This window comes from Thalassophryne amazonica, chromosome 11, assembly GCF_902500255.1.
Source record: "Thalassophryne amazonica chromosome 11, fThaAma1.1, whole genome shotgun sequence".
In the NCBI taxonomy this organism is placed as follows: domain Eukaryota; kingdom Metazoa; phylum Chordata; class Actinopteri; order Batrachoidiformes; family Batrachoididae; genus Thalassophryne; species Thalassophryne amazonica.
Window position 1 is genome coordinate 82,825,412 of NC_047113.1, and position 72,089 is coordinate 82,897,500.

General features: G+C 42.9%; 1 long non-coding RNA gene across 1 annotated transcript; it reads right to left on the bottom strand.

Moving 5' to 3' along the window:
- Positions 1-47,490: 47,490 nt before the first annotated feature.
- On the bottom strand, positions 47,491-55,210 carry LOC117520092. Its single transcript, XR_004563530.1, has 3 exons — positions 55,135-55,210; positions 51,453-51,454; positions 47,491-47,502 (listed from the first exon to the last, which is right to left on the bottom strand). It is a non-coding gene; the product is annotated as an uncharacterized LOC117520092 (long non-coding RNA).
- Between the last annotated feature and the right edge of the window lie 16,879 nt (positions 55,211-72,089).

The window sequence follows — 72,089 nt, forward strand, 5'->3', positions numbered from 1 at the left end:
ATCTGTAAAGTGCTCCAGGTGTCCAATGGAGCGCCTTACATAGTTGGAACTTGTGCTCCATGTGAATGAGTGAGTGTGAGTCATCATTGTAAAGTGCCTTTAGTGTCTGCATCAGATGGAAAAGCACAACAGCAAAGCATACTGTTCATTGTGTTGTGCTGATTACTGATCTTCCCAGATGCTGAACTCTATTCCTGATCTGTCACATTTTATCCAAATCACCAAAATTTGATCTTTACCTCTCACATAAGATCCCAGTAGCTTAACTTTGAGCGTTAACTCTGACATTCGATCCTAATAGGTGAAGTTTGATCCTGACCATTCACATTTCACTTCAATTAATGAAATGTGCTCCTGATCTCTCCAGTTTGATCCAAATCACTGAACTGTGATCCTGACATCTCACATGCGAGCCAAACTTCTGAACTTTGATCCTAACCTTTCACGGTTTATTCATGTCACTGAACATTGATCCTGATCTCTCACATTTTGTCCAAAATGCTGAAATTTAATTCTGATTCTGACCTGATTGATGACCTTTGATATCCTGATTACTGATTTTTGATGTTTTGTCTTAACCTTTGATGCTGATACAGGACCAAATCAATCGGTATCAAAATTCAGAATTAAAGATCAAAGTCCTTGATCTGAATGTGTACTACTTTCAATACAAAAACATGACCTCTTTGATAATCAGATGGTATGTCACATATTCATTGTTATTGTCTTGCAGTCAATCACATCACGTCTCACAGCTTTAACAGTCTTGACTGTCAATCAAAAGATGTCTTTAACACTTTAAAGTTGAACAGACTTAGCAGGTTTGTGTGTTTATTTGTTTTGATGCTGCTTTAATCACACATTATTTACGTGTGAATACATAAAAATCCATGTTTTGATTGGTTCAGAGACGTGATGTAACCTCATGAAAGCCTTAAACTGGAGCTTCGTTACAATCTCTGAGTTTCCCTTTTGGTCGTTGCATTGAGATCAAACGACACGTCTCGTGTCATTTCAGTGTCAGATGATTGGAGTCGATTTCGAGGCTTCTCACCATTTCATCTTCACAACTTCATCAAAGGGGAAATGACGTACAGCCTCGTTACGAACGCTTCAACAAACATTAAAGATATTACACTGTTTCCAGTTTGACCAAAGGAACACTGATCAGATTCATGCGTGTTGTCTTTATTCTTGCTGTCTGTGGCTCCTCACACACATGCATGTCTACTTTAATCTCCAGCTTCAACACTCAAAAATAATATTAAAAACATAAAAATTAGTAAATAAAATTACTAAAAGATGTCTTTTTCATTTTCTGTTCTTTCAGGAACTTTCTGCAAGTCAAATGAAGGAAGGAAAGATGGCAGATTGGTGCATTAAAATGAGTGATATTCTTCTATTGAAGGAAGGAGACATGGAAATGTGAAGGAAGGAAAGCAGGAAGGAAGGAAAGAAGGATGGCAGATTGATGCATTAAAATTAGTGATATTCTTCTACTGAAGGAAGGAGACATGGAAATGTGAAGGAACCAAGGAAGGAAGGCAGGAAGGAAGGAAGGAAGGCAGACTGGTGCATTAAAATTAGGGACGTTCTTCTATTGAAGGAAGGAAGGAAGGAAGGATGGCAGATTGGTGCGTGAAAATTAGTGATATTCTTCTGCTGAAGGAAGGAGGGATGGAAAAGTAGAAGGAAGGAAGGAAGGAAGGAAGGAAGGAAGGAAGGAAGGAAGGAAGGAAGGAAGGAAGGAAGGAAGGAAGGAAGGAAGGAAGGAAGGAAGGAAGGAAGGAAGGAAGGAAGGAAGGAAAATTAATGCATTAAAATTAGGATTATATTAATCATACTTTATAACTGAAAAGCAATATAAAAGAGACAAGTTTGAATTTGGTTCCAAATTTTGAGTTTTTAATTTTATTTAAATACTGTTCTGCTATGCATGAATGGATGGGTGGACGGACGGATGGACGGACGGATGGATGGAGGGATACTATAATTTACCTAAAGTTCTGCTGTAGATCGGGAGTGTGGATCATTATCTTCTTAAACGTAGCGTGTTGTGTCACTTTGGATCATTCCTTTAAAAGTATTGATTTTGAAGAAGCCCATGAAAAACAGTAAATCAGTGAAAGTCCACTCAATTCAGGATCGGGATCAGCCAAAACATTTGTCAGAGAATATTTTTACAGGTCTACCTTCATATTCAATAAAAGATGAATGTTTGTTTTTGTTGTAACTGAGTTTTGTGGTGATGCTGTCAATAAGGAATAAGGAAGTATTTCTTGCTTCTTCCCAGACTGAAGGATCATGGGAGCTGTAATTAATGAATGGGAGCAGCAGAATCTTTATGTAACCTCTGTTAAAATGACGAGACGTTTGAATTTAGCAGCTGGTACAGTTGTCCGTGTTCTGCACACACGGACACAAAACCCCAGTGTCGTGTCTCACTTTGCCCACAAAGACATCACTGAAAACAAATGGTGGCGTTTAATTCTCTGCTCCGTCTCCCAGCTGCTGCTCAGGGCGTGCTGAGAGAAAACAGCGAGACCCGAATTTAATTAGTTCCCTTCTTCCTGCGCAAGCCTGCCACCGCTGCCGCCATTGTGAGGTTTCCCCGAGCAGGAAGGTTGTTGTTGTCAGTCTGCAGAGCCGCCGAGGCTCCTGAATCACTGCTCCGTGCTCCAACACTTCCTTCATTAATTAAAGTTTCATATGAAGTGTCTGGAGGGAAGTTTGGCCGCTTCTCCGTCAAGCTCACATCCAGATGGTTGCTGATAGGAAGCCTCAGAGGACGGCTCTTTGTTGTTGCAAAAAAAAAAGATTTAAATTCCTCTAAAGTTAAATGAATTTTCTTCTTAATTGTTGGATGTTAAACAACAACTTCTCATCCTGTTAGGAACGTTGAAGAGCTGGTCAACGTGCACTTGGAGGGATGAACAAGATTATTAAGACTGTTTGACACCATCAACGCCATCAATCAAAAATAAAATTACCATATTTTTCCGGAGTATAAATCACGTTTTTGTTTTGTTTTTTCTTAACTAGTTTGGGAGGTGCTGCAAGGGCAGGATTGATTCACAGACTGAAAGGAAAACTTCATCTTCACCAACAAACCTATCACCTCCCACCTATTGCAGATTCCAGAGAACTGTTAGTGTGCAACTAAAGCTGCCTCAAGATGAGACAGCTGTTAACTTCTACTGCTACTACTAAAGTGCTCAATAGCCTGGTATATGGTATATGTATATGGTATATGGGAAGTCACTTCCCATATACCAAAGTATATGTGTGGCAAGTGTGGTTCCATTTAGATTTTAAAACGTAAGTAAACAATTGAACAAATCAGGCAGTTCAAGAGCTTAAACAAGACAGAACTTCAACCCAAGATTTTTCCCGGATAAGAGTCTGCATTTCCACTGGACAGAACACCGACCCAAGGATGGTATCATTTACATTTGGAAATCATATGCTATATTTTCTGGCGTATAAGTCACACCTATCAAAAAAAAATGCCTTTCAACACACATGGGAGACTAAAGCTGTGATTTCATCTGTTGTCTTCAATAAAAAAAAATCATTCTTTGGCCTATAAATTTGTATTGTTATGTTATTATACAAAATTGGTTTGTTTGCCTGTATGAGGTCTATTAGAAAAGTATCCGACCTTATTATTTTTTTCAAAAACCATATGGATTTGAATCACGTGTGATGGCTTTGAGATGGCGTTCAGATAGCTGTCGGTGGTTTTTCTTTCGAGTGATTATCTGAGAAATTGTGGATGTGCCTGGACATGCCAGAACATGTCTCGTGAGGCTTCATCACGGCGTTGCTGTGCGCTATGCGGCACCGCCACGACGCACGAAGCCTCCGCTCCTCTTTCCATGACAAAAACTCCTGTAACAGTGGAATGTGCCGTTCATTTCCAAACTGGACGCTGTGTTTTATCTGGGACGTCGTCTGACTAGCACAGGAATTGTGAAAAGACGTGGACATCAGCACTTTTTCGGCACATTGAGACAGACGTGCGGAGGAATCCCGCGCGTCGCGGCGGTGCCGCATGGCGCAAATTAACGCCGTCATGAAACCTCACGGGACATGTTCTGGCATGTCCAGGCACATCCACAATTTCTCGGATAATCACTCGATGGAAAAACCACCGACAGCTGTCTGAATGCCATCTCAAAGCCATCCTGTGAGACCAAAACAGAGGTGTTCTTTTGTCTCGCTCCATCAGCAAATCGGTCGTGATGGCTTTCCATTACAAAATCTCTTGTTAAAAGTGAAATCTGCTGGAAAATGGCTGATGTCCAGCTCTTGTGATAACCAGAGAAAGTGCACATGACGGTCTCGGATCCACAGAGCCATCCGTTTAGAAATGATCCAGTGGTTTGTGGCTCTCGATGGCGACACGGAGTGCGGCACGCCGAGTGTCCTTAAAGCCGTCCTTAAAGCTGTAGTAACAGTCCTTATTCTCTGTGAAGCCTGTAAAATTTTCACCGAAAGCCAGATAAATTTTTCAAATGGTTTACAGCTGCCAGTCTCTAACAGTTTCTGAAAGTCCAAATTATTCAGCCATTTCCTGACAATGAAAATCCGCTGAGGGGGCTGGACCACTCCTCACTCAAAGCCTGCTCACAGGCGAATGACGCAACCGACAGGCGTGGAAAAACTCACGCATGCGCACGAGGGTTCAAGCTTGTCTGACGCAATCACACGTGATTTAAATCCATATGGTTTTTGAAAAAAATAATAAGGTCAGATACTTTTCTAATAGACCTCGTATTTCCAAAGACATTTTAAAATGTGTCCATAAAATATCATAAGTTCTTATGATCATTTTTTTTTTGGGGGGGGGGGGGGTTCTTTAATATCCCGTCCACCTAAATATGTTTATCCACATTTCAGTGTAAAAGATATTGTAAAGTGCTGTTATGAGCATGCTGAAGCCCTAACCCTTATTCTAACACTAATCCTACACCTACCACTACTGTAACCATAACCCTACACCTAACAATAACCCTACCCCTGACACAACACCTTCTGCTACCCATAACTATACCCCTAGCCCTACAGCAACCGCTACCCCTAGCCATAACCCTACCCAAAATGATATTCCTACACCTACCCCTGACCCAACACTTACCGTTACCCCGAACCATAACCCTACCCCTAAGTATAACCTTACCCCTGACCCTACATCTATTGCTACCCCTAACCATAACCCTACCCCTAACCTTAACCATAAGCCTACCCCTGACCCAACACCTACCGTTACCCATACCATAACCCTATCCCTAACCTCTTCTTTTCTTACCTTCAGACCACCCAAAGGAGGAGTGTGAGGGGTATGTAAGATCACTCTGTTGTAATTTATGGATTGCAGTCATACACCTGTAATGCCTAAAGGGTTTTAAATGTTTGTTTTGTGTCGTATATTGGGGGTTCAGTTCTGGGGACCTGCGGTTTTGCATCTGAAGTCCTCCAGGTGGCTGGAGATGCTTCAGCATCCTGAAGTCATGTTGGACACAACACTTTTCCTACTACAGTACTATTCTATGAGCAGAGTGTGTATGTAGATACTGTGGATCATCACGCGGACTCATTCACAGTTTGGCTACTTTTAGCTGACACTGCGTATCCGAGGAGCTAAGGTTTGGCAATAAATGCTGATGCGAGGCTGTTAGTGGAGGGAATATCACACTGAACCTCATCCAGTTCTTACTGCTTCCATTTATCACAGTCAGCTTGTTAACCTTTTACTGCCGACTTATTGGTTAAAGGATGTTACAGACCAATGGACTTCCTTCAGTCCATGTCGTAAAGTGAACAGTCTCCCTGTGCCGGACATTCTGTGTGTGCATGTTTGCTGCAGTCAGGATTATAGATAATGGAGCATAAAGATCAGGGCGTCTTATTTTCTAAAGTCTATAACTCAGTATATACAGTGTATACGGCTATCACACAGTCAATTAATGGTCTATTTGTTCTGGAGCACTTTGGGGTCTTATATAGCTAACAAATTACTCCACCGTGTTTGCTATTCATGAAACACATTGAGGCGAGTCACCAGGAACCATCAAACACAGTGTGGGAAAGGCACTATGTTCATTGTGTCCCTTTAAAGGCCATGTTTGTGCTGAATTTTAAAATGAGAACTTGCAAAAAACATTCATTGTTTGGTTCATTATGTAATATTGTTGTAAATGTGTGGGAATTAGTAAATCTATAAATTTTGGGAAAGTGCAGGCAATAGCCAGTCATAAAATGGCTGATTGTGTTTCCCAGAAGGCACTATGGTGGTCACCTTAAATGGGAATTTCTCTTTCTCAGTTCCTAGATGACCCAGGATCTTGATGCCTGTGGCTAAATACGCATTTTCAGGACCAAGGAATCCAGTGGTGCCAATTACAGAAATGTGCATGTGGGCAAAGTCACATCTTGGATTTCTGAGCACTGATGACTAAAATGACTGGTTGTAATTTCAGCCCAAGATTTTCAGAGAATGAGAGTCCATGGGACAGAACACCAATCCAAGGATGAAACCCATTTACACTGGGAAATCATATGCGGTATTTTATGAAGTATAAGTCGCACCTGTCAAAATTTCAAGATGAAAAACTGATAAATGTTGCACTGGTGCATAAGATGCTTTGGGTGTGTGTGTGTGGGGGGGTAAAACTCACTTTTTAAGCACAGGAACTCAGTATCACATGTGCACACCCCAGCATGTGCTGCTACTTAGCATAAGGTCTTCTAAATTAAAAACAAAAATGAACTGCAAGATAGACAAATAAATACAGTATGTGTTGCACTACATAATCACAAAATACCTGATTTTTTGGGGGAAGGGGGGTATATAAGTCACACCAGAGTATAACTCGCAGGATCTCCCAAACTACTAAAAAACCTGTGATTTATACTGTGGAAGAATCACTTTCCTGTTGATCAAATGACTTTTGAGCTTGGGTGACCTTGACAGGTCAAACTAAAGGTCGTAACTGTTTAACAATTTGGAGCCAATATGGATTAAAACATGCTGCAAGACATAAAGTAGTTTATTTTTGAGCAGAATGTCAAATGTTAAGACCAGAACCAGATATTATGGTTTCACAGTGAAATGTCAGTATTGTGTATTATTATTTATTGAGCTGATTTATGATCGTGATAGATAATTTCAGCCGTACTTTGCATGTGAGCTGATCACTCTGTTACTTTTTCTCCATTCATTTCCTCGTGATACCAGAACCAAGACTCCAACAGAAACCGATTCCTTTTTCCGTCTCAGTTTCACATTCCGTGTAATTTTTTCCCTGCTTTTATTTTTCATTTCTCTGACAAAGTGACTCTGTCTCTTGAGTCTCAGACACAAACAGTTTTCGTGCAGCATGAAAACTAAGCATGTCTGGCTGTAATAAAAACACAACATGAAATTTGCCGCCGCTATCCATGTCATTGACTGCTCACTGCTGCAGTGATCAATGGAGCACGCCGCCACCTTAAAAGTCTCCCTAAACATCACCCGCACTTGTTCCCCTTAGCAGCTGCCACGCCCACTTTGTCCTAAAAAGTAATGACCCTAAAGATTTGTGTTCCAGGATTTATTTCTTTTCATCATCTACATCTGAGCAGAAACTTTCCATATGATGCTGTGAGAGCTCATCAGTCGCTGGCAACAGTCGCCATCTGACTCCCGGCAGCCGCGTGGAAACAAATATCTATCAACCTCCTCCAGCCGCTCGCTGTAAATCAGCATGTGGCAGAAACAAATTTCCTCTCCGCGCAGCCTATGGCAGCCTGTGAGGGGAAACGCGCCCGGGTGTAATGTACGACTGTTTGTGAGGCGGAAATTTGAAAACGACTCCAAACTGTCAAATGACCCACATCAGTAAAAAAAAAAAAAAAAAAATGAAAACAAACGATGAAGTAAATAACCTGAAAATATGAAATCCTGGAGCCATAGATCTTCAGCAGAGAGAGAGAGAGATGCAGCTCAGGTGTGACATTCCGACTGAAAAATGACCCGATGATGGAGGAGGAGGAATGAGGGAGCAGAAAGGAGAGGAAGAAGAAAACAAAAGATGAAAAAGAAAGGATACAGAGGAAAGGAAGAGGAAGAAAAAGGAAAAATGATGATGAAGAGGAACACTGAGGACATGAAATAGTAAGAAATGGAAAACAAAACCTAGGAGCAAAGAAAAAAGGAAAAGATATGCAGAGAATGAAAGGAGCAGGAGGAATTAAAGCAACAGCAGAAGAAATACGTAATAGGAGAGAAGGAGGAGGGAAAGAAAAATCATTAAAACGGGCAGGAAAACATGAAGGAAGGTGGGAAAATGTGATAAAGGAAAAGAGAAGGAGGAGTGAAAGCACAGGAGAAGTGGGACATGAAAGGAGAAAAAAATGCTGAAAGAGGAGTAGGAAAAGATCAAGGGAGGAAGAGGGGGCAAAGAGAGGATGCTGAGGAGAAAAAGAAAAGAGAAGCTGGAATAAAGGAAAGAGGAAGAAGAGGGAAACAAAAAGGAGAGAGGAAGAAGGCCAGCAAAAAAGAGAACAGGGAGGAAAATCTGAAAAAAGAGCATCTTTGGAAAACATGAGCGTGAAGAAGAAAAACAAACACAAAGTTAAAAATCGGAACATGGAAGGAGAAATGGAAATAGAAGAAATCGGAGGAGAGTAATATGAAGTATGATATGAGTGAAATATGTGGAAGAGTAGGAGACGTAAGGAAAACAAGGAAAGAAAAAAATGTGGAAGAGGAAAATGTGTAATTGAATGAAAAAAGTAAAAAAGTGAAGAGAAAACTGGAATAGAAGAAAAATCGGAATGAACAGAAGAGAAGCAATGAGACAAAATGACCAAAAAAAAAAAAAAAAAACACAAGAAAAGTTGGAAGGAAAAAAAAAACCTCCAGGAAGTACAATATTTTTTTATACAGATTCTTTATTGTCATTGTAAGCAGCACACCAACAGGTAAGGTGCAGCATTTCAGTGCAAATGTTAACCTGAATAAACCACACGCAGACTTTAATGGTCTGGAGAAGGAAAGAAAAATAAACATAACATTAACCGAATGAAAGTGGTGTTTCCAGAGTGCAATAGAAAAAATAAATAAACTTTTAAGAATCTACCAGCAAAAAAGAGATTGCATATAAAAAAAGAGAAAAGTAAGTACAAAACTGTGGATATTGCACATAAACAAATATTTCCCTTATTCTAAGCGTGTCATGTGACCTGGCTGTTTGGTTCCAGTGTCATTCAAAGCTCTGACAGCAGTTAGAGGGTAGAAACTGTTTTTCAGTCTATTTGTTCTTGCTTTAATGGTCCCGTACAGTCTGCCTGATGGCAGCAACTCAAACAGAGAGTGTCCAGGGTGGGATGAGTCCTTTAGGATGGTGTTGTCTCTCCTCAGACAGTCAGAGCCATGAAGGTCCCCCAGTGTGGGTAGAAGGCACCCAGTCATCTTCTGTGGAGCTCTTTCCTGTTTGCCTTCCGCCTGCAGAGGATTGAGCTCTACTATTCATGGTTGTCTGTCTGCGACAAAACATGTACCAGGTAGGCACTAAAATCTTTGATTTCAGACTTCACAAATATTTTTAACTGTTAAGCTTTATTCACTATGCCCAGAAAAATATGTTAGCGGCCTAAAAGTTATCGGAACTAAATTTATTGGAAGCTAATTGGTCCACTGATGGTTTTCAAAGTTATCTGGAAAGCTAATCCGCTAATGAAAACGTTAGCTTTGATAGTTAGCGAATAGCAAAACTGTTCCCACAACTGAGTCCCTGGCCCTTTCCACACAGGTCCCCCCAATGATAACAGGCTGAATGTCTGTTTTCTTTCTCCTGAAGTCTGTGATTAGCTCCTTGGTTTTGGATGTGTTCAGGAGCAGGTTATTTTCTCTACATCACACCGTCACAGCTGGTCCACCTCGTCCTGGTAGGCGGACTCATCTCCTCCAGTGATACAGCCGAACACTGTGGTGTCACCTGCATACTTAATGAAGGTGTTGCTGGTGTGGACAGGGTGCAATCAAAGGTGTAGAGGTTGAAGAGCAGCGGGCTGGAGGGGAACTGGTGGTGATTGTGAGACCTGTGGATATGTGGGGACCAGTCCTGACTGTCCGTGAGTGATCTGACAGAAAGTCCTCAATCCAAAGACGTGGAATGAGGTAGACCAAGGTTCAGCAGGTTCCTCACGAGGCCATGGGGGAGGATGGTGTTTAATGCTTACCTATAATTCAGGAAGAGAAGATGGGTGTAGTTACCCATATTGCTCCACGTGGGTCAGTGTGGTGTGGAGGGCAGCGGTCATGGCGTCCTCTGTTGGCCTGTTGGCATTGTAAGTGAAATGGTTTGGGTCTGAATTGGGGCTTTATGAAAGACATGATGTTACTTCTGACCAGTTTTTCAAAACACTTCATCACCCCCGGTGTGAGTGCAACAGGCCAGTCGTCACTGAGGCTGGTTATTGTGGATTTCTTGGGTAGTGGGACTATGGTGGAGGTCTTCAGGCATGATGGGACAGCAGACTGTGTCAGGGACTGGTTGAAGATTTTGGTGAAAATCCCAGCAAGCTGGTCTTCACAGTCTTTCAGCACCCATCCAGAGACGCCATCGGGTTGACACCCGACTAGTTTTTAGTACAACCCCTGGCAAAAATTATGGAATCACCGGCCTCAGAGGATGTTCATTCAGTTGTTTAATTTTGTAGAAAAAAAAGCAGATCACAGACATGACACAAAACTAAAGTCATTTCAAATGGCAACTTTCTGGCTTTAAGAAACACTATAAGAAATCAAGAAAAAAAGATTGTGGCTGTCAGTAACAGTTACTTTTTTAGACCAAGCAGAGGAAAAAAATATGGAATCACTCAATTCTGAGGAAAAAATTATGGAATCACCCTGTAAATTTTCATCCCCCAAATTAACACCTGCATCAAATCAGATCTGCTCATTGACATTGACCCTATGCCATGACATTGACCCTATGTGTCTTTTTGAAAGGAATGTTTTTGCAGTTTTTGCTCTATGGCAAGATGCATTATCATCTTGAAAAATGATTTCATCATCCCCAAATATCCTTTCAATTGTCCAAAATATCAACATAAACTTGTGCATTTATTGATGATGTAATGACAGCCATCTCCCCAGTGCCTTTACCTGACATGCAGCCCCATATCATCAATGACTGTGGAAATTTACATGTTCTCTTCAGGCAGTCATCTTTATAAATCTCATTGGAAAGGCACCAAACAAAAGTTCCAGCATCATCACCTTGCCCAATGCAGATTCGAGATTCATCACTGAATATGACTTTCATCCAGTCATCCACAGTCCACAATTGCTTTTCCTTAGCCCATTGTAACCTTGTTTTTTTTTGTTTAGGTGTTAATGATGCCTTTCGTTTAGCTTTTCTGTATGTAAATCCCATTTCCTTTAGGCGGTTTCTTACAGTTCGGTCACAGACGTTGATTCCAGTTTCCTCCCATTCGTTCCTCATTTGTTTTGTTGTACATTTTTTGATTTTTGAGACATATTGCTTTAAGTTTTCTGTCTTGACGCTTTGATGTCTTCCTTGGTCTACCAGTATGTTTGCCTTTAACAACCTTCCCATGTTGTTTGTATTTGGTCCAGAGTTTAGACACAGCTGACTGTGAACAACCAACATCTTTTGCAACATTGCGTGATGATTTACTCTCTTTAAGAGTTTGATAATCCTCTCTTTTGTTTCAATTGACATCTCTCGTGTTGGAGCCATGATTCATGTCAGTCCACTTGGTGCAACAGCTCTCCAAGGTGTGTTCACTCCTTTTTAGATGCAGACTAACAAGCAGATCTGATATGATGCAGGTGTTAGTTTTGGGGATGAAAATTCACAGGGTGATTCCATAATTTTTTCCTCAGAATTGAGTGATTCCATATTTTTTTCCTCTGCTTGGTCTAAAAAAGTAACCGTTACTGACTGCCACATTCTTTTTTCTTGATTTCTTATAGTGTTTCTTAAAGCCAGAAAGGTGCCATTTGAAATGACTTTAGTTTTGTGTCATGTCTGTGATCTGCTTTTTTTCTACAAAATTAAACAACTGAATGAACATCCTCCGAGGCCGGTGATTCCATAATTTTTGCCAGGGGTTGTAGTTTGGGAGGCCCTCTGACTTGTATATGAAAACATTACACATAATTAAAAATAATAATTAGAATGACTATTTATAAATGACTTTACAAGAAATCAAAGCACTAAACAAAAAATATTAAAATTAAAAGAATAAATGCAAGTAATAAAAAGTACATTACAACAATGCAAAGAAATCCAAGATGAAAGACTTGATAATACAAAAAATACAGTGTGACTTGTACACCGTGTCAATTATATATGGGTTTCCTCTTCAAGAGGCATTTTGTGACAGATGTTGTAGTCCAATGCGACATGTACTCTGGTGCTTCCAGCTGTTAATGTTGCATTTTGTATCATTTGTTTCATTGTTTCATTACAGTATAAGTCTTACTGAAAGCACTGTAACTAGGTTTAAGGATATGATTCCTTCTTTGTTATGTTCTTCAATGCCGTATACCAACACAGTGCAGAGTAGCTACCTAAACTCTGTGAGTGAGATAGATTATCTCATCAGTAGCTTTACATCCTCATTGAACACAATTTTGGATGCTGTAGCCCCTCTGAAAAAGAGAGCCTTAAATCAGAAGTGCCTGACTCCATGGTATAACCCACAAACTCGCAGCGTAAAGCAGATAACCCGTAAGCTGGAGAGGAAATGGAATCTCACTAATTTAGAAGATCTTCATTTAGTCTGGAAAAAGAGTCTGTTGCTCTATTTTAAAAAAAGCCCTCCGTAAAGCTAGGACATCTTACTATTCATCACTAATTGAAGAAAATAAGAACAACCCCAGGTTTCTTTTCAGCACTGTAGCCAGGCTCACAAAGAGTCAGAGCTCTATTGAGCCGAGTATTCCTTTAACTTTAACTAGTAATGACTTCATGACTTTCTTTGCAAATAAAATTTTAACTATTGAGAAAAAATTATTCATAACCATCCCAACGACATATCTTTATGTTCGGCTGCTTTCAGTAATGCTGGTATTTGGTTAGACTCTTTCTTTCCGATTGTTCTGTCTGAGTTACTTTCATTAGTCACTTCCTCCAAACCATCAACATGTCTATTAGACCCCATTCCTACCAGGCTGCTGAAGCCCTACCATTATTTAATGCTTCGATCTTAAATATGATCAATCTATCTTTATTAGTTGGCTATGTACCACAGGCTTTTAAGGTGGCAGTAATTAAACCATTACTTAAAAAGCCATCACTTGACCCAGCTATCTTAGCTAATTATAGGCTAATCTCCAACCTTCCTTTTCTCTCAAAAATTCTTGAAAGGGTAGTTGTAAAACAGCTAACTGATCATCTGCAGAGGAATGGTCTATTTGAAGAGTTTCAGTCAGGTTTCAGAATTCATCATAGTACAGAAACAGCATTAGTGAAGGTTACAAATGATCTTCTTATGGCCTCAGACAGTGGACTCATCTCTGTGCTCATCCTGTTAGATCTCAGTGCAGCTTTTGATACTGTTGACCATACAATTTTATTACAGAGATTAGCGCATGCCATAGGTATTAAAGGCACTGCACTGCAGTGGTTTGAATCATATTTATCTAACAGATTACAGTTTGTTCATGTAAATTGGGAGTCTTCTTCATGGAGTAAGGTTAATTATGGATTTCCACAAGGTTCTGTGCTAGGACCAATTTTATTCACTTTATACATGCTTCCCTTAGGCAGCATTATTAGAAAGCATTGCTTAAATTTTCAATGTTACGCAGATGATACCCAGCTTTATCTATCCATGAAGCCAGAGGACACACACCAATTAGTTAAACTGCAGGAATGTCTTTCAGACTTAAAGACATGGATGACCTCTAATTTCCTGCTTTTAAATTCAGATAAAACTGAAGTTATTGTACTTGGCCCCACAAATCTTAGAAACATGGTGTCTAACCAGATCCTTACTTACCCTGACCTCCAGTAATACTGTGAGAAATCTTGGAGTCATTTTTGATCAGGATATGTCCTTCAATGCGCATATTAAGCAAATATGTAGAACTGCTTTTTTGCATTTGCGCAATATCTCTAAAATTAGAAAGTTCTTGTCTCAGAGTGATGCTGAAAAGCTAATTCATGCATTTATTTCTTCTAGGCTGGACTATTGTAATTCATTATTATCAGGTTGTCCTAAAAGTTCCCTGAAAAGCCTTCAGTTAATTCAAAATGCTGCGGCTAGAGTACTGACGGGGACTAGAAGGAGAGAGCATATTTCACCCACATTGGCCTCTCTTCATTGGCTCCCTGTTAATTCCAGAATATAATTTAAAATTCTTCTTCTTACTTATAAGGTTTTGAATAATCAGGACCTCATAGTATCATATCACCCCAATAGACCGCTTCGCTCTCAGACTGCAGGCTTACTTGTAGTTCCTAGGGTTTGTAAGAGTAGAATGGGATTCAGAGCCTTCAGCTTTCAGGCTCCTCTCCTGTGGAACCAGCTCCCAATTCGGATTAGGGAGACAGACACCCTCTCTATTTTTAAGATTAAGCTTAAAACTTTCCTTTTTGCTCAAGCTTATAGTTAGGGTTGGATAGGTGACCCTGAACCATCCCTTAGTTATGCTGTTATAGACTTAGACTGCTGGGGGGGTTTCCCATGATGCACTGAGTGTTTCTTTTTATTCACCTCTTTTTGCTCTGTATGCACCACTCTGCATTTAATCATTAGTGATTGATGTCTGCTCTCTTCCACAGCATGTCTTTTTCCTGACTCTCTCCCCTCAGCCCCAACCAGTCCCAGCAGAAGACTGCCCCTGCCTGAGCCTGGTTCTGCTGGAGGTTTCTTCCTGTTAAAAGGGAGTTTTTCCTTCCCACTATCGCCAAGTGCTTGCTCATAGGGGGTCGTTTTGACCATTGGGGTTTTTCTGTAATTATTGTATGGCTTTTGCCTTACAATATAAAGCGCCTTGGGGCAACTGTTTGTTGTGATTTGGTGCTATATAAATAAAATTGATTTGATTTGATTTGTATGAAAAGTTAAGCATGACATTTCGTGCATAATCCTACAACATATACACTCCAGTGCGACATATACTGCAGTGCAATTTATGTATAGATTTTTTCCTCTGCAAGAGTCATTTTGTGACAGATGCCACTTATACTCTAGTGTGATATATACTCTGGTGCTTCCAGCTATTAATGATGCATTTTGTATGATATCCTACTAAAAGTTAAGCATGACAGTTTGTACATATTCCTACAACTTATACTTCGGTGCAACTTATGGTACAGTGTGACTTATGTTTGGATTTTTTTCTCTTCAAAAGGCGTTTTGTGACAGATGTGACTTATATGCCTGTGCGACATCATTCCAGCTCCTAAGAAGAACCAGCCTAGTGAGCTGAATGACTTTGGACCAGTGGCGCTCACTTCACACCTGATAAATGGTAAATGGACTGCATTTATATAGCGCTTTTCCATCTGCATCAGACGCTCAAAGCGCTTTACAATTATGCCTCACATTCACCCCGAATTCAGGGTGCTGTCATAAAAGGCGCTCACTACACACCGGGAGCAATAGGGGATTAAAGGCCTTGCCCAAGGGCCCAGAGTGACTTTCCAGTCAGGCGGGGATTTGAACCCATGATCTTCTGGACTCAAGCCCAACACCTTAACCACTAGACCATCACCTCCCCAGTATGATGAAGATGTTGGAGCGGCTCTTCCTCAGCTTCCTCAAACCCCAGGTGCAACACGCCCAGGACTGTCCGCAGTTTGCATATCAGGCAGGTGTTGATGTGGAGGATGCCATCCTCTACTGCTACATCGAGTCCACTCGCACTTGGATAAGGGAAGCGGCACAGTGAAGATTCTCTTCCTGGTCTTCTCAAGCACCTTCAACATCATCCAGCCCCTTGTGCTCCACGACAAACTGAACACAATGCGAGTGGACCCCTGCCTGGTCATTTGGATCTCCAGTTACCTCACCGACAGGCCGCAATATGTCAGGCTGAGGGACATCACGTCTGACATAGTGATCAGCGGCACCGGAGTACCGCAGGGCATGGTGCTGGCCCCTCTTCTCTTCCCCCTGTACACCTCTGACTTCTCCTACAACTCTGAGCTGTGTCACATCCAGAAGTTCACAGATGACACAGCCATTGTTGGATGCATCAGGGATGACAGAGAGGAGGAGTATAGGAGCCTAGTGAAAGATTTTGCTGCCTGGTGCCACACAAACCATCTACAGCTCAACATCTCGAAGACAAAGCAGCTGGTTATTGACTTTGGGAAGTCCAGACCAAGTCTGTGACCAGTTCTGATTGAGGGAGCTGAGCTGAAGGCTGTGGATTCCTAAAAGCAGTGCTGGACACAGCTAACGAAAACGTTAGCTTTGATAACCACTAATCAGCTAACTGAAAATCTTTTATAACACTAAACCACCAAAAAATGTATCTGAAGCTACAGCTAACCGCTAACTTTCAGTATTGTTTCCGGTACACTCTCAGCTACGAACAAGCGGATTTTGAGTTTAAAGACCGGCAACGCTTCTGATAGAATCAAAGGCGATCACAAACCCAAACACAGCCAATGAGTCAGCGCTTCTGTCTTTGTGTGCCCTGCCCACTACTGTAGGGACACATTTGCCTTAACAGCATACAACGGACCAGCCATGAGGCAGATGTCTTATAAAGGAAAGCAGGTTTGACTTATGGTTTTGATTTCTAAATCAAATTAATCCAGATAGAATAACTACATTAATGTCAACTCTTAAAATGTACAAAGTGAAAATATAACACATATCTGTTAATTTTAAAATAATGCACTAATTCTGAAGATTTGAACATTAACACACAGATGTCCAAAGGGATTATGGGTAAACTGAGCCTCCACTCATACTGATTGGTTGACTAATTCATTCTATGTAAAAACCAACACAAGTGAATGTAACGTGTGTGTTGATGTTTACAAATAAATGTGCTTTTGTAAAATATGTCTTTTTTTTCATTTGTTAAAAAAAGGCATTCGCAAAACTGAAAAGTCGATTAAGTTGTGATTCAGGCTGACAACCATTTGATATAACTGGGCACCAGTAGATGGCAGTGTTTTATGCATTTGATCCCGGTTACATCACACAGTTGTTGACCTGAATCACAACTTAACAGACTTTTCGGTTTTGCAAATGCTTTTTTTTTTACCACTGTATGTTGCAAGGGTAATGACTTTTGATTTTTTGTTTGTTTGTTTGTTTGTTTGTTTTTGTGGTAGTCTGGTGGCCAGACCCCTTCCGCTGGGGTAGAGTTGACCTCAGCTCCACTCAGCTGTCTCACTGCTGCAAAATACGTAGCAGACAGGAGCCAACAGGGTTTATAAATGTTTTTCACCGTTACTCACTATGTACAAAAATGTTAGCGGTCTAAAAGTTGTCCGAACTAAATTTATCGGAAGCTAATTGGTCCACTGATGGTTTTTGAAGTTAGCTGAAAAGCTAATTTGCTAACAAAAAGTTAGCTTCCCTAATTAGTGGTTAGCGGATTAGAGGAAATGTGCCCATCACTGCTTCAGGCTGTGGCTGGAGAGCAAACTGGACTGGACAACCCACACCAACCGCCTGTACAAGAAGGGACAGAGCAGGCTTGACTTTCTGAGGAAGCTGCAGTCATTTAACATCTGCAGGAAACTTCTGTACATGTTCTACCAGTCCATAGTAGCCAGCATCCTCTTTTACACCGTGGCTTGCTGGGAGGGGGCAGCACATCCAAGAAGGACACATCCAGGCTGGACAAACTGATCAGGCGGGCTGGCTCTGTGGTTTGCATGAAGCTGGACACTGGACAAACTGCTGGACATTATGGATGATGCCAGTCACCGTCTGCACACCATTATCAGCCACCAGAGGAGCCTCTTTAGCCACAGACTGCTCCCAAGTGCAGGACCAGCAGACTGAAAAACTCCTTTGTCTCTCATGCCATCAGACTGTACAACTCCTCACTCAGGGGGAGGAGGAGCAACAGGAAGACAGGGGACAGGAATGAGAGGAGCAGCAGTAGCCAGTAAACCAGTATTGATCAGTATGTCTGGTATTTATATTTGTATTTACATTTTGCAAATTGTTTTTTGCTTCTACTGTACTTTTGATACTCTGTGTGCTTCTTACTCTGTGTGCTGCTATACAATGCTGTTAGAACCTCAATTTCCCTGAGTGAGCCTCAGGGATCAATAAATTTCTATCTAATATAATCTAATATAATCTAAAGATGTGATCTCTTCTCAAATGTGACATATACTCTCTGGGGCTTTCAGCTTCTAATGATGCATTTTTCTGTCATGGCCTGCCTTGGTCTGCCTCCCTGTCCTGTCTGTTTTTAACCTTGTCTGTAGTTTGTGAGTTTTTTCCCCAGATGGTAGGGGAGTAACACAGTAGGTGTTACTCTGAGCCGAGTAACACCTACTGCTCGTCACTGCCACACACCTGCCATGCATGAGCAGCTGATCAGCAGTGGGCTACATAAACCCAGACTTTCAGATCATCCTTTGCCAGATTCTACATGATCACTGATCCATGTCCAAGAGATTCACTGACCTTGACCTCATCTTTCCTGCTGCTTCCATGCGCTCTGACGACGGAGCTTTCTGCAGCTATATTCAAGGTAACCTGGCCAATTCTAATTCCCGTATTAGAGCGTGTTGATTTTCCTGGTGTTCCCAGATACTATCCTGCACAGCTTCCATGCTGCTTCGACTCCTGGCTCCACAGCTACCTGCACAACAAGGTCACTTTGGAACTCTCCGGCTCTCAGCTCAGAGCGCGTAGCTCTGCCCCGCTCCAGTTAAGTTCCTTCATGTTTCTGTGGGATTCCTTTCTCACACATTCCCGCCTGTGACTGTACATGAGTAAGAACTGTTCCAAGAAGTATTTCCAAGAACTGTTTTTAAAGAACTGTATAACTCTGGTGTTGAACTACTAAGAACTTTCCAAGTCATTTCTAATGTCACGTCCTGCTTAAATTGGAACTGCCTCACAGACACGCAGTACTTGACCTCTGACCTCTGAAGATAATTCATGAACTGTGAACGATTCCTGAACAGCAAACATTATTTCCTAAACAAAGAACATTATTCCCAGAACTGTGAACATTTCTGTTTTAGCCTTCAGTGAACTGCTAATTATTAAAGGCTTCCAGTGTTACGAGTGCAATCACTCACCATCTCTCTCCTCTGTTCTCCTAGTTCCTCTTCTTGGCTCTGCTGTGCGTCCCACCTGGTCCCGGCTCCAGAATCCGTACACTCCAAAATCTCAATTCACTTTCAAGACTGGCTCGGGAACCTGCACCTCCCTATTTTCCACCGCTGACTCTCCACTCTGCAGGCACCCCAGCACAGCGTTATTTTCCTTATTGTAAATGAATATCTTTTCATTCACAACCAGCTCTGTTTCCTTGTTCGCAACGTTTGGGTCCATAGCCTGTACCGGTCCCGTCCCGTCCGGACCTCTAACCATAACATTTTGATGTCACACTAAAAGTTAAGCATGACATTTCGTGCAAACTCTGACAATGTAAACTCCAGTGCAATTTATACTGCAGTGTGACTTGTATATGATTTTTTTTTTTCTCTCTCTCTTCAAAAGGCATTTTGTAACAGGTGGAAATTGTACTCCAGAAAATATGGAATATGGATCAACCTGGAATAAAACATGTTCCAACAATCAAAATGTTAACACAAAGACCTGAAAATTTGTTTTATTTTCACCCTGCAAATATCTGAAAACTAATTCTCTACAGTGGCGTGAAGATTTTGGTGAAATGTATTGCTGTCCTTGCAGATCTCCTAAGGGCTGTTTAAATAGTGTGATGACACACTGACCTTTTTAAAAGGAATATCAGGATTAAATTTACACTGCAAATATCATCACCTTTACTAAGTCCAGGATTTCAGTGTATTTTGATGGACTTTAGAGCAGATCCCACTGCCTTGCTCGCAGGCAACATACTGGTGAGGGTTAAAAACTGTCGGTGTTCTGACTCGGTTGTCATTAGGTTTAGTAATTATAGCAGAAGTGTAAATCTGTTTCCCTGCATCTCTGCTGGCTCTTAAAAGTCGATTAGTGAGAAGTGGCCACGCTTTAGCAGCCAGAACCTTATAGAAAATGTTGAGCAAACACTCAGAAAAAGTAATTTAAATCGCTTAAAAACTAAAAATCACAGAAAAATAAATCCAGATGAACCATCAGTCAGAAAGAACGGACAGGGACGGCATGTAATTATATCCGAGAGTGGTGCAGAATCCGGCTTCCTGGTCATTTAACAAAATGAAAAATACTTCTGCAGTGACCCAGAAGGGCTGTTTAGTTGATGTTATTCATTAGTTTTCTTAATAATATTAAACTGATTAACAGGTTTGTAAGATGTTCCACCGCACACACACACATGTGCGTGCACTGTCATAACATGTTCTGTACAATCAATTTTCAATCAATTTTTTTTTTATATAGCGCCAAATCACAACAAACAGTTGCCCCAAGGCGCTTTATATTGTAAGGCAAGGCCATACAATAATTATGTAAAACCCCAACGGTCAAAACGACCCCCTGTGAGCAAGCACTTGGCTACAGTGGGAAGGAAAAACTCCCTTTTAACAGGAAGAAACCTCCAGCAGAACCAGGCTCAGGGAGGGGCAGTCTTCTGCTGGGACTGGTTGGGGCTGAGGGAGAGAACCAGGAAAAAGACATGCTGTGGAGGGGAGCAGAGATCGATCACTAATGATTAAATGCAGAGTGGTGCATACAGAGCAAAAAGAGAAAGAAACAGTGCATCATGGGAACCCCCCAGCAGTCTACGTCTATAGCAGCATAACTAAGAGATGGTTCAGGGTCACCTGATCCAGCCCTAACTATAAGCTTTAGCAAAAAGGAAAGTTTTAAGCCTAATCTTAAAAGTAGAGAGGGTGTCTGTCTCCCTGATCTGAATTGGGAGCTGGTTCCACAGGAGAGGAGCCTGAAAGCTGAAGGCTCTGCCTCCCATTCTACTCTTACAAACCCTAGGAACTACAAGTAAGCCTGCAGTCTGAGAGCGAAGCGCTCTATTGGGGTGATATGGTACTACGAGGTCCCTAAGATAAGATGGGACCTGATTATTCAAAACCTTATAAGTAAGAAGAAGAATTTTAAATTCTATTCTAGAATTAACAGGAAGCCAATGAAGAGAGGCCAATATGGGTGAGATATGCTCTCTCCTTCTAGTCCCCACCAGTACTCTAGCTGCAGCATTTTGAATTAACTGAAGGCTTTTTAGGGAACTTTTGGGACAACCTGATAATAATGAATTACAATAGTCCAGCCTAGAGGAAATAAATGCAGGAATTAGTTTTTCAGCATCACTCTGAGACAAGACCTTTCTAATTTTAGAGATATTGCGTAAATGCAAAAAAAGCAGTCCTACATATTTATTTAATATGCGCTTTGAATGACATATCCTGATCAAAAATGACACCAAGATTTCTCACAGTATTACTAGAGGTCAGGGTAATGCCATCCAGAGTAAGGATCTGGTTAGACACCATGTTTCTAAGATTTGTGGGGCCAAGTACAATAACTTCAGTTTTATCTGAGTTTAAAAGCAGGAAATTAGAGGTCATCCATGTCTTTATGTCTGTAAGACAATCCTGCAGTTTAGCTAATTGGTGTGTGTCCTCTGGCTTCATGGATAGATAAAGCTGGGTATCATCTGCGTAACAATGAAAATTTAAGCAATACCGTCTAATAATACTGCCTAAGGGAAGCATGTATAAAGTGAATAAAATTGGTCCTAGCACAGAACCTTGTGGAACTCCATAATTAACTTTAGTCTGTGAAGAAGATTCCCCATTTACATGAACAAATTGTAATCTATTAGACAAATATGATTCAAACCACCGCAGCGCAGTGCCTTTAATACCTATGGCATGCTCTAATCTCTGTAATAAAATTTTATGGTCAACAGTATCAAAAGCAGCACTGAGGTCTAACAGAACAAGCACAGAGATGAGTCCACTGTCCGAGGCCATAAGAAGATCATTTGTAACCTTCACTAATGCTGTTTCTGTACTATGATGAATTCTAAAACCTGACTGAAACTCTTCAAATAGACCATTCCTCTGCAGATGATCAGTTAGCTGTTTACAACTACCCTTTCAAGAATTTTTGAGAGAAAAGGAAGGTTGGAGATTGGCCTATAATTAGTTAAGATAGCTGGGTCAAGTGATGGCTTTTTAAGTAATGGTTTAATTACTGCCACCTTAAAAGCCTGTGGTACATAGCCAACTAACAAAGATAGATTGATCATATTTAAGATCGAAGCATTAAATAATGGTAGGGCTTCCTTGAGCAGCCTGGTAGGAATGGGGTCTAATAAACATGTTGATGGTTTGGATGAAGTAACTAATGAAAATAACTCAGACAGAACAATCGGAGAGAAAGAGTCTAACCAAATACCGGCATCACTGAAAGCAGCCAAAGATAACGATACGTCTTTGGGATGGTTATGAGTAATTTTTTTTCTAATAGTTAAAATTTTGTTAGCAAAGAAAGTCATGAAGTCATTACTAGTTAAAGTTAATGGAATACTCAGCTCAATAGAGCTCTGACTCTTTGTCAGCCTGGCTACAGTGCTGAAAAGAAACCTGGGGTTCTTATTTTCTTCAATTAGTGATGAGTAGAAAGATGTCGTAGCTTTACGGAGGGCTTTTTTATAGAGCAACAGACTCTTTTTCCAGGCTAAGTGAAGATCTTCTAAATTAGTGAGACGCCATTTCCTCTCCAACTTACGGGTTATCTGCTTTAAGCTACGAGTTTGTGAGTTATACCACGGAGTCAGGCACTTCTGATTTAAAGCTCTCTTTTTCAGAGGAGCTACAGCATCCAAAGTTGTCTTCAATGAGGATGTAAAACTATTGACGAGATACTCTATCTCACTTACAGAGTTTAGGTAGCTACTTTGCACTGTGTTGGTATATGGCATTAGAGAACATAAAGAAGGAATCATATCCTTAAACCTAGTTACAGCGCTTTCTGAAAGACTTCTAGTGTAATGAAACTTATTCCCCACTGCTGGGTAGTCCATCAGAGTAAATGTAAATGTTATTAAGAAATGATCAGACAAAGGGAGTTTTCAGGGAATACTGTTAAGTCTTCTATTTCCATACCATAAGTCAGAACAAGATCTAAGATATGATTAAAGTGGTGGGTGGACTCATTTACATTTTGAGCAAAGCCAGTAGAGTCTAATAATAGATTAAATGCAGTGTTGAGGCTGTCATTCTCAGCATCTGTGTGGATGTTAAAATCGCCCACTATAATTATCTTATCTGAGCTAAGCACTAAGTCAGACAAAAGGTCTGAAAATTCACAGAGAAACTCACAGTAACGACCAGGAGGACGATAGATAATAACAAATAAAACTGGTTTTTGGGACTTCCAATTTGGATGGACAAGACTAAGAGTCAAACTTTCAAATGAATTAAAGCTCTGTCTGGGATTTTGATTAATTAATAAGCTGGAATGGAAGATTGCTGCTAATCCTCCGCCCCGGCCCGTGCTACGAGCATTCTGACAGTTAATGTGACTCAGGGGTGTTGACTCATTTAAACTAACATATTCATCCTGCTGTAACCAGGTTTCTGTAAGGCAGAATAAATCAATATGTTGATCAATTATTATATCATTTACTAACAGGGACTTAGAAGAGAGAGACCTAATGTTTAATAGACCACATTTAACTGTTTTAGTCTGTGGTGCAGTTGAAGGTGCTATATTATTTTTTCTTTTTGAATTTTTATGCTTAAATAGATTTTTGCTGGTTATTGGACAACATCAAACTAAAAGTTAAGCATGATATTTCATGCATATTCCTATGAAAGTCCATATGCATGCAAAATGTGCATTTTGCAAATTCCATATTTCCGGCAAACCTTTGTATCTTAAAACTCAAGAATGATAAAACTCTCAAAATCAAATTAACTGGGAGGCCAGTATTAACATTAATACTGGGAGGTCAGAACTCTGCCTGCCAAAAAAAAAAAAAAAAGTTTATGAATGCCTTTTAAAAAGATTTTTTGGGAGAGTTTCAGAAGTAGGATATGTATCAGGGGCCTTGAAAATCTCACAGCGCCCACTAGATGGCAGCAAAAGCTGCTCAAATGTGCAGCAAGGTCTCAATTGTTCATTCATTTGAGAAGTTAAGTTTTAGCGAAACTAAGACAGACTGATGGTTAAGTTATTTGTGCCTTTAACCTTCAGAAATACACATTTGCGTCTTAGTTTAGGCTCATTTTGGTTTAGAATATACCAGAAAAATTAATTATAAGATGACACTACGTTTTTTTTTCAATCAGATGATTTTCCATCTTGTTGTCAGTGATGTCATCACTGTCTCCTGGTGGTGAAATATGCTCGGTGTTTATGAATTCAGCTGAAAAATAGGTACGTGAGAGAAAGAGAGAGACATCACTGAGGGCTTCCAGCATTTAAACTGAAGTGTGCAACAACTTATATAAATCAAAGGTTTGGTGGTGTTTTTCTAGTCAAAAAGTTTACACAAATCAGGAGTCATTGTAAAGGTTAGAACTTCCTGATCAACACTGTTGACTGTCATACATTCATCACCGTACACTCATCTGAGAAGTGATGCTCACACACCATTATTTGGCAGATGGGCTGCATTTATACTTGTATTTCACTTTCATTGTCAAAGTGCTTTACAGTGACGCTTCTCATTGTCTCACACATACACACATGTTCATGCTGTGGTCACATTAGCTACAAGCTACAGCAGCAAAGCCACAACGGGCTGTCCACTTTCAGAACAGGCATGTTTCTAGCTACAAGAGACAGCGGTCGCTACGCCGCACCGCCAGGTGGACGGGGCTAAAAATAGAGGAGAAATCTATTTTATGCAAATGCTGAGCAAAGCGACATGGTGACTGACAATCTGAGTGAAAAGGTAACATAACATCAGCTGGCTGCTCGCTCCAACACGATAAGCCAAGATGGTGGAAAACATTCTGAAACAGCTTATTTCTGTATAAATCTAATATATTTGGCATTTTTTCCACATATTTTGCAAAGGTTAACGAGAAATAAACACTTCTAAATTGAAAATTAATGCTTTTGTAAGCAGATAACACCTCTGAAGTGATTTACAAGACATCTTATGGAGATGTTAGCATGCTAACTAGCGATACGGGAACACCACTGTGAAAGACATTGGACTGAAACAAATCATGAAAACTTTGGTTCTGTTAAGCAGTCAACGAGTAGTAACCACAAGCACGCCAGACCCCCCCCCCCCCCCCCCAAGGCCTATCAAGTGCCAAAGGCTAATTGCTTGTCGCCCTCATTTGTAGCAAATATGACTGTGGGGAGTGAGAGGTCACACTTCCGATGTGAGGGTGCTGCCATGCAAGATGCTCAACTCCACACTGGGACCAAGTTGGCGGTTAAGGACCTTGCCCACAAGTACTTCTGATCTGGTTTGAACCAAAGCTATTTCACATACTTGTGGTGCCCCTTGTGATAACAGCTTGTAATTGTAGGCCAGGGGGTAATGCTGTTGGGTTTCTGAATGTGATTTCATCAGATCCGGGCGTCTAACCTGGACTATTTGTTTGGTTCCACCATTTTTGGGGATCCACATGAAAATTGTGTGGCTTCTAATTCAATTTAAAACCAACACACTCACCAAGTTTGGTACAAATCCTTATTTAGTGTTTTGTTATGTGTCGACGCAGGTTGAGGAGCGGACCTGCGTCCGACAGAACCCAGCGCTAAAATAACCAGAAAGCGGTTCTAATAACAAAACAATTTATTACTTCACCCACTGGTGCAAAACAAGGTGTGTAAACAAAAGATGCGTCAGTCTGGTGGAGTGAAGGCTGGCACGCTCTCCAGCGCCTAAAAGGGTCGAAGCCTGGCGCTTCTGGACTCACTTTACCACCAAACACCCCCCAGGTGGACACGACAAACCGACTCTCTGCGAAGGATAGAAGAGGTGAGGTAAGTCAGCAGTTACAAGCAATATCCTTCAAAAGGCACACACTATCAGCAACACATTCAAGTCTGTATTTAAGCTTTATGTAAATGAGCAGCTTCTCACAACAGGTGGAGGATCAGTTGTCCGCACGCCACAGCAGTGAGAAGCGAGCTGCACAATTCTCATCACAATTCAAATATACTGCATAACAAAATACCAAGTTACTATCAACAAGTAGTCAAACAATTAATCACCTCTGATGTGTGCTGACAGCATGTGTCCCTCACCCTTCCTGCTTCACAGGCACGATGTGTCAAACCCAGGCGCGGTCCTCAGCGTCTCACAAACGAACATCACAAGGTCGAGTTCCCGGCAATTCTGCTTGAATCACACATGGCTTAAATGCAGAACGCCATCTAATTATCTGCTTCAGCTGAAAGTCTTTAAGGTTGCATGTGAGCACCATCCACAGATGCTGCACATAATGTTGATGAGGGTGAAGGATTCTTCTGCCAGCACCTTCTCCACAGACAAATCAGTTTTCATACTACCTGGAGAGCAAAGAAAAGAAAAGAACACCAAAATGTCCAGCCACACCCCCCCCAACACACAACAGTACCCCCCCCCCCCCCCCCCTTTAACGGGAAGCCTCCCGGCGACCGAACAGACCAGGCCCGAGAACAGCACCTCCCTCCAGGGTCCTCATCAGGAAGCAGACAGCACAACGCTCCCAAGGTCCACCACAGACAGCAGGACAGGGCACCGCAGCTGGAAGGCCAGCTGGCATCAACAAAAACCCCAAAACAGTCCCCAGTACAATCCAACACACAAGAAAAAACATAAAACCCACCCAAAACCTCCCCAGGGGACCGTCCCATCCAACCCCGGGAAGAAAAGAAAAACTCCCAAATGCAAAAACCCAACACAGCCCCACAAACACAATACAAACATAAATGCATAAAAGAAAAATAACAAACAACCCCCCCAGAACGACCTGCAGAGCCCAACCCCCCCCCCCCCCCCCCCCAGAAGGCCTTTACCGCCGGTTCCAGGAGGAATAGCCAGAACCGGAATCCCACAAAGGTCCCCAGGTATACATGGAGCAAACGGCGCCCCCCAGAGGACCGTACCATCAAACCCCAGGAGGCACCCTCCCCACAACCCTGGAACCCCAGACCCGGCCACACCTGGCTAGTCGGCCCCACAAGCCAATTCCCCCCCCAGAGGACCGTCCCATCAACCCTGGAGGTGGAACCCGGAAGGAAACAAAACAAAATCAAAGTCCAACCCCCGGAGGACTACCTTAAACAACCCCGGGGGCAAATAAAACAACCGTTAAACCCTGTTACCTTCCCCGGCACCCCGAAAGACCCCAGGTCCCTCCCAGAGCCCCTCGGCGGCTCAATTTTGGCGAACGGCTCAAAACATTAAGCCGGGGAAGGGAACAGGAAAAACTAACCCAGCCCCAACCCCAAGGCGCAGCGGAAAACCGGAAATACGTCTGGTGCCCCAACTCGACCATACCCCAGCCTCTTGGGAGGGGTGGAACTACCGAGATGCCGAACGGCAACAGATCGGCCCACCCCTCCGACTGAGGTATGTTCCCGCTGCACCACACCCCGGCAACACCTATGACGAACGGTACAAAGGCTCACCGAGGCTGGAATGGAACCGGGCCCTAACCAAACCAAGAAAAACTCCCCTAACAACCCCCCCCCTAGGTGCAGAGGTCTTCTGAGAACGCTCAGCGTGACCAACCTGCACCACCCCACAACCCACAAGACGAACGGTCTTGGGGCAAGTGAGGTTGGGGTTAGGGATGTAGGGAAATAAAAAACAACAAAACAAAACGACCCCAAACCCCAAACAAAAATACCTAAATACACAAAAAATAATGATCAAGTGAGCCCAGAAGCGCCGGGCTTCAATCCTTTTAGGCGCTGGAGAGCGTGCCAGCCTTCACTCCACCAGACTGACGCATCTTTTGTTTACACACCTTGTTTTGCACCAGTGGGTGAAGTAATAAATTGTTTTGTTATTAGAACCGCTTTCTGGTTATTTTAGCGCTGGGTTCTGTCGGACGCAGGTCCGCTCCTCAACCCGTGTCGACACATAACAGTAGTTCCCGGCCATTCCATAATGGACCCAGCGGCAGAGGCGGTTCCTTTCGCCGAAAAAGTTCAAGAACACTTGGAGAAAATATGGGAGCAATTACAGCATCTCGCAAACCAAATTAAACAAACAGACGCCCGTGTTAAGGAGCTTGCAGCGCAAGCCATTCCGCTTCCTGCTGCTCCAGCTGCGGCACCATCGATACTAGTGCAGATAAGTCCGTCACCCAGAGATTCGGCGTCCGAACCGATTATTTGTCATCCGGAGCCTTATGCGGGAGACGTTGAAGCCTGTGCTTCGTTTTTGATGCAATGTTCTCTGGTTTTTGCTCAGCGACCGGCTTCCTTCTCTTCTGATGGGAGCCGTGTTTCATATGTGACAAATTTGCTCCGAGGTGACGCCTTAGCTTGGGTCACAGCATTGTGGAGTAACAACTCGCCATTGTTAGGATCCTGTAAGGATTTCTCCCGGGAGTTCCGACTGGTTTTTCACCATCCGGTGAAAATGAATACCGTTGCCCAACGGTTGCTGAATCTCAGGCAGGGGAGGCGGAGTGCGGCGGAGTATTCCGTGGACTTCCGGATTTTTTCTGCTCAGTCAGGTTGGAACGCCGCAGCTTTACGAGGAGTGTTTGTAGATGGGTTAAATGAGTCATTAAAAGACGAGCTGGCAGTCCGTGACGAGCCAAATGATTTAGATGAGCGAATATCGCTGGTGATTCGTCTAGATGATCGGATGAAGGAGCGTGGACGCGAGAGAGGGCGGCCATCAGAGCGGGTTTTTTTGTCTCGGGGCTTTCCCCGACACAGATCTGGGCCGCCTCTTCTTCGCCCCACTGAGGCTCCTCCGACGGGACCTCTGGCTCCTCTTGCAGACGAGCCCATGCAGCTCGGACGAGCAGAGACCACTGTATTGCCCCGACATATAAGCGTCAAGAAAAATAATGGTGACGTATCTCCAGGTGTTCTGGGACAGGCGAAATAACACACAACATGTTTCACTAATCCTGCTAATGATCCAAAGGTGACGATCTGGACCTAAAATGTATTGTTCCCCCATGTGACCGGCTGCTATTTGGATCCAGTTTGCAGCACAGGAAGTTGACGACTGTTGTGATTAATGAAGAGAGCTGCAAATGTCATCCTAACATTTTGAGAAAAGCTTTGATGAGCTTTGCTCTGATCGGCTTGTAGTCTAATTAAAATCCAATAACGCTGTTGTTCAGTTGGAAATAAAGGTGATAAATTCTGACAGTCAGCAAGTGTACCGATTAGACTGATAATTGCCAGCGAGGCTGCTGATGATGTGCACACTGTGTACTGTAGGAGTGTCATTTCTGTATAACAGTGACACACAAAGGGTCATAACTCTGATTATCTCCTGCAGAGAGTACTTCATCTCTGACTTCAACACACATAATTCTTCTCACAAACTAGACCATCAAAAAGAGACGGAATGATGAGGGAAGGTGGGAGCGTGCGCCACTCGGCTGCCAATCCTACGTTGGCCCTTGAGACCCTTCAGGCTGCTATTTATAAGATGAGAGTCTGCCACGCCCCCCTGGACAGAACTTCAGTGTGTCAGTGTGTGTTACTTCCCCAGTCAAGGCCGGTGCTGTTTAACGTTGGGTGGACTGGGATGAAGACAGATGGCCAAACCCAGGTCGATATATTGTGGGTCCAACTCTGATCCCACAGATCTACTTGCTCCCTGCAGTAGGCCAACCGTTAACATTACAGTGGCTTAGTGGTTAGCAGTGCACAGCCAGAGGGTCCTGGGATCACTTCCCAGCTGGTCCTTTCTATGTAGAGTTTGCCTGATTTGCAAGTTTTCCCCAGGTGCTCCGGCTTCCTTCCACATCCAAAGACGTGCAGGTTTGGTGAACTGGTGACTGTAAGAGCCCGTTCAGACTGGGGATCGTAATCGTAATCTGGATTCAGTCAGGATCGGTTTCTATCTGGATAGTGTTGAGAGCTGTAGGTGGATTCTCTTGGTGAGAAGTTTTCCACATGGCAGTGATGAGGACACTGTGGGCACATGAACGTGGTGAGGAAGTTGTTGAGCTGCATTTGCATTCAGACCTCGGCACATCCTGCTCAAATCCAGCTCCACCCTCCTTCAATAGAAAACAATCCATCTTAAATCCGATTTGCACCGATTCACAATTGGAAAAATAGCTATTTGGCCCAAATCCGGCTCAAGGCGGACTGCCAACCCTAGTCTGAATGGGGCTTAAATTGACCGTGGGTGTGTATGTGTGCATGTGTGTGTGTGTGTGTGGGGGGGGGGGGGGGGGTGTCCCTTATTTGCTTTTCTTTTTAGTTCCTAAATAATGACATTAACAAAACTAATAAAATGGGTCTTTGTGTGTCTGTGGAAGGTTTAGTAAATATGTTTACAGTTTAAATCTTCATTAATAATTAACCTGGTGATGTTTCTTTTATAAAGGTGATCTCTGCTGACATTATTTTATTTTTATCTGTGCGCTCTGACTCACAGTTTGGTTCCTGCTCTTTTTTGTGTCATATCTCTGGATAACTCGCGTTTTGTCTTGATTGGTTTGTCACGGTCATCCGTCTCCTTGACTCCGACTCTTGCTGATGTTTAACGCGCCAGTTCCGCGTCATTGTTTCTGCTTTTATTCTTATTGCGCACGTGGGAGATGAGTGTTTCTTTTCTTCGGTGGCTCTGCACACTGGTGGAATTAGACTTTTCTTCTGGGTGCTTTTATATATCTCAGTTTCTCCTGCAGCAGAGAGGCAGATTATTAATCAGATTCATAAATAATAAAAGATGGCAGCGAGGGCCCTGAGCGCCGCGACCACTGCAAAAAAAAAGGAAAAAAAAAGAAAGAGAGGAAATATCACCACAGCGCCGGCTGGTTTTATACGCACAAAGTCTGCTTCAAGTTGGCCTGAAGAGAACATGTTCATCCAATCTGAGCCGCTTCGTCTTCTGACAGCAGATTAGAAATTAACCTTAACACTGAGATAATTCAGCAGATGATCTGATGAATTTCTAACCTGCTGTCTGAGTCAATCAAGTTTCAGTGAACAGATCATTCGGGAATAGCAGTGAATCTTTGAGGATGTAGCACGCTTGGGCTCTCATGGTTAAGGTATTGAACTGTTGGCTTCCTGCGCTGTGACACTTTATCACTCATCTCGCCATTGTTCTGGCGTGAACTATAACACCAACCCGCCGGGCAGACGTTGCTGAGATTATCACTGACATGTCTTGTTCCTGCAGAAGTGCACTTCATTGATTTTGACCTTTTGACCCTGGTCGAGCGCAGTAATCTCGCTTGCAAATTTGTTACAAAATACGCTTCAGTGATCTTGACAGCTGACCTTTTGACCCCAAAACCAAAAGTCTTCTTGGGATTAACCTACATAACACACACACACCAGGTTTGGTGATATTTGGATCAGTACAACTGAAATAATCAAACTCAGAAGTGAGATGTTGACTGACTGATGACCTGCACATTGTGACCTCTGACCTGCTGGCTGCCTGGTGGGAAAACAGAAAACTGCCCATCATAAACATTAATTTTGTACACTTTGCAAAATCATATGTCACTTTTTTTTATAACCAAATGATGTTTCTCCTAGTATTCTGGGAATCTTTGATATTTTTCCTCCATTGACCCGAATCATTTGCTGTAATTTTCTTCACTATGCTTCTTCTTTTTTTCTTTATCCACTCAGTTTTGTTTACTTTCCTTATCTTTGTGTGTCCTCATTGCTTCGTTTTCCTTATCGTTTCCTTTCTCCTCATCTGGAAACGCTTCTCACGTTGATTTGCAAACAGAGTGGCGCTTCGTTCTGCTCGAGCGGCACTGATGTAATCGATGCTCAAACAGCGAGAACTCCGCTTTTACACCAATGGCTGACCTCTGCACGGAGGTCAACTCAGGTACGCCTCACGGCGGATTCCTCAGGCATGTTCGCCATAACACGGATGGAAGATTACACACGAGGAGCAAGTAGACAGACAGACGGGAGGAGGAAGAGGAGGAGCAGAGTTGTTAATGAAAGGAGATAACTGGTGAAAGATGTTCGGGGAGATAAAAGGAGAGATGAGACGAAGCAGCCAATGGAAAAACAATCCTGGACGTTTGCATCGGGATTAACAATGTCGGTGCATGTTTGGAATTCTATTTCTTAATTTAACATTATGTCACTGTAACAGAACTAAAATGATTGACAGGTGTCATCCACATCAGCATTTTAGCTTGAAGAAATGTTAGAATTTTTTTTTATTCAAAATATTTAATCTTGCCAATATTTAATTTTTTTCTTTCTATTAATTATATGTAAAAGATATTTTTTATTAAAAAATTATGCAAAAACATGCAGAATCCAGTCAACAACATTTCTTGAGTTATATCACCTGATAAGATTGATCCAAATCAAGCTGTTTTTAAAAGATATTCATAAAAATGATCCACAATTCACATTCAGACTCAAATCAACATGACTGCTTTTGATATGATTAAATATATTTAAAGATTTCAGAACATTTTTTGCAAATTTGCTTGACTTTTATATATATATATATATATATATATATATATATATATATATATATATATATATATATATATATATATATATTGACCAAAATGCATCATCACATAGTTTTAAGAAATAAATACAGATATAAAAATATCCTGAATCTGATGCAGAATCAATGCCAACACTTTTTTTTTTAGTTTATTTCACAGGTACAATATATATTACTGAACATTTCTGTAAATGTGCCCATATTAGCTCAAGAGCTAGTTTTCAACAGGTGTCCCCGGGCAAGATGTATAATGCCAACAACAATAAACTAACACAGCATAATGAAAACATGTTTATTGTCTACAAAAGCAACAGATTGTACTTATATAAATGCAGCAGGTCACATGATCCTAATCCACAATGGAAACCTGTATCTAATGAGGACAATGTTGATTTGAATTCAGCCAGTTTTTTAATTGAGTTTTAAAAGTGTCAAACGTCGGACATTCTCTTATAGAGAGTGGGATGTTGTTCCAGATGTTACAGCCTCTGACTGAAGGACGAGACTGCCCAAAGGTGGTCCACCTACAGGGCACCTCACAGTCTCCTCTGACCACAGACCGAGTGGCTCTGCCAGAAGTAGATTTTAATTTTAGGAATTCCTTTAATGGTAGTGGTGCAAGTCCATGGAGTATTTTGTATTTAGTACAAGCATATTTAAAGTATTTGAAATTATAGAAACTCAGAAGATTGTGAGTCTCCAGAATGTGACAGTGCTGGTATGAAATTATATATATATATATATATATATATACACACGCAATATTTTTAATGCTTTTTTATGTAATGATTCAATTTGTCTGAATGTGACTTTGTTTGTGAGAGACCAGTTTGTAAAACAGTACTCTATATGTGAAAATACAATAGCATGCAAAACATCCTGGATGCCTCAAGTGGCATTGATGATTGAATGTATTTGAAATTATGGAGGCTAAATTTAACAGTTTTAGAAATTTTCTTGACATGGCTCTTGAAAATGAGAGTGGTATCAAGAACAACTCCAGGGTACTTGAATTCATTTACCATTTGGAGCTCCTCTCCTCCCAAAAACAAACATGAATTCACAATTTTATGATTTTGTTTGGAGAACATCACACAAGATTCTTTTGAGTATTTCTTTTGAGCGCCTTGGGGCAACTGTTTGTTGTGATTTGGCGCTATACAAGAAAAAAGTTGATTGATTGATTGATTTAAAGGAGACATGATTTTGAGAGCCAATCTTGGACTTTGGCCATTTCATATGTTAGAATGCGACCAGCTTCTTGTACAGTTTTTGCTGGAGTGTATATCACTGCATCATCTGCATACATTTGTACAAGCCCAATTCCAGTGAAGTTGGGACATTGTGTAAAATGTAAATAAAAAAGAATACAATGATTTGCAAATCCTCTTCAACCTATATTCAATTGAATACACCACAAAGACAAGATATTTAATGTTCAAACTGATAGACTTTCTTGTTTTTGTGCAAATATTTGCTCATTTTGAATGGATGCCTGCAACACGTTTCAAAAAAGTTGGGACGGGCGACATAAGACTGGAAAGTTGATGAATGCTCAAAGAACACCTAACTGGAAACAGGTGAGCGTCATGATTGGGTATAAAAGGAGCATCCTCAAAAGGTTCAGCTACAAGCAAAGATGGGGCGAGGATCACCACTTTGTGAACAAATGCATGAAAAAATAGTCCAACAGTTTAAGAACAATGTTTCTCAACGTTCAATTGCAAGGAATTTAGGGATTCCACCATCTACAGTCAATAATATAATCAGAAGATTCAGAGAATCTAGAGAACTTTCTACACGTAAGTGGCAAGGCCAAAAACCAACATTGAATGCCCGTGACCTTCAATCCCTCAGGCGGCACTGCATTTAAAACCAAGATCATTGTGTAAAGGATCTTACCGCGTGGGCTCAGGAACACTTCAGAAAACCATTGTCAGTTAACATAGTTCGTCACTACATCTACAAGTGCAAGTTAAAACTCTACCATGCAAAGTGAAAGCCATACATCAACAACATCCAGAAACGCCACAGCATTCTCTGGGCCTGAGCTCATTTAAAATGGACAGACGCAAAGTGGAAAAGTGTGCTGTGGTCTGATGAGTCCACATTTCAAATTGTTTTTGGAAATCATGGATGTCGTGTCCTCTGGAGAAAAGAGGAAAAAGACCATCCAGATTGTTACCAGCGCAAAGTTCAAAAGCCAGCATCTGTGATGGTGTGTTAGTGCCCATGGCATGGGCAACTTACACATCTGTGATGGCACCATCAATGCTGAAAGGTACATCCAGGTTTTGGAGCAACACATGCTGCCATCCAAGCAACGTCTTTTTCAGGGATGTCTCTACTTATTTCAGCAAGACAATACCAAGCCACATTCTGCAAGTGTTACAACAACGTGGCTTTGTAGTAAAAGAGTGCAGGTACTAGACTGGCCTGCCTGCAGTCCAGACCTGTCGCCCATTGAAAATGTGTGACGCATTAGGAAGTGCAAAATACGACAATGGAGGCTCCGAACTGTTAACAACTGAAGTCGTACATCAAACAAGAATGGGAAAGAATTCCACCTACAAAGCTTCAACAATTAGTGTCCTCAGTTCCCAAATGCTTATTGAGTGTTGTTAGAAGGAAAGGTGATGTAACACAGTGATAAACATACCACTGTCCCAGCTTTTTTTGAAACGTGTTGCAGGCATCCATTTCAAAATGACCAAATATGTGCACAAAAACAATAAACAACAATAACGATACAATAACAATAAAGTTTATCAGTTTGAACATAAATGTCTTTGTGGTGTATTCAACTGACTATAGGTTGAAGAGGATTTGCAAATCATTGTATTCTGTTTTATTTACATTTTACACAACGTCCCAACTTCATTGGAATTGGGGTTGTATATGGATGTTTTTGCATGCATCTGGGAGATTATTTATATAAAGGAAGAAAAGAACTGGCCCGAGAATGAAACCCTGTGGGACTCCCACAGAACAGTGCCAATAGGGCGATTTGACGCCACTGACCACAACACACTGCATTCTGTTGTTGAGATATGATATATCTCATCCAGTTTATGGCTTTTTCTGAAAAATTAAAATGAGTTAATTTGGTTAAGAGTATTTTGTGGTCAATGGTGTCAAAAGCTTTTTTTAGGTCTAGGAAAACAATGCCCACACAACTGGTCTTGTCCAGGAAGCACTTTGTTTTTTCAAGAAACAAACTGAGTGCACTCTCTGTTGAGTGATGGGAGCGAAATCCAAACTGCATGTGGATTATGACAGTTACTTAAATGTTCAGATAACAATTTCACTATCCATTTTTCTATTATTTTTGAAAGTACAGGTCTCTTCACCCAAAGCGATCATATGGATTAATGGGATTATTAACCATCAAATGATAAAGTAAAACCTCTTAAATCACTCTAAAGTCAGTCTAAAGACTTATACTCCGGTGCGACTTATAGTCCGGAAAATACGGTACCTCTTTATTGCGGTCACACACGCTAAGACGCTCATTAAGGTTCTCACAGAAATCTGCTTTGTTTGTTGGTTTTCGATTGATACAAATAACAGTAAAGGACACTGTTGTAGAGAGTGTAACGTTAACAGCTATTAATTCCAACTTAATCTCAAATGGTAGTTCAAGTGGATGACATTTTAATTAAACCATTACTTAAAAAGCCATCACTTGACCCAGCTATCTTAGCTAATTATAGGCCAATCTCCAACCTTCCTTTTCTCTCAAAAATTCTTGAAAGGGTAGTTGTAAAACAGCTAACTGATCGTCTGCAGAGGAATGGTCTATTTGAAGAGTTTCAGTCAGGTTTTAGAATTCATCATAGTACAGAAACAGCATTAGTGAAGGTTACAAATGATCTTCTTATGGCCTCAGACAGTGGACTCATCTCTGTGCTTGTTCTGTTAGACCTCAGTGCTGCTTTTGATACTGTTGACCATAAAATTTTATTACAGAGATTAGAGCATGCCATAGGTATTAAAATCGGCCAGGAGGGCCAGGTCCAGGATGAAGCTCCTCTTCACCCAGGAGCGTTCTTCGGGTCCATACCCCTCCCAGTCCACCAAATATTGGAAACCCCGGCCCATTCGACGGACGTCCAGGAGCCGGCGCACTGTCCAAGCTGGCTCCCCGTCGATGATATGGGCAGGAGGCGGTGCCGGACCGGGTGCACAGAAGGGTGAGGTGAGACGTGGTTTCAACCTTGAAACGTGGAATACTGGATGAATCCGCAGTGAGGCCGGGAGTTGGAGCCTCACTGCGGCAGGACTGAGGACCTTGAGGATCTTGAAGGGCCCGATGTACCGGTCCTTCAGTTTGGGGGAATCCACCTGGAGGGGAATGTCCCTTGTGGATAGCCACACCTCCTGCGTGGGTCTTTGCCCTCGTCCAGGCCCTCAACAAGGCCGAACGGGCGGTGCGCCACACCCGACGGCATCTCCGCAGGTGGGCCTGGACCGAGGGTACACCGACCTCTCCCTCCACCACAGGAAACAAAGGGGGCTGGTACCCCAGACACACCTCGAACGGGGAGAGGCCGGTGGCAGAGGACACTTGGCTGTTATGCGCATACTCGATCCAGGCCAGGTGTTCACTCCAAGCCGTCGGGTGTGCAGATGTGGTACATCGCAGGGCCTGCTCCAGCTCTTGGTTAGCCCGTTCAGCCTGTCCGTTGGTCTGAGGGTGATACCCAGACGAGAGGCTCACGGTGGCCCCCAGCTCCCGGCAGAAACTTCTCCAAACCTGTGAGGAAAACAGACCACGATCTGAGACGATGTCTGTTGGTATCCCATGCAGACGTACGACATGGTGGACCAGGAGATCCGCTGTCTCCTGGGCCGACGGGAGCTTCGGGAGGGCCACGAAGTGGGCCGCCTTGGAGAACCGGTCCACTATCGTGAGGATGGTGGTGTGCCCCCGGGACGGTGGGAGGCCCGTGACGAAATCCAGACCAATGTGGGACCAGGGGCGATGAGGCACAGGAAGCGGCTGAAGGAGTCCCTGCGCCTTTTGGTGGTCCGCCTTGCCCCTGGCGCAGGTGGTGCAGGCCTGGATGTAAGCCCGGACGTCAGCCTCCAGGGACGCCCACCAGAAGCGCTGCCGGACCACTGCCACGGTCCTACGCACCCCTGGGTGGCAGGAGAGCTTGGACCCGTGACAGAAGTCTAGGACGGCAGCCCTGGCTTCTGGTGGGACGTATAGTCTGTTCTTTGGCCCTGTTCTGGGATCTGGGCTCCATGCCAGGGCCTCCCGAATGGTCTTCTCCATGTCCCAGGTAAGGGTGGCCACGATAGTGGAGACCGGTATGATGGGTTCCGGTGGATCCGACAGCTCGGTTTTGACTTCATGTTCATACACCCGGGACAAGGCATCAGACCTCTGGTTCTTGGTCCCGGGGCGGTAGGTGATTCGGAAGTCAAAACGGCCGAAGAACAGTGACCAGCGGGCTTGCCTGGGGTTCAGCCGCCTAGCGGTCCTGATATACTCCAGGTTCCGGTGGTCAGTGAAAACCGCGAATGGCACAGACACTCCCTCCAACAGGTGTCTCCACTCCTCAAGAGCCTCTTTCACCGCTAGGAGTTCTCGATTGCCCATGTCATAGTTCCGTTCTGCTGGGGTCAACCTGCGGGAGAAATAGGCACACGGGTGAAGAACCTTATCGGTCTCTCTGCTCTGGGATAGCACGGCTCCTATCCCTGAGTCAGAGGCGTCCACTTCAACCACAAACTGGCGACTGGGATCGGGCTGCACCAAGACGGGTGCAGTCGAGAAGCGCTGTTTCAACTCCCTGAACGCGGCTTCGCACCAGGTGAAGGGGACTTTTGGAGAGGTCAGGGCTGTCAGGGGGCTAACTACCTGACTATACCCCTTAATGAACCTCCTGTAAAAATTGGCAAAGCCGAGGAACTGTTGCAGCTTCCTACGGCTCGTAGGTTGGGGCCAGTCTCTCACCGCCGCGACTTTGGCCGGATCCGGGGCGACGGAGTTGGAGGAGATGATAAACCCCAGGAAGGACAAAGAGGTGCGATGAAACTCACACTTCTCGCCCTTCACAAACAGCCGGTTCTCCAACAACCGCTGCAGGACCTGACGTACATGCCGGACATGGGTCTCAGGATCCGGAGAAAAGATGAGTATATCATCCAGATATACGAAGACGAATCGGTGCAGGAAATCCCGCAAGACGTCATTAACCAAGGCTTGGAACGTCGCGGGGGCGTTGGTGAGGCCAAACGGCATGACCAGGTACTCAAAGTGACCTAACGGGGTGTTAAATGCCGTCTTCCATTCATCTCCCTTCCGGATCTGAACCAGGTGATACGCATTCCTAAGATCCAGCTTAGTAAAGATTTTGGCTCCATGCAGGGGGGTGAACACGGAATCTAACAACGGCAACGGGTATCGGTTGCGAACCGTGATTTCATTCAGCCCCCTGTAATCAATGCATGGACGGAGTCCGCCATCTTTCTTGCCCACAAAAAAGAAACCTGCACCCATCGGGGAGGTGGAGTTCCGGATCAGCCCGGCAGCTAATGAGTCCCGGATGTAGGTCTCCATTGATTCGCGCTCAGGTCATGAGAGGTTGTACAGCCTGCTGGACGGGAACTCAACGCCTGGAATCAGATCAATGGCACAATCGTACGGATGGTGCGGGGGAAGGGCGAGTGCCAGATCCTTGCTGAAGACATCAGCAAGATCGTGGTACTCAACCGGCACCGCCGTCAGATTGGGAAGCACTTTGACCTCCTCCTTAGCATGTAAACCGGGAGGAACCGAGGATCCTAAACACACCCGATGGCAGGTTTCGCTCCACTGAACCACCACCCCAGACAGCCAATCAATCCGGGGATTGTGTTTCAACATCCACGGGAAGCCCAAAATCACGCGGGAGGTAGAAGGAGTCACAAAAAACTCGATCTCCTCCCGATGATTCCCAGACACCACCAGAGTTACAGGTTGTGTCTTGTGCATGATTAAAGGGAGAAGGGTGCCATCTAGTGCCCGCACCTGCAATGGCGAAGGAAGCGCCACCAGAGGGAGCCCTACCTCCCTTGCCCATCTGCTGTCTAGCAGATTCCCTTCTGACCCCGTGTCCACCAGTGCTGGGGCTTGAAGGGTTAAATCCCCACTCAGGATTGTAACTGGGAGTCGTGTGGCAATATGTGTGTGTCCCACGTGAATGTTATGACCCCCCCTTAGCCCAGTCTCTAAGGGCAGGTGTTGTCATTTTGGCCGTTTGGGGCAGTTTCTCTGTATGTGCTCTTTTGAGCTGCAGAGAAAACACTCCCCATGGACCAGCCTCCTCATTCTGTCAGCTGTTCTCATTTTGGCCCTGTGCGTCTCCCTAGCAACGTCAGCAGGGGGAGCTGTTGCCCCACGGAGCGCTGCGGCTGTGGAGCGTGGGGAGGGCGGAACCTTTTTGAACCCGGGAGGGAGAGGGACGGCGCGTGCCCGGCCACGTCCTTCGCCTCGCTCCCGACGACGTTCCTCCAACCGATTGTCTAACCGTATAACGAGATCGATAAGCCCATCTAAATCCCGCGGTTCTTCCTTAGCTACCAGGTGCTCCATCAGGACCGACGACAGTCCGTTTATGAAGGTGGCGTGGAGCGCAACGTTATTCCAGCCGGACCTCGCAGCCGCGATGCGGAAGTCGACTGCATATTCGGCTGCGCGCCGGCGCCCCTGTCGCATTGACAACAGCACTGTTGAAGCGGTCTCTCCTCTGTTAGGGTGATCAAACACTGTTCTGAACTCCCTCACAAACCCAGTATAAGAGGTAAGGAGCAGTGAGTTTTGCTCCCAAAGCGCTGTAGCCCAAGCGCGTGCCTCACCACGAAGCAAGTTAATAACATAAGCCACCTTGCTGGCGTCAGACGCGTACATGACGGGACGTTGTGCAAAGACGAGCGAACACTGCATCAGAAAGTCCGCGCACGTCTCCACACAACCTCCGTATGGCTCTGGGGGGCTTATGTATGCTTCAGGGGATGGTGGGAGGGGTTGTTGAACGACCACTGGAACATTCATAGCTTGCACAGGGTCGGCAGGAGGAGGAGCTGCAGCAGCGCCCTGAGCGCTCGCTGCCACCTGTGCGGAGAGAGCCTCCACCCTGCGGTTCAGGAGGATGTTTTGCTCGGTCATCTGATCCAACCGAGCCGTAAAGGCGGTGAGGATGTGCTGCAACTCACCAATCACGCCTCCTGCAGACGCCTGTGCACCCTGCTCTCCCATTGGCCGTTCAATCGCTGGGTGACGCCCCTCGGAGTCCATGACGCTGGCCGAGATATCCTGTTGTGAAAGTGTAGTGACACGGACCCACAACAGGGGGCGCAAATGAACGGACAATAGAAGGAGTCAAATTTGAACACTTTACTGTTGTGAATGCCACAACCACACACAGCAGATTATAGAATGATACAAAGTCAATGGATAAAGGTTTCGTGTGGGCAGGCTTGACGATAGGAGACGTCCGTCTAAAGAAGAACCGGAACCACACGATTTCCTCCACCACCGAACCCGAAGGATACTGGAGCCGCCAGGTCCCGAATCCCCCATGTGGCCACCGTCTCCGCGTGTCGGATCTGGTACTGCTGGCGAAGAGCAAAGACAGTGAAGTGTGGGTGTGTGTACACCCAGTAACAACAACAGTGGGAATTCCACCTCCACCTCAAATCACACACTCGTGCAGCTCCTGTTTCAGCACTTATCTGGAAAGAGTGAGAGGCGAAGACGTCGGCACTCTCACAAACCACCAATCAGCGGACAAGGCTCCACAGGAAAGCGGCTGCAAAAAGAGTTCAGACTAAGATACAGTTTAGTTTATGGCTGAGAATATTACCTCCTTAGAAGAACGATATCTCGGCAACGTGGTGGAGGTGTCATCCTGCTTTTATCTGGGGTGCAGATGATCGGTGACAGCTGTCATAGCTGATGAGTGACAGCTGTCACCTCGGCTGTTCCTGTGAGGCGGCAGCGCCCTCTCGTGCCTGAAGCCCGCACTTCAGGCAGGGCGCCCTCTGGTGGTGGGCCAGCAGTACCTCCTCTTCTGGCGGCCCACACAACAAAAGCTTATAGTTAGGGCTGGATCAGGTGACCCTGAACCATCCCTTAGTTATGCTGCTATAGACTTAGACTGCTGGGGGGTTCCCATGATGCACTGAGTGTTTCTTTCTCTTTTTGCTCTGTATGCACCACTCTTCATTTAATCATTAGTGATTGATCTCTGCTCCCCTCCACAGCATGTCTTTTTCCTGGTTCTCTCCCTCAGCCCCAACCAGTCCCAGCAGAAGACTGCCCCTCCCTGAGCCTGGTTCTGCTGGAGGTTTCTTCCTGTTAAAAGGGAGTTTTTCCTTCCCACTGTCGCCAAGTGCTTGCTCACAGGGGGTTGTTTTGACCGTTGGGGTTTTTACGTAATTATTGTATGGCCTTACCTTACAATATAAAGCGCCTTGGGGCAACTCTTTGTTGTGATTTGGCGCTATATAAATAAAACTGATTGATTGATTGATTGATTGATTGATTGATTGATTTTAGATGACTTTTAACATATAGAAGAACACCTCCGCCTTTCCCCACTAGTCTGTCTTGCCTAAATACATGGAATCAAGCATTGCAATGATGGCTTCAGGAGATGAGGGTGATAACCGTGTTTCAGACAGACCCATAAAATCAATATTAGAGTCAGTTAGTAAGTGCTCCAATTGTTCTCTTTTAGAAGCTAAACTTTGTACATTTAAGTGCCCTCCGAGTAATCCTTTTCTATAACAGGGGTCCCATATTCTCTTAGTTTGGTTTTGTGTTTGAAATAACTTTAAGAATCTTTTTTTTTTTTCATAGCTGGGTTTCTATTACGAGATTTACATCACTTATTTTATGGATTATTTGAGAAGTAATTGGTACCATCTTAAAAGCTTATGAAGAAGATGTTAATCCGGTCAGTTGAGGTGGTGGCCAGATTAAATGACCTGATGGCCTAGTCCATGGCCATGTTGACTGTGATGGAGACACAATTAGCTGTGGCTGTAGTCCAGTAGGCTGTGGTCTTGTTGGCTGTGGTGGAGGCCTAGTTAGCTGTGGCTGTAGTCCAGTAGGCTGTGGCCATGTTAGCTGTGTTGGAGGCCTAGGTAGCTGTGGTGGAGCTAACTAGGAAATCTTTAATGAAATATTTCTCATCTCAGTTGATCATTTCATCACATTTCTTCAAGATCAGTTCCAGAGTCAATTTTTCACACTAAAATTCACTCTGGCAGGATCAGATTTGGTGTCACTTCAGACTTAAACAGAGTGAAAGCAACTCTGTTACAGTTCTCTTATGTTAACTTGATTTTAATACTATAACAGAGTTTATTTAACTCTATTTGAAGTGTGACCAAATTAGTTTATTTTAAGATGCAGAATCTATTTTGGAACGTTTTGAGAAATGAATCAAAATGTTGTTATAAGGTGCATGCAGAATCCTTCTCCAGATCCTGGGCTACACTGGGATCTGAGCACTTTCCATCAATGTATTCAGTGGATTTTCGCCTGAAAAAAAAAAAAAAAAAAAAAAATATATATATATATATATATATATATATATATATATATATATATATATATATATATATATATATATATATATATATATATATATATAAAGTGATGTATGTATGGATTTATTCAACAGAGAAAATTAAAAAAAATACTTAAATAGCTGAGGTCAGGCTCGGAGATAAAGAAAAACTCACTCTCACATTTCTCGGGATGACTGGAATAGTGACGGTGCTGTTGGTGATGGATGATCTGGACTCGTCCCCCCTGTTGTTCCATTTCACCTGCTGTGGTGGTCTGTCCCTAATGGATCCGCTGTGGCTCCCATCGGTGAAGGTGCTTCAAAATGTCCTCATTTAGAGAAGAGCATAAAGAGACAAATGTTAGAAGCGATGGATCTCAAACTGACATGGTGCCTTGATTAGGAAGCGGCAAACACTTGACAGAACATATCCGAATGCATCCTCCAGGAGCATCCTATATCAATCCCATTCCAACTGGGACATCCCACATGTATCACGTCTCCCACAGTTGGAGGAAGGCCAGAAAAGCTTCAACGTGAGGTGTCCCAGGTGCATCCTAGTCAGATTCCTGAATACCCTCAGGGTTGGCTGGAATTCTAAGCCCCATTCCCATGTGCACAGATCTGCATCTGGGAAGGTCACAGTCTTAAACTGGACCAACCAGCTTGTAAAGAACACAGTGGTGATCAGTTTGATTAACCAATTATTTTACAGCCGTACATCAAAGAACTTTAATAATATTATATTCACCTGCTCACTGAATTCTAATAGAATAAGTGTTGGGGAAAGTGTAGTGACACAGACCCACGACAGGGGGCGCAAATGAACGGTCAATAGATGAGCCAAAAGGTAACAATTTAATGTTGTGAATGTGCACAACGATGATACAGACAATCACAGAATCTGACAGCAGTCAATACACCAAGGTGACGTGTGGGCAGGCTCGAGGATAGAAGACGTCTGTCCTGATAAGAGCCGGAACCACACGATCTCCACTGCCACAGAACCCGGAGAATACTGGAGCCGCCAAGTCCAGAATTCCCAGGTGATCACCGTCCCCGACTGTCGGATCTGGTACTGCTGGCGAGGAGCACAAACAGTGAGATGTGGGTGTGTGCACACCCAGTAACAAAAACAGTCAGAAGGTGGAAAGTCACCTCCACCTCTAATCACACACACGTGCAGCTCCTGTCAACCACTTATCTGGTTGGGGGTGAAGCGAAGCCGTCGCTGATCACACCAAACGTCAATCCCACAGATAAGGAAACACTTACAGGAAAACGGCTGCAAAGAAGTTCAGACTGTTAGTCAATGTTTTCAGTTTAGCAGAGAATTACCTTCACAGGTAGATGATATCTCGGCAGCAAGGTGGAGATGACATCCGGCTTTTATGGAGTGATGAAATGATGGGTGACAGCTGTCATGAGTTGATGTGTGACAGCTGTCACTTCCAGTTGTGTCCGTGGCGGCAGCGCCCTCTCGTGCCTGAAGCCCGCACTTCAGGCAGGGCGCCCTCTGGTGGTGGGCCAGCAGTACCTCCTCTTCTGGCGGCCCACACAACAATAAGATTCTGATCAATATAAAGGCTGTAAGAGTGGAAGAATTTATTCCAACACGTGAACTGTCTTCTTTCTCTGAGACCTCCCTGTTTCAAGTTCACCTGCCCGTGTCTACAATTCTTCTTCTTTGTCTTTCGGCTGTTCCCGTTAGGGGTCGCCACAGCAGATCAATCGTTTCCATCTCACCCTGTCCTCTGTATCTTCCTCTGTCACACCAACCACCTGCATGTCCTCTCTCAGCACATCCATGAACCTCCTCTTTGGTCTCCCTCTTCTCCTCCTGCCTGGTGGCTCCATCCTCAGCATCCTTCTCCCTATATACCATGGGTCCCTCCTCTGCACATGTCCAAACCATCTCAATCTCGCCTCTCTGACTTTGTCTCCAAACTGTCCCACCTGAGCTGTCCCTCTGATATGTTCATTCCTAATCTTGTCCATTCTTGTCACTCCCAAAGAGAATCTCAACATCTTCAGCTCTGCCACCTCCAGCTCTGCCTCCTGTCTTTTTGTTAGTGCCACTGTCTCTAAACCATACAACATAGCTGGTCTCACTACTGTTTTGTAAACTTTCCCCTTCACTCTTGCTGATATTCTTCGGTCACAAATCACTCCTGCCACCTTTCTCCACCCACTCCACCCTGCCTGCACTCTCTTCTTCACCTCTCTACCACACTCTCCATTACTTTGAACAGTTGACCCCAAATATTTAAACTCATCTACTTTCACCACTTCTATTCCTTGTAACTGCACTATTCCACTGGGCTCCCTCTCATTCACACACATGTACTCAGTCTTGCTTCTACTGACTTTCATTCCCCTTCTCTCCAAAGCATATCTCCACTTCTCCAGACTAGACTCAACTTGCTCTCTACTCTCACTACAGATCACAATGTCATCTGCAAACATCATAGTCCATGGGGACTCCTGTCTGATCTCATCCGTCAACCTGTCCATCACCACTGCAAACAAGAAAGGACTCAGAGCTGATCCTTGGTGTAATCCCACCTCCACCTTGAATGAGTCTGTCATTCCGACTGCGCATCTCACCGCTGTCACACTATTCTTGTACATGTCCTGCACTACCCTAACATACTTCTCTGCCACTCCAGACTTCCTCATACAATGCCACAACTCTTCTCTTGGCACCCTATCATAAGCTTTTTCTAAGTCCACAAACACACAATGTAACTCCTTCTGTCCTTCTCTGTACTTTTCCAACAGTATTCTCAGAGCAAACATTGCATCTGTAGTGCTCTTTCTCGGCATGAAACCATATTGCTGCTCACAGATCTTCACCTGTTTTCTAAGCCTAGCTTCTACTACTCTTTCCCATAACTTCATGCTGTGGCTGATCAGCTTTATGCCTCTGTAGTTACTGCAGCTCTGCACATCACCCTTGTTCTTGAAAATAGGAACCAGCACACTTCGTCTCCACTCCTCAGGCATCCTCTCACTTTCCAAGATTTTATTAAACAATCTGGTTAGAAACTCTACTGCCATCTCTCCTAGACATTTCCATGCCTCCACTGGAATGTCATCTGGACCAACTGCCTTTCCACTCTTCATCCTCTTCATAGCAGCCCTCATGTCTTCCTTGCTAATCTCTTGTACTTCCTGATTTACTCTCACCACATCATCCAGCCTTTTCTCTCGCTCATTTTCTTTATTCATCAACTCTTCAAAATATTCCCTCCACCTTCTCAGCACACACTCCTCACTTGTCAGCACATTACCATGTGCATCTTTTACCACCCTAACCTGCTGCACATCCTTTCCAGCTCTGTCCCTTTGTCTGGCCAATCGGTACAAGTCCTTTTCTCCTTCCTTACTATTCAACTTCTTGTACATGTTGGGAAAGTGTAGTGACACGGACCCACAACAGGGGGCGTAAATGAACGGACAATGGAAGGAGTCAAATTATAGCACTTTACTGTTGTGAATGACACAACCAAACACAGCAGATTACAGAATGTGCACAAGTCAATCAATAAAGGTGCCGTGTGGGCAGGCTCGACGATAGGAGACGCCCGTCTGGAAACGAACCGGAACCACACGATTTCCACTGCCACCGAACCCGAGGAATACTGGAGCCGCCAAGTCCCGAAGTCCCCAGGTGGCCACCGTCACGGTGTGTCGGATCTGGTACTGCTGGCAGAAAGCAAAGACAGTCAAGGGTGGGTGTGTGAACACCCAGTAACAATCCTGGTGGGAATTCCACCTCCACCTCTCACTCAAACACTGCTGAGTACTGTAGATTCCTCAGGGGAAAAGAGTGCCTTCAGCGCTCTCACAGCTTTCACCAACGGAGGAACTGGTACTCCTGCAAACACTCACAATATACAAATATTGCAATTACAGAACGGCTGAGGATATTACCTCTTGTAGAAGATGATATCTCGGCAATGTGGTGGAGGTGTCTTCCTGCTTTTATTCCAGATGTGGATGAGATGATCAGTGACAGCTGTCATGGATGATGGGTGACAGCTGTCACCACGGCTTGTTCCTGAGGCGGCAGCGCCCTCTCATGCCTGAAGCCCGCACTTCAGGCAGGGCGCCCTCTGGTGGTGGGCCAGCAGTACCTCCTCTTCTGGCGGCCCACACAACAGTACAGCTTGCAATATGCCTTTTCCTTTGCTTTTGCCACTTCTCTTTTCGCCCTACGCTGCATCTCCTTGTACTCCTGTCTACTTTCTTCATCTCTCCGACTATCCCAAAACTTTTTCGCCAACCTCTTTCTCCTTATGCTTTCCTGGACCTCTTCATTCCACCACCAAGTCTCCTTGTCTACAGTCATGCATAAAATCCTTCAGATTGACAGATTAAATATCCTGGAAAAGTTCAAGGTTCCAGTAATATTTGATTCCTCAGGAAGTGTTGAATCAAAGTCAAGATTGACTTTTTAGAACAGCTTTTGTCAAAGAGCGGTCCGAGGATCACTGGTGATTCATGAGTGGGCCCTAGTGGTCTGTCAGCATATTGGTAAAATATCACATCATAAAATAAATATCATTTTCTAACTTATGTAAGACAGGGATGTTCCTCTGTATTGTTAAAAATATTTTTATTAGTACAGTGGTCCCTCACTATAACGCGGTTCACCTTTCGCGGCCTCGCTGTTTCGCGGATTTTTTTAGTCCGATTTTGCATGCTTTTTTTACAGTGCATTGTGTTCTGTGGCCTCATCAAGCAGCCGTTTGTGACACCGCGAAGGGAGAGCACGCGCATTGTGTTCTGCGTGTCTGTTTATAAGAATCTTCTCGCCCAGAAGAAAAAAGAGCGCCAACAACTATTCATAACTGTGTTCTACACTCAGAAAAAGACACCTGCAGTGAGGTGTGAGTCAGTGGAAAAAGACGTGACAGCGCAGCGGCGCCAGGACGAAGAGGCGCGATCAGAGGAACTGTGAAATAGTGGTCAGTCACTATTAATAATTTCTTATGTGTCCAACCTCGTACATTGATTGTTAAAATTAAATTTGTTAGTTCTAAAAGCCATCATAATTATTTATAGGAAAACATTCTATTTTTATTTCTCAAACAAATGTTTGGGCCTGAAAACAGGTTGGTCTTATTTTTCTACTAAGGTCTGAACTTTGAGAGTGTTTACACACGAGAGAAAAGTGAGAAAATGTTCATGCCTGATTGAGAAAAGTGTATAAAGTGTGTAGTGAGGGGTTTTACAGCTTTAAAACGTCTATAATAATTGTAAAAAATAACGCTGGCCACTTCACGGATTTCGCCTATCGCAGGCTATTTTTAGAACGTAACTCCCGCGATAAACAAGGGACCACTGTATTACCTAAGCAGAGGGTCACCCCTTTGAGTCTGGTCTGTTTGAGGTTTCTTTGTTAGTATCATCAGAGGGAGTTTTTCCTTACCAAGTCTGTGTTCTTGCTCTGGGGGTTGGTAAGGTTGGACCTTACTTGTGTAAAGAACCTTGAGGCAGCTTTGCTGTGATTTGGGGCGATACAAATGAAAATAAATTGAAATTGAATTGGAGGATGCCCAATGCGTTCCATTTCGAGGATTCAATATTGTGAAATCCAGCCTGCGACTCCTCGTGTGAGCACGGCGTTATCTGCATGTCTAGTCTAACTTGTTGACAGTACGACTTTTCCCATCAAACCTTTGCAGGCCTCGCAGAATCTCCACTCCTTTGAATACAGAGCAGTTTGGAGCTGGAGTAGCTACACTACATGCTGCTTTTTGAATAAACAAGTCCACAAATAATTCTCCTCTATTAACAACTCCCACAACAGCCGTGTATCAGGGTCTCCTGCTGTCACTTGATGAACTGGACATAACGTATAAAGCTTCGTGGTTGTTGCTGCTGCTCACTCGAAGCCTTTTGATCTCCTGCGCGGCTTTAATGCTGCAGGGTTTCGGTGAAGTTTTTGAGTGCTGCCTTCTGACTGTTATTGTGTGTTTGGATGTAGTTGCTGTTGCTCATTATCCTTTGAAGCTCACAGACATTGACAGGCGTGTGTGTTGCTGCTGGCGTATATGTGTTGCCCGGCAGCAGCAACACAGCACTCGCTGCAAAAAAAGGCTTCAGTGCGATCGGGATCAGAGCTGCGGGGGTGCAAAGCCCACAGCATATCTGGGCTTTTAGGTGCCCAGTGAGACCTTAAATTACTTGTGTTTTCTCCATCAGTAGCGTTTGTTTCCAGAAGTGAAACAGGCTGAAAGTTTCCACTCTCATCACTTAATTCTGATTTTACATCTTCCACACAAAGGACGAAGCTGGGTTGAAATGGTTCGCTTCCCACAGTGCTTGACTCAGATGCCTAAAACTTATTTTAAATTTATTTCAACACTTTGCATGACCATCTGACTTGTTTTGTAGTAAGTTTGTTAGTTTCTTGCCAAATCATCACAGGTTTGCATGTGCAAATCCATTCCAGTAGGGATGATACATGAAGATGCTTTTTTATTCATAACTAGCTGATTGATTTGATTTAGAGACTGAAATGTAGACTTCATCTCCACCTGTCCTGGATTCCAGAGATCTGTTAGGGCATGATGAAAGCTGCCTCAAGAAGAGACACACAGTAAATTTTGCTGAGTAAAATTTACTCTGCCGGGAACGAAAGGAGATTTATTAACATCAAACAATGAAACAAAGGTGGCCTCCTGAGGTGAGTCAGCCCGCTCGTAGTGGTGGAAATCCAGGTGCTGCAGGATTCCAAGCCAGTCTTGAAGTAGAATGTCAACTAAGGGTTCAAGGACCAGGACCAGGTGGAACGCTCGCCTCCGAAACCAGGAACTGAGCCTAAGCTTCAGTGTCTTGAGCGCACAGCTGGAAGACGCAATCAAGGTCACAAGGCAGCAATCAGGTTTGGAACTCCTGCTATCTGTCTGGATCATAGACGAGGGTTCGGAAGCTGGTGAGGCAAAACGAGGAAAGCAAGGCAACAGACAGCAAAGGACATGCGACAATTAAAGAAGAGAAAGGCCAGATTTAAATACTCTATCAGAGATCAGGCACTCATCTGATCCAGGTGTGAAACAAAACTGGGGGCGCCATCTGGTGGGGAAACTAACATATGACATTGGTAAAAACAAAGTTAAAACAAGGATCCGGGGCAAATCCTGACACTTTTACTGATCTGTTCTTTTTAAATGCCCTGGACTTGTTGGAACTTTGAGGACTTTTATTTTTTTATCTTTATTTTTATCTTTATTTTTATTCAGTTTTTAAATTATTTTTAGTGGTATTTTAGTTGTAACATAATTTAATGTCATATATGTGTTGTAACAGTGTGTTTCCTGTACGTGGATTGGATGTTTACCTCGCTGGCTGCAAGAAAATCTACCTACAGGTATAAATAAAGTAACCTCTTACCTGCAGTCCTCGTAATATCTCTAATGTGGAGGTCAAAGGACAACGCAGGACAAAAAATTACCCCAAGGTTCCTCACTTTGTCAGTGTGATGTATGACACATGACCCTAGTACATGATGATTTACGTTAACAAAATTAAGTTGCTTTTTGAACTGATCCAGTGCATCAAAGACTCAGAAAAATTAACGTCAAATTAATTTTAAAAGCAAAGACCTATACATGTTCAGGAAGTACTCACCGGCTATTTTCTGCATTTGTCACTAAAATTTATCTTTGGTGGACAGCAAACCCGGAACAAACGTCTGAGGTCAGACAGGGTTATCAGATGGTGACCCCCCCCCCCCCCCCCCCGGACCCCTTCCGGCTGAATGTTGTGGAATAAATGAGCTGGTATTAGTGACCCTGCAGTAAGTGGTGATTTATGGAAATGAGCAGTGCTCTCTCCACCTGGGCGTGATAACCCCGGCATTAATCCTCACTTCCTGACCTCCTTTTGCCCTCCCGTTCAGCACTTTAATTGCAGGTTAAAAAAAAAAACAACAAAAAAAACAAAGTAAGCTGCAGTTAAAAGCCCACCCCGTGAATCAACACACGTCTGAAAGCGACAGCCTCTGCAAACCATCACGTTATCTTCACGGCAAAGGAACTTTTTTGTTCTCCTTTAAGAACTCTTTGCCTCTTGATCAGTGCTGACATTTGTGATGGTGTTTCTGATCTTTCAGTTCCACAAATGAGGAGAACTGCTGGTCAAAGGTGACCACCAAGTTCTTTAACCCTTTCAGTAACTCAACACATGAAAGTTTGGAACAATTCTGATTGATATCTGTGCATTTGTACAGATTGCTGGCCTTTGAGATCAAGAGACACTTGAGAAATGTCTGTGGAGTCATGAGGTCACTGGTCAGAAGTGTTTGGTGATACCAGTACCATTGCAGAGGATTGACAGTCCAAGTCTTTAGAGTCCCAGTGCTTCCTTTCTTACTGTATGGTTGTGAGACCTGGACACTAACCAGTGACCTAAGACCAGGACTAGATGTCTGGGTACTGGGTCTCTTTGGAGTATCCTTGGGTACCACTGGCATGACTTTGTCTCGAACAAACATTTGTTTTGGGAAACTGAAATGAGGAGTATTATGGGGAAAGATCAGCATAGACATTTTGTCCACGTAGCACATTTCTCATAGGAATCAGAGTGTCAGTATTCCATTTCATGTTCATCTTCTTTACGCTGGACTTCTTCATGTCTTGCATATTGTCTTCCACATAAGCAGCGCGAGGTGGTCCCACGCGTACCGGCTGGTTGTTATTTTTTATTTATATCACATAAGTGGTGCCATGTGGTGCACCTGGCACTGTTCCTGCTTTAATGACACCGGCGCGTGCACAAACTCTCACAGCGGGTTTCTGCACGCCTGCATATTGGCACATTTTGTATACTAATTTTGAACTGTTTTGCGCTGTTTTGCCGTTTTCGTCCAAACGCCGGCCAAACTTCGCACTATGTGTGAAGGAGCCATAACCAACCTGCTTCCCCAGGGAGGCACGTAACATCCGACCTTACCTTTGCAAAGCACCTTGGGGCAGCTTGCATTGTGATTTGATTTCGTCCACAACCCATTCGTCACCATTTAGGACCTCAGTGGCTCAAGAAGGCCAAAGACATTTCATAGGGAGGAGCAGAAGATGCTCCTCCCTACTTATCTCTTCACCCGATTATTCGATCTATCCTGTTGTTTTCTTCTCTACCTCCTCTTTACATTCCATACGTCCTTGTTGTTCCCTCTTCTGCTCTTTCTTTGCTTGTTCTTCTTTTACTTTTCAACTCTCTCCTTTCACGCCTCATGAAGTCCCTGTTCTCAGGAGACCTCAACCTTTCCTTTCCTGCCTCTTTCCTTCTCTTCTCTTTTCGTTTCAGTAGTTCCTTATTTTCTTACTTTCCTTACTTTTTCCTTGCAACTTCTGCATTTTCTTCTTCCAATGCTTTATGATTTAATTTCTTAAATTCATCCTCCTGTATAGTCACTGATCTATCCCTTCTTAACCCCCCCCCCTGCCACCACCCCCCACCTAAACATCCTCATCTCATTTCCTACCTCCTCACTTCCTACTTTACCTCCTCAGATCATTTACCGAGCATCTGTTCACTGTTCACGCTCATTTACACACGTGGCTTCACTTTGTTTCAGTCTGCTGGCATTAATGAGATGAAGAATGAAACAGGGAACCGATACCTTCAGCCATAAGACTCTGACCTGGGATCAGGTGTGACGTGCAGCGGATTCCTCAGACTTGTTCTTAAAGCACACTGTACATGACAATCTTATAGCATCAGAGATGTTTTAACATTCAGAGTGAATGTACAGAGGCAATGAGCAGACAGAGTGGAATTAATGAGGGAAGATAAAAGGATGCTAGGATAGTTAAAAGCCACGAGAGCAGAACTAATATCTGATGTTATAGAAATCAGTGAGAGGAACAACATGTGAGTCTGGTCAACAGGCGCAAAATAAAATGCCCCCTCATTCAATACACAAACAGTATCGTTCATGAGATATCATTAAAAATTCTTCACACTGTTGGAAAGATCGAGGCCTATTTTTTGATGCCTCAACCTTGCAAAGTCATGACTCAATCTTTGACCACTCGTTTTTTTTTATCTATTTTCACATTGTTTACTACCCACCAAACCAAAAACAGCCCATCACAGTAACTTTACATGTACAAGGGTCTATACACACAATGTTTTGTCATCACCACTGTCCTACACACACAGACACATGCTACACTACCCTATGTCTACAAGTACTAACATGTAAAAATGTTCCGTATATACGTATGTGATATACGAGGGCTGTCCGTAAAGTATAGGTCCTTTTTATTTTTTTCAAAAACTATATGGATTTCATTCATATGTTTTTACGTCAGACATGCTCGAACCCTCGTGCGCATGCGTGAGTTTTTCCATGCCTGTCGGTGACGTCATTCGCCTGTGAGCACTCCTTGTGGGAGGAGTCGTCCAGCCCCTCGTCGGAATTCCTTTCTCTGAGAAGTTGCTGAGAGACGGGCGCTTTGTTTGATCAAAATTTTTTCTAAACCTGTGAGACACATCGAAGTGGACATGGTTCGAAAAATTAAGCTGGTTTTCAGTGAAAATTTTAACAGCTGGTGAGAGATTTTGAGGTGATTCTGTCGCTTTAAGGACTTTTCACAGTGCGAGACGTCGCGCAGCGCTCTCAGGCAGCGTCATCAGCCTGTTTCAAGCTTAAAACCTCCACATTTCAGGCTTTATTGATCCAGGACGTCGTGAGAGAACAGAGACATTTCAGAAGAAGTCGGTTTCAGCATTTTATCCGGATATTCCACTGTTAAAGGAGATTTTTTTTAATGAAAGACGTGCGGACGGGTCCGCGCGTCGGGACGCAGCCGACGCGGCGCGGCGGCACAGGAAAAACACCTCCGTGTTGATAACCATTTGTTAAAATCCAGTTGGCTTTTGATGGCTTTCAGTGGAGTGAGTATATGAGAAATTGTTTATCAGCTGGAGATGTTCCAACTTGTCCTCAAGGCTTCCAACAGAGGTGTTTTTCCTGTGACGGAGCGTCGCGGCGGCTGCGAGCTGACGCGCGGACCCGTCCGCACGTCTTTCATTAAAAAAATCTCCTTTAACAGTGGAATATCCGGATAAAATGCTGAAACCGACTTCTTCTGAAACTCTCTGTTCTCTCACGACGTCCTGGATCAATAGAGCCTGAAATGTGGAGGTTTTAAGCTTGAAACAGGCTGATGACGCTGCCTGAGAGCGCTGCGCGACGTCTCGCACTGTAAAAAGTCCTTAAAGCGACAGAATCACCTCAAAATCTCTCACCAGCTGTTAAAATTTTTACTGAAAACCAGCTTAATTTTTCGAACCATGTCCACTTCGATGTGTCTCACAGGTTTAGAAAAAATTTTGATCAAACAAAGCGCCAGTCTCTCAGCAACTTCTCAGACAAAGGAATTCCGACGAGGGGCTGGACGACTCCTCCCACAAGGAGTGCTCACAGGCGAATGATGTCACCGACAGGCATGGAAAAACTCACGCATGCGCACGAGGGTTCAAGCATGTCTGACGTAAAAACATATGAATGAAATCCATATAGTTTTTGAAAAAAATAAAAAGGACCTATACTTTACGGACAGCCCTCGTAAATATTATGTAAGGCCGCGACCATCTCACTTGGCTCTGGCTTGAAATCCCGCGTGGGTCTACAGGAACAGGCAACTACGGAAGACTTTGTATAACATTTAACCTCAGCCTCTGTTGTCTTCTCATTATGTCACTATTTAAGTTTCTCAGTGTTCTGCCCTCACTTTGGGTTATTCCGGTTCATTCTGCCCTTGTTAGTAGTTGCGTGTCTCCCCTTGTCCTGGTGTTGCTGCCAACCTCCTCCTGTATTCCTGATAATTTGAACTGTTCCCCAGTTTTGGACTCACTGTGTTTCATGTTCTGGACTCATGTAGTACCACGGTAAATAAACTGTTGACACTTTGTATTCCTGTTTGGTCCCTGTCGGCAACTTTGGGTTCTACCCTGAAATGATTAAAATGTTAAATGACAGTTAATAAATATATTTTTGTTGGGTTTAATTTCCAGTAACAAAACATTTATAACAGTAAAGGTACTGTTGTACACCTTGAGGCATATTTACAGAAGGACAAAATATCCCCTGAAACGCTCCATCATTTGGTGCCGTCAATGAAAAAAAATGTCATTTAAATGTTTTAAGAAGGAATGACAACATTACAAAAGAATAAATGCTTTGGAGAACCAACTTGTTTTGGGCCTGCAATGTAGGAATAGATGAATATTAAGAAATGAAATTAATAAGAAAAATCATAAAATATCTTGGGTTGATACTGTCTGCAATGAAACAGAAGTCAGAGTAAAGGTAAGGATCACTGCATCTTTGTTTTGGCATCTTCCATAACATTGTTCCTGATTTTGGCTTATAAAAAAGTTGGGTGAAGATTCTCGACCTGTGGTGATTCTGTGCTTATTTTTCACAAGTGGATCTATGAGTTGTGGAGTTTTATAACCTTGTGGTCCTTTTCCAACAAAGGACATAATAAGTTTTCTTGGTGGGCGGAATTTTCTTCTATTCACACTTGGCTTTGCTGAAAGTGAAAATGAATTCATTAAAACAGATCGTAGAGTCTCTTTGTTCACCTCAATGCTCTCTTTAAAGCTTTGCAGGTCTCTCAGCTTTTCGCCAAACTGCCATTCTCTGGCTCATCCTTTTCCCCGCCTTTGTTTAATTTCTTCTGTAAGCACATGAAGATTAATTGGGCCTTTCTTTCAACTTTCCTGGCACCTTTCTTCTCATTCTCGCTTTCTCTCAGGAATGCCTCTCATCATCTTTTCATTAGTGCTACCTCTGCCCTTATACATTATTCAGCCCAAGTCTCTGTGCAGAGCTTGTCCTTTATTAGACTGTTGCCAGAGTGCATTCTACAAACTCATTAAAAATCTATTAAAAGCTGGTGATTTCCTCTGATAAAGCCGACCGAGCTCCAGGTTTGGTTTTCTGACTGATCTTCTGACAGGATTAGACGATGTTACGGCTTATGTCAAGAGGAACATCTGCACGGCAGCTCGGCTGCACACTTTTACTTAACCTTTCGAGCAGACATTTTAATCCAGGCTGGATCTGTGAAAATAATGACTTAAACCTGCATATGTACCTATAATTCACAGCTGCTGCAGGAGGTGCAGCAGTAGAGTAAATACTGCTGGAAGTGCTGCACAAAAGCCCTGTGTATAAAGAACACACTGTACTTTCCATTAAGTTCTTGCAAGTGATTCAGAGGTGCAACAGATGTGGAATTTCACAAATGAGGATTTATATCTCTCACTATTCATTTTTTATATCCCAGTTACATGCATCAGTTTGTACAAAGTAGAAAAACGAGTTCGGCTGTGGATCAGGTGGCAGTTAGAACCATCGGTGTGCAGCAGCTCCCTCGTTTCCTGTCAGCGCAAAGCTTTGGAATGAGGAAGCAGAATGAATAGCTTTTTATACTGATATATTCTCTATTGGACGACTCTGAGAAACAGCAGGTGGCAGTAGAGAGAAAACAGAAAACATTCAAGGAATGGGAGTGCCCCAAACAAATTATCAGCAGGGTGACAGTCAAGAGCCAGTGTATCTCCAAGACCTTTTAGTTGAAAGCATCCAAACCTGGCACTTAGTCAGTTGTGGCAGTCCCTCAGTGGTGAGGAAGACCACCTCTTAATCGATTCTCAGACTGGATGGTGGACACAGAGAACATCTGCATTCAGGGTCAATCTAGAGACACCTGTGTGTGGGTTTGTTTAATGTCTTTGCATGGTGACAAACACATCATCTTTGACAGATCCTATGCTATGCTCAAAATTTCGACATGCCCAACCACTGGACTCCAAGACACTTGCTAGGACTTTGGTTTGAGAGACCTGGTACCAGTCTATCAGTCTATCAGGCACAGAAACCAGTGGAAGGACTTTGTGCTCCATGAGCACTTACTTAGGGAGGCTCGTGCACTGTGGGGGAGTGTGAGCTTTGACACTATGACCATATGATGCATTTCTCTGTACATGATCCTGTATGCAGAAGCCCCACTGTTGATGAACCCAGCAAATGGAAAATTCCCAGGAGTCACCTGGCTGCAGCAGATAGATGCTTACTTTTAGAAGGAGGGGATCAGCCTGTGCCAATCAGTACCCCGGGTGGTTCCATAATGTGGTGGATGTGGTGACGTGCTGCACCGGCACAGACCTGACCTGGAGTCTTTAAACCACGGTAGTGATCCATGATAAATGACAAGTGTCCAGAATCGATGCTTCATATTTTCCAGACTTTAACCTTTTTTATTTTCACAGGGGATACTGCAATATTTTGGAACAGAGCAGCCCCTCTGACATGTTAATTGATGCTTTGGGGTTTTTGGCACCTCTATTCTCTCTCTCTCTCTCTCTCTCTCTCTCTCTCTCTCTCTCTCTCTCTCTCTCTGGAGAGTTGCTTCTTCCCTGTGATTTGCCGTGGGAGTTTAGCAGTGGATGTGATCACAGCTGCAGATAGAAGACAGCACACGTAACAATCAGGCTGACAGTGCCAGCTGACTCGTCAAAGCTCTTCTTCTTCTCCTGGAGGCGTCAGGTTATAGGACTCTTTGATGACATAATAAGAAAGAAATGTCAGACAGCTGTGGGTTCAAGAAACTACAAAATAATTTATTAATTAAACAAAACCTAATTTACTGACCCTTCAATGGAGTAAGCACTTATAGAAATATGAATGAATAATTTACTGGGGGTCAGTATCTTTGCTTTAAAAATAAAATTCAATCTCACAGTATATAAACCTACATTAAAATCCTATCGCAGATCAAAGTGACCCACTGCAAAGCCAGGAAACTACAGAACTGCAGGATCCTCACCTCATTCAGCACTCTAGCAGCACTTGGAGATTTTCTTGTAGGTATTTCTGTTTGCCTTTGTTAGTCTATAACGTCTCCCTGAAGGTGAAAAAGTTCAAAATCTTTGTAAACTGGATGCAACGGGTCATTAAATATTCTGTCAGATTTACCTCTTAAGAGTTTATCATTTAGCTTTACTGAGTTGTTTTTGCAGCTTGCCCAAGATTTTGGAAACCATATTCATTACTTTGTGCAGCTTGTTCCTCCTTGAGACAGTTAAATTATCATACCACACAGTGATGTTAAATAGAAAAAGCTTCATCCAAATTCTTATGTACAAGTTCCAGAATATTTGGAGACGTGAACATTTCTTCAGAATGTGATCAGTCTTTAAGTGTCACAGTATGACATGTTGAGGAGTAACGTTTACAAAATCTAGAGATATTACTTAAGCTATGCGTTCCTGGGCATTTTTGTTCTATATAAGTCCTTTTCTCAGTTGCGACTTGCGTTCCTTGTTGGCTGATGTCCAGTGAGTACGTCCAGAAGTTTTCACTCTACAGAATCCGGAAATAAGCACCAACACCAATGGACCTCAGGGCCTGTGTAAGACTTACGTATTATTATTATTATTATTATTATTATTATTATTATTATTATTATTATTATTATTATTATTATTATTGTTGTTGTTCTTGTTGTTCTTGTGTTTTTGTTAAATGAACTTAATGACACAAAACAATAACATCTACACATAGGAGATTTCTTAAAATGGTGTGTTTTTTATGAAGTGTACTATAAGGTTAGTTTATTTATGTTTATATGAAAAGAGAGTGTCTAATACACTATTTAATAATATGTCATATGCATGTAATGTTTTTTGTTTTGCATTGGTCCCACACAATAATGTAAATTAATTGCATTTGTGACATTTTCCAGATGTTTTTCAGGGTTGATTACATGGAGATTAAGCTAAGTGTCGAATTGTTTCAGCAGCGTGTTTGATGTCATGGTGCAGGATTGGGATGCTGTGTTGCTGGTGAATGATTTTTTTCTTAGCTCAGATTCATATTATATATAAACTGAACAGAAGGAAACTCATCTTGACATGAAATTTGACACGTCGGCTGCATAAAGTGAAGTAATGAGCACGTAGAAGAAGTGTCAAATAAGAGGATTACCTCATTTGAGGGCTTTCAAAAGATAAGTGGATATCTGGGCACATTGCTTGAACCTTGACCTTTCACAGATGGAAGAGGGCGGGGCCTCATTTCTGAAGCACCAGGCCTATTCGTCCCCTGCTCTGGAGATGATTTGTCCATCAGGGGAGCTGACATTTCTGGTCTGGTCCGACAAAAACAAACCTTTCCGCTTCATTCATATGGAAAAGTGTGATTTTTTATTACCAGCTTGACTCGAACACTAATCAAGATGACTTGAGATTTGCTTTTGTAATCACCTTAGCGGGTCTGTGTTTTTTTGTCTGTCTTTTTTCTTCAAAAGAGGCAGATGTGCAGATCCATCTAATCTGTCAGAATGAAATGAAATCCATCATGGATCTGGATAATGGCCCGGGCAGATTGTGTGCAAAAATCTGCATTAATAATTCAGGTCCAGTTTTTATTATTCATGAAGGAAAAAGTGAAGAGGAGCTCTGAGGCCTGTATGCAGATTTCCAGGATCGTTGCACTCCTCTTCATTGTTCGGTCAATGACTTGCCAGCGCAGGGGTCACGGACCCCGTGAGGCACCAGGAGATGAATGTCTATGGTCATGAGGATTTTTTAAGGATGTTTTTTTTTTTACTTGTCTGAAAGAGAAAATGACTCTGCTCTTTAATAAGACAAACACGGAACTGATGATCATGATTCAGATGTAGGGACGGCATTGTTTTTGGTGTTTGCATGTAAAACTAGAAGACCTTACTAGAAGACCAAACCCTACCAGGGTTGGTAAGGTGAGACCTTACTTGTGTGAAGTGTTTTGAGGCAACGTTGTTGTGATTTGGCACTATATAAATTAAATAAATTAAATTAAACCTGATCACCAAGGTAATAGTGGTTGTTGATTCGTACCTCCCCAACCAAGCAGGTTTCTGATGTGTTTTATTGAAACAACAAAACTTTCAAGAATACCTGTTGCATTATTTGCATAAACTATGTCATAAGTACATTTAGGGTCTGATTTACAAAAGGTTTGCATGTACAAAAATGTACAAATGCCACACCATCCACAAACAAATGTGTAACCTAGTCTGCTAACATTGTGCATGGAGGATTGCATCTTTCAAATCTACAAAATAGCCCTTATTTTCCATTTAATGTTTGCATTAATGAATATGTAAACTGGGGTGTGTCTACCCAAGTGCACAGAATGCTGGGAGGAGAACATGCAAAAAGGCTAATTTAGCACATGCAATGTGCTTTAGCAATCCCAAAAGAAATTTAAGAGGCTAACAACTGTGTCTGCAATTTGTACTTTTGAAAGCAGAGTGCTAACCGTGTCTGACCAGTGCCACACACAGCAGGTCAGCACCTCGGACAGCTCCGCCAACAAATAAAACGTACACAAATCTGTATGAGTTGGTGCAGTCTGCCAGTACAAATTCGAAGGGGAACCACAGTCTCCTTTGAACTTCTGCGTGATATCATGGGATTTGACCATTTCCGGGGACAGCCTGCACAAACGCAGCATCACTTCTAATAGAGAAATGGTGGACTGTTTTTTGTTTTTCTTTTTTGTTTCGGTTGCAATCACCAAAGCAGTCGCAAAAACTGCAGGGTTTTTTTTTTTCGATTCCCAGTAGAGAAGGGAAGACAAGGCAAATGGGAGAGGTTGTGTTGCTAAGTTTTAGCCTACGCTCTAAAAAAAGGAACTGCTGTCTCAGCGAAAAAAAATTAATGTAACAATTTGCTTAGACTTTTTTTTAGGTTATAGGTTATTTCAACTTTCAACCCAGTTAAGTTGAAATAATTTTAGTTAAGTTGGAATAACTTTAAAACAAAAATCTATGCAAATTGGTTCATCACTTTCCTTGTTGAAACAGCAGTTCATTTTTAGACTGTACACATCTTGACAGAGTAGCTGCCTTCTCTTACCTGCACAACCGCCTCAACACACTGTAACACATGTCCGCTTTCTGCCGCATCATCACCTTTTATTTGCCGTTTCACCTTGTTTGCCATGTAATTTGCCCAAAAACTCAGAAAATGTGCCATGTTCCTGATGGGGACAGATGAGTACTGTCTCCGGAAGTAGATTTATACACTTTCATTTAACCCCTTTATCACCCACCCTCAAACAAGACCACGGTTCCCAGTTAATTTGCATATCTGATCTGAGTCTGATGCAGTGCTGCAAGTCTGAACAGTCAAAAATCAAATTTGAATTTCATTTTGTGTTTATGGTCATTAACACACACAAAATCCTCACTGACATACTGCTGTCTATGTCACATCACTAATTCTGACTAAATCAATAACACCAGATGCGCTTGTAAAGGACAGTTTCTGTGTGTTTTCTTGCGTTTTCTTTCGTGGCTTCAGCAAGTTATCCTCTTGAAGTATGTTCAAAGTGTAGCTTGAATGAAGTTCTTGTTGATTTTAAATCATATACAGGACAAAACTGGCTAATATTATTGATGAGAGCATGCAGACTGTCAGCAACTGTGGCGGAAAATCACGGGTAATAATAATCATTCAAAAAACGTGTATAAAAATACAATGAAAGTACACATCATTCCTCATTTAAAAAAAGCACCATATTAAAACTCATAAATATAGCCATGTAAAACTCATAAATAGCACAGTAAAAGTCATCAAACACCATAATAAAATCGCCAATCAATAAAACATAAAATAATCGTAGTATTTCTTTAAAGTAATAACACTTGGAGGATTTACCACATGATTAAGAAGGCTGTTCAACAAAGTTATAACTAAATCTAAAATGTTTTCTTGAGTCATATCTGTACATTTGCACCTCAAAAATGTGAGTGACCTGGCATATATATATATATATATATATATATATATATATATATATATATATATATATATATATATATATATATATATATAGTGAGGAAGATAAGTATTTGAACACCCTGCAATTTTTGCGATTTTGCAAGTTCACCCACTTAGAAATCATGAAGGGGTCTGAAATTTTCATCTTAGCTGCATGTCCACTGTGAGAGACATAAAATAAAAAAATAAAAAAAAATCCAGAAAACACAATGTATGATTTTTTTATAATTTATTTGTGTGTTACTGCTGCAAATAAGTATTTCAACACCTGTGAAAATCAATGTTAATATTTGGTACAGTAGCCTTTGTTTGCAATTACAGAGGTCAAATGCTTCCTGTAGTTTTTCACCAGGTTTGCACACACTGCAGCAGGGATTTTGGTCCATTCCTCCATACAGATCTTCGCCAAATCTTCCAGGTTTGGAGTTTCAGCTCCCTCCAAAGATTGTCTATTGAGTTCAGGTCTGGAGACTGTCCAGGCCACTCCAGGACCTTGAAATGCTTCTTACGGAGCCCCTCCTTAGTTGCCCTGGCTGTGTGTTTGAGGTCATTGTCATGCTGGAAGACCCAGCCATGACCCATCTTCAATGCTCTTACTGAGGGAAGGAGGTTGTTTGCCAAAATCTCGCAATACATGACCCCATCCATCCTCCCTTCAATATGGTGCAGTCGTCCAGTCCCCTTTGCAGAAGAGCACCCACAGAGTATGATGTTTCCACCCCCATGCTTCACGGTTGGGATGGTTTTCTTAGGGTTGTTCTCATCCTCTAAACATGGTAAGTGGAGTTGATTCCAAAAAGCTCTATTCTGGTCTCATCGGACCACATGACCTTCTCCCATGCCTCCTCTGGATCATCCAGATGGTCACTGGTGAACTTCAAACAGGTCTGGACATGTGCTGGCTTGAGCAGGGGGACCTTGCTGCCCTGCAGGATTTTAAACCATGACAGCATCATGTGTTACTAATGTAATCTTTGTGACTGTGGTCCCAGCTCTCTTCAGGTCATTGACCAGGTCCTCCTTTGTAGTTCTGAGCTTTCTCAGAATCATCCTTAACCCACAAAGTGAGATCTTGCATGGAATCCCAGACCGAGGGAGATTGACAGTCATCTTGTGTTTCTTCCACTTACTAATAAATAATCATAACAGTTGTTGTCTTCTACCAAGCTGCTTGCCTGTTGTCCTGTAGTCCATCCCGGCCTTGTGCAGGTCTACAGTTTTGTCCCTGGTGTCCTTAGACAGCTCTTTGGTCTTGGCTATGGTGGACAGGTTGGAGTGTGATTGACTGAGTGTGTGAACAGGTGTCTTTTATACAGGTAACAAGTTCAACAGTTGCAATTAATACAGGTAAAGAGTGCAGAATAAGAGGGCTTCTTAAAGAAAAATTAACAGGTCTGTGTGAGCCAGAATTCTTGCAGGTTGGTAGGGGATCAAATACTTTTTTGCAGCAGTAACATACAAATAAATTATTAAAAAATCATACATTGTGATTTCCGGATTTTTTATTTTTTTTTTTTAAGATTATGTCTCTCACAGTGGACATGCACCTAAGATGAAAATTTCAGACCCCTCCATGATTTCTAAGTGGGAGAACTTGCAAAATCGCAGGGTGTTCAAATACTTATTTTCCTCACTGAATATATATATAGTCAGTCCAACGGCAACATGCAGAGATGTGTGTGATATCAGAAGGTTGTCAGCCTCACTGCAGCAATTTCTCTTTTTCCCCAGGATTTCAAAGAAATATTGGCTGACATCAATCTTGAAGATTCTGATATTGTTCCAGAAGAACAACATTCTTTTGCTGAACAACAAAAGTCATTGTTAAGAACAATTCACATTTTATTTTCAGTCATTAATTATTTTGATATCACTGAGGTATCACACTGTCAATAAATTAAATATAATAATATAAATGAAATATGCATCATTTATTTCAGGCCACACAAATCAAAAATATGAGAGGCATCATGAAGGACCTGACACCTGCCTTCAGTTTCAATCAAGCTGCCAAAACTGTGGAAAAATTACCAGCAAGGTTTTATGATTTAAATTGATATAAAAGATTTGTAGTTTCAGAACTTTGCACATTCAAAGGATTCAAGGATTCAAAGAAATTTTATTGTCATATGCACAGAAGAACATGTTCCCTGCACAATGAAATGTGTCTACTGCATTTAACCCATCCTAATTGTCAGTAGGAGCAGAAGTCGCCATTAGGCGCCCGGGAACCAGCTCCAGATGTACATCCCTGCCTTGGTCAACAGCAGGGCTGAGCAAACCAACACCGACCCATAACAAACAACACACACACAACACACAACACATAGGCCGGCCCGGTACATAAAACATATATATGAAAGCAAAACACGAGGAAAAAGGAGAAAAAAAAACCCTCATAGCCGCTGCATTACACAGGACACAGGATGACAACCGAGATTTGAAAAGGTTCAGTTTATCAGAACACTCCGGAGGCAGCCTGTTTGGCGCCATCAACGGCCTTGTCCGACAATCCTGGAGGGGGAGGGGGCAGCCCTGCGCAGTCCTGAGCTGAACACAGTCAACGTCAGAGCTGGAGAAGCTGAGGGGAGGGGGGAAGACCAGGGAGCGAGGCTTAAGTGTTGATCTTCTGACGAGGTTTTATCACAGCGACCTTGAAGTGCAGCTGTATTTGGGGAAGCCAAATGAATAGCCAGATTAGCAGACGCTTGAAAAATTCCACAGTTCTGAGAACAGAGTGGCTCTCGATGCATCTGAATGTAGAATGTGGTCTTCACAGACGATCAGAGCGGGTTTCCAGGGCTGCAATTCTGCTCGAGATGTTTTCCAATGCGCGGTTAACCCCCGCCGACTGCGCAGCCACTGCCTTCCCAATCGAATCAGTCATGTAGGGCAGCCTGGAAGGACCAATCAAAGCTGCTTCCACTTTCTTGATTTTCCGGTAAACCAGCATAGTGCCCGCTCCACACATCAGAAAGCTGGTCACCACCAAGCCGAATATGTACACATCTTCGACGTCCTCCACAGAAAGCATGTAAAGGCACATGACCTGCCATCTCCTCCACGAGTCCATCACGTAACCCATCACATGCGTCCCGGCAGGACAGGTCGGGTCCTCCGCCCCCGAATGTCTTGTAGAAAAAAATAGTGTCAATTGCGTTCAGAGACCACTTTAACAGATCCATTTTTGTCGTTTTCCAGAAGAGCAAAGCTGCAGCCTCACAGACAACACGCCACAGAAGCAGGAAAGATAAGGAGGGAGGGAGAAGAGAAAAGTGCGTCCGTCTCGGCCGAGTGCAAGCTGGCAAAAAAAAAAAAAAGAGAAGAGAAGCATCTGTGTCCTTGCATCATCAAGACATCCAGGATATCTGGGATCAACCGGAAGGTCTCACAGGTGACATTCTACCACACGGTGGCTGACAGGATGACGCAGGTGACCACTGTCACCGAAGATCATCAGTATTTACAGAATTGATTGAGATAATTTTGTAAAATCAATATAAACACAGACAGGTGAATATATCAATGACACACACATAATACAGTAAAACATAAAGGCTCCACTGTGCCGGTCCTTCTGAGGCTAAAACTTGACAACACTGAGGAGTGCGATTAAACATATACAGATTGCAAAGACATTATAATCTAATCAATTAATGAATAATAAATTGCAATAAGTTTATAGTTTAAATATAATCATTTACACTGGGATACCAACGAAATAAAGTATGTACAAATTGAACAGAGAACAATAAGACCTTAATAAATTAAAATAAATAGCAACTGTATCCCTGTAGAAGTCTAGACGACAAAAAATTTAGCACCAAGTTTCAGACAAAAAAACAACAATAAATAGCACTGAGATTTGGACAAGAAAATAATGGACTAGAAGATAAGCTCATCTTATGGACCAGAAATCACATAAAAAAAATAAAAACAAATAAAAGGTGGCGTGATCCTCTTCCCTTACCTGACTGAATAAAATTGACTTTAAATGTCTTTTAAAACTTGCCTTGTTGCAGATTGACTCCAAGATCTATATTTTATATAAGATCTATTTTATCTGAATAGTTCCCGATGTGTGGGATACGTGGGTTATATCTTGATCTTTCAACCTAACCGATTGTTTGCAAGCCTTCGCAGCAATAACAGTTCAGCACCGACGAAGCATTTTCATTTTGAGAGCAACGTGACTGTGAGTGATAATCGGGGCAGCTACAAAATGTAAGGCTCTGTAAATGATCAAAACCTTTAACCTTATTTTGTGATGTTTGATATCGTCGATTCCCAGAGGAATACTGGAGTTTATAATACCTGTGGACGAAGTGCTGGCTGCAGAGCAAAGGACCGGAAGTAAAGAGCCCCAAGTCCTCTCACGCATGCGCGGCACAACCTACTTCTCTGGATAAAACCCACTTTTTCCCTATGGGACCCAGCTCAGCCAAATTTGGTACACAGGTTCAACTAGGTGTTGTCTGGTCCATGCCTGAATTAGGATGTGAATGAGCCAGAAACCTGAAAGTTATTGGGGTCAGAAAAATATACTTTTTTCCCAAAAGGGAAAGTTTTGAACCTATACTTCTATATTCTATGGTCAAAATGCAAACCATATTTACCTATTAAATCTAGATATAAATGCACAATATCCTGAGTGTCAGTCCCTGCCAATATTTAGAACACTGGCTAAACCTCCAAGTTAGTCTGAATATGTAATATACCATTTTAAAACTATTATTAATTTAAATAATATTCAGTCAACTTTTAATGGTTGAAAGTGTTAAACAGCTGCACAGATCTATGAAAACATAAGTGCATTGCTAAGGGCCCCTTCACACATAGTACGAATAAGTACAAATCAGGGCGAATCGCAGTGAAACAACTCGTACGAGCGAACCACTCAAACACTGAGCCGACATCGGGAGGGACACGTGGTCAGGCAGGCGTAAACAATCCCACTGTGACAGTTCTGTGCACGAGCGTACATGAAACTGTCACAGTGGGCAGCTGGAGCATGTGTAACCACATTGCACAGCTGCTGTGGAAAAAAAAAGAAACAATACATGCCACCCAAGGGATTCGAACCTGCAATTTACAAAAGCTCTATTGCCAGCCAGAAACTTTAACACAACACTACCATCACTATCCTATAAAAGGTGCGTAAAATATCTGAAATCAACAAGGAGATAAATGTATTTTAAAAAGTAAAACCACACACCATAAAAAACACCTAAATTTATTGAATCCCTCTTATCGAGCGGTCAATACAAGTATGAACCATTTGTTCCTCTGTAGATGACCCATGGTCACAGACGTACAGTCATGAAATGACATGAATGAAGCAGTTTGTTCTTATCATTTCCACATCTGCTGTCCTGGTGTGCCCAGCCGGCCCTGCACACATGTCCGACCCGATGCGTGTCCTGTGGACAGCGTGCCACAGGACAGACACCATGTCATGTGGAACACAGCTCACGTGGGTGACGTGATATTCAGATTGCCCGCTGCTTGTTATGATCTGGTGGTCCATTTCACCTGGGATAGGCTGTCAGTGTGCACGCCGTGCGCTCGCTTGCTGCAGCCCATTGTAACAGCAGTATATGTTTTTATGTATGTCCATGTGAGGACAGCAAGCAGACACACATGTGTCAGAGTGGACAGTTGCAAGGTCCTGTCCTTCAAAACTTGGTACAACCCCAATTCCAATGAAGTTGGTACTTTGTGTAAAATGTAAATAAAAACAGAACATAATGATTTGCAAATCCTCTTCAACCTATATTCAATTGAATACACCACAAAGACAAGATATTAAATGTTCAAACTGATAAACTTTATTGTTTTTGTGCAAACATTTGCTTATTGAGTGTTGTTAGAAGGAAAGGTGATGTAACACAGTGGTAAACATACCACTGTCCCAGCTTTTTTAAAACGTGTTGCAGGCATCCATTTCAAAATGAGCAAATATTTGCACAAAAACAATAAAGTGTATCAGTTTGAACATTAAATATCTTGTCTTTGTGGTGTATTCAAATGAATATAGGTTGAAGAGGATTTGTAAATCATTGTATTCTGTTTTTATTTACATTTTACACAACGTCCCAACTTCATTGGAATTGGGGTTGTACGTGTTCTACAGCTGGGATGAACCAGAGATCTCAACAGAAGCTGCTGTCGGCGGACACGCCCCCTGTCAGTTCCGCACACACACCAACATGTCGTTTTCTGTTATGTGATCATTTGTTATGTAACTGTGTACGTAGTTAGTCTTGTACTTATTAATATACCTGTCCTGGCACTGAACCATCATTTGTGTCTCTGGTCAGCAGCTGGGAGGCGCCCCCCACCCCTTCTGTGTGTGCTCTGACCGGGCTGTCTGGCCCGACGTGTTCATGTCTGTACATACATATAAGCATTTTATGTAAGTGTGCCCCCCACCCACACGCCACATGTGCAATGTGAAGGGGGGAGCGGGGGAATGCAAAACACACATATGCCACGTGTTTCGGGGGGGAGCAGGGAGAGCACGACACACACGCACACGTGCGAGACACATGCACCACATGTGTGTTGCTTTTTGCAACGCCACACTTGTGGGGCACTTCGACAAATTTCACATCCAGTTCGAAAGTGATCGTCTGCTCACTATTTTCGTGCAGACAGCACGAACAGCCACACATTTCCTGTCAGCCCAGTGGTGTTAGATGTTCATGTGTGTCACCTGGAATTTGTCCGACACCTGCCGCGAGAGGGATCGAATGGGCTCTCACAGGACACTGTCTGTCTTTCAGCCGCTGGTGTGCACAAATAGTTGTAGCGACATGTGTACAAGGCATTTGAGGCAGCTCCGAATTTCACGAATGGCATGCAGTTCCTCCTTCATGCGCTAGTCGACTTCAATCGTGTTATGTGTGAAGGGGCCCTAAAGTTAGCTTTTGACAGGTTACATCTTCAGATTTTGCTCAAAGAAACAAATGTTAGCCACAAAATAAACACTTTTCCACCACAGTCTGTGTCAATAAGTGACATCTTCCATCATGACGGCTCTCTTTTAAACATTAAATCACAGAATTCAAATGCTGCTTTATGAGAGTGAGCCTCAAAGCCACGGCTTCTTTCGCTCGAGTTTTGCTGACATCTCGGTGAGAGTCTCTGGTTTTAAAGTTTAAACACAGACGTGTTCCTGCCTTGGCTCACGGTGTGAATATTTTAAAAAGAATCTTCACAGGAGACAGATGAAGGTGAGAGGCTCCTGCCACCCAGATTAAACAGAAAGTATTAAATCTGAGTTAACTCCCAGTCCCGACGTCGGCACTCAGGTGCTGCGGTTTTAATCCCATGGCCGGATTTCAGATAGCTCTGCCTTTGTCACTTTCACTCTGGAGTGATGCGCCAGTCGTCAGCGAGTGCAGCAAATGGAAGTTTTAATTAGAGCAAAGTTTCTCTGGTAATGTTCTTCACAAAAGGAAGAGATGAAACTTTGCCCAAAGACAGTTGCAAAAAAAACCACACATGGTTCACAGAGGCTCATTTATCATAAATCACCCAACGTGTCTCCGAGGACAAATTATCACCGTGGGATCGGTGCCGCAGTCCAGGATGATTAGCCCAGCTGCCGTCACCATCGGACAGGACGTGCTGTTCCTGTGAACCTCCAGACAAACAATTTGCACATCATCCGGTATGAGTTTCTGACTCGATTTCCTCCGCTGAAGATGGACGGCTCATTATATCGCATTTTATTGATCTCTTAGCAGAGGTTCCCCACAAAGCCGAGCACAGAGGAGAAACACACTCAGGTAATTTCTCAAACAACTTCCCCACCGGGATAACCATCTTAATGAGCTTGTGGTTTCCGTAGAGGTTCGCTGTTAAGTAAATCTGGTGGAGCCAACAGCATGTACGCCCCACCCCTCCACCGGCCAGACGGCGGCGAGGACACACCACATGTCGGCTCTCCGGCTGGGTCCGGGTTTGATTAAATGGAGCTGTTTGTGTGTAATGACAGAAAACATTTTACATCTGCCAACCAGAGGAAGAGGGTGGAGGTTACGCATCTGCCTCTGGACTCTGGAATTCAGAAAGTAGTTTACGGATTGTTTTTTAAAAAGTTTTTGATTATGTGATCATTTGGTCGTGATCACATAAATGTTGCCTCAAAACTTCCATTTACATCCTGTTCTATTCCTTTTGCAATCCTAAGAGGTAGTTTTTTCTCCATTCTATTTCATTTTTATTTACATTTACATTTTGAACATGATGTTCCTGGAAACAAGTGATGCAGTTGTGGAGGTGATCTGGAATTTATTCTGGCAGAGAGATCCAGAAAAGTGTTTAGCACATAGCAACGTTTAATTCAAAAATTTGTTAAAGGATGTTGATGGAATTTGATGTGAGAAGATGGATAATGTCTGAGAAAATGACAGATTTTATTCTGAATTTAATCCGGAACATATTTTGGATCGAGAGTATGATTTGCACCTATTTTTATGCATGTAGAGCTCACATTTTTTCACAGCATTTTCCTGGGGGTGACAGGAACTCAGTGTAGTAACACGTGCACACCACAGTCTGTGCTGTTACTTAACATAAGGGTTTAGGGCTGAAAGAGAGAAAGGAATTCCAAAATAAGTAAGCTGGACAAATAATCATGCATTGGACAACATGTTGGATGTTATTTGTTTGTTCTAAAAGAAATCTACAGTTGAACATAAATTGGTGGCCCACAGTGCTGGAAATGCAACAATAAAAAGGTAAGGCCATTTGATTTTTTTTTTTCATCAGTCCTTTAATTTTAGGATGTTTGTGCATTGTTGTATTGTAGTTTTAATACTGGTGTTTATTATTATGATTCTTTAATTTATTTATTTATTCTATTATTATTCTTTTATTTTTTTTTATTTATATGTGTGTTATATATTATATGCTTATATTTTTTATTATTTTACTTTTTGATTTTTATTATTATTTATTTTAGTTTGTTTTGTGTAGTCCTTTGTTTCTGGGAATGCCTTATATTCAGTGGCGGCTGGCCCATAGGGGGCGCTTGGGCGCTGCCCTCCTAGATGTGGAGAGGAAAAGTCATAATATATATTTAAAAAGTATTATCAATGTCAGTTTTACTTAATAGTATGTGCCTACATGTAATATGAATGATTAAAACAACACTTCCTCCAACTGACTCTCATTCAACAGTGCATTTCCACCAACAGAAGCAGAGAACGTATCATTCCTCGTCTTGGGCGATCATTCAAAGCGCCCTTGCAGTGCAGCGAAATAACCAATTGTATGTAGTTGCTAGGGAAAATTAATAAATATTTGGCAAATCAACATTGCCAAAATTAATGGCGTTGGGGCGCCAGAATTTTAGCCCTTGCTACAAAAATGCGGGAACGTTACAGTCAGTGATACACGTGACGCTGCAGCTGCTTCTGTCAGTCAGTCAGGAAGAGATGATGGTGACGACGACGTTTGGGTTATATTTATTTATTTTTATTTTGTCTCCGGGTGTTTTGCTGGAGTAAGTTGAAGAACTCTTCGGAGGTTTAAAACGGGACAAAACTCATCAAATCAATGCCACCAAAGTTTGGCGGGGATCCTTTTGGAGGCGCATGGAGGTGCGCACATCAGATCTTTCTCGTGGTTTAATGACAACTGCACATCCCGGTTGGAGGAGAGACGTTTGTCTGACTCGTTATAAACCGTGTCAGGCTTCATTCAGCGCGCACACGTCACGGAGGCTGCTGATCTGCGCGGATGGAAAAGAGCGCATCCACCTCTTCAGGTGAGCTGACGAGCTGCTCGGATTTATTCCCGAATGTTGCTCCTGGTGTGGAAACGAGGGTGAAACTTTAAGATAAAACGAATGAGTGATGTTTTTGTTTGTTTGTTTTAGGGGGTCAAAGCTGTGATCTTTATTGGGACAG